Below are 72,089 nucleotides of genomic sequence, written 5' to 3'. Positions count from 1 at the left end.
GCCCGCGAACCATATCACCAGTGTGCTCACTACAGGGATATTCCCCTTCACCTCGGGGAACCCCAGACAGCACCACAGGGACACCAACTCCTCCCACCTGCCTGGGTGCGTCCACATCTATGAGCAAGTCCTGCTACCTGGCAGAGACCACAGGGGGCTTATTCGCCAAAGCCGCAAAAAACTCATCCATAGAGATGGTGAATCGGCCGGCAGGGAGAAGGCCCAGGATTGGGGATCACCTTTAGGCCGAGTTGACACGTGGCTTTTTTTCGCGTTTCCGTGGCGGTTTTAACCGCGCGATTTTGCCGCGAAAAATAAGCATCCCATGCATTCCTATGGGATTCCGCAATGCTGTGCTAATGCTGCGGTTTTTACCGCGGCGGAATCGCTTCGCGGTAAAAACCGCAGCATGCTCATTAATTTGCGGAATCGCGGCGATCCCGCACCCATAGGAACGCATTGTTCCGCTTATTTCCCGCATGTGGCTGTGCACACCATGCGGAAAGTAAGCAGAACAATTGCGGATGGTACCCACGGTCCGGAGGAGAGGAGACTGTCCTCCAGGCTTTGGGTACCATATCCCTGTAAAAAATAGAATTTAAAATAAAAAAATATTGTTATTCTCACCCTCCGACGTCCCGCGCAGCCTTCCCGCTTCTCTTCATGCTCTCGTTCCCAGTAGTCCTTTGTGAAAATGCTCACGATGACGTCCCTTCTCGCGGGATCGCGAAGTCTCGCGGTCATTCGCGAGACGTCGCGATCCCGCGAGAACTGACGTCATCGCGGGCATTTTCGCAAAGGATTACTGGTAACGGATGCGCGGGACGTCCGAGGGTGAGAATAACACCGTTTTTTTTATTTTTTTTTAACATTCTATCTTTTACTACTGATGCCGCATAGGCGGCCTCAGTAGTAAAAAGTTGGTCACACTCGTCAAACACTATGTTTGACGAGTGTGACCAACCTGTCAATCAGTTCTCCAAGCGATGCTACAGATCGCTTGGAGAATGCTAGCATTTTGCAAGCTAATTACGCTTGCAAAATGCTAGTTTTTCCTCGGGAAAATTGCAGGAATTTAAAATGCGATTTTCCCGCGGACTGGAATTCTGGAATTCTCACGGTAATTTCCGCGAGAGTTCCGGTACGTGTGCACTTAGCCTTAAGGAGGGCTATAATGAATCCCACCCGCTGTTCCTCACTCACTAATGAATGAGGGCGGAGCCTGAAGTGTAGCTTGCAGGCCTCCTGAAAAAACAAAAAATTCTCTCTCCCTCCAGAAAACCTGTCTGGGAGAGGTAACTTGGGCTCTGGTTGAGCCTGCATCTGAGCTGAGGCCCCGTACCCCTTGCTACTGCTGCTGCTCCACCACACCACGCAGCACCTCACGCTCCTCAGTGAGGGTCTGCAGCAACTGGAGACAGGTCTGCATTAGGGCCATGGCTCACCAGGAAAAGTTGTGATGGTTGGTAATAATGTCACAGGGCAGTTGGGACAAAGCAGGAGACATGGAACCTGGGCCCCTGAACTGCCCCTCAGGCTAAGGAGGTGCCCTGACTTTCCTTAACTTGGGGGTACACTTGAAGGTAGTGAGGCCCAAGTCCCCGACCTGTCCCTATCTCCTGTTTAGCCCTGAGCTAAACCACCAACCCCCTCCCCAGGAGGCGAGACAGGGAATAAAGTGTACTGCACAACACCCAAAGGAAAAAGGGAAAAACACCAAAACACTTATCTTGCTCTGCTGCAGTCATCAGGCAGCAGAGAGAATCACCGGATAAACTTTTCGCAGTGGCTCAACACCTAAGAGCCAGCTGCCACCTTCACCATCTAACTCTGCTGCGGACACCGGGCAGTCAGAGTCCACACAAGTTTCAGCAGTGGCTCTTCACCTCAGAGCCCGCTGCTCACTTCACTGTGGTTCACATCTAAAAGGAAAATGCTGTTATTACCAACACCTGCTCATAGACCATGTGACCCTATATAGTGACCCTATATAGGAAAAGGGAATGGTCAAATCATCAGGGGCAAAAAGCTGCTATAACCCCAATGACCACCGGGGGGGGTAAAAGGTAAACTAAAGTATCTGAATTATCAAGAGTTTGTAAGTTTTTTCTAAGAAGGGTTGTGTCTTTTATGCCCTATTTTGCTTTATTTTTGTATAACCTCTGCCTGATGTATTGTGAGAAAATAAAAGTATTTCTGAGTGCTGAGGTTTTTTTGATTATTTTGAACTGATTTTCTTCAGAGCACCAATTTTCTAGTGATTCTGAGCACCCTTAATATATATACACACACAGACACACATTTGATATCGCCGCATTCAGAAACACCCGATCTATCAAAATATAAAATCAATTGATCTGATCGGTAAACGGCATAACATACCATACATAACGCGGGATATGCATGACGATAAATACTAAACAAACATTTTAAACTACAATATGATGTGCCATTGAGCAACCAGTAAATGATAACTAATCTTAAAAAAGGAAAATTATAAAATAACTATGACCAAAAAGGAGCAAAATCAGGAGGTAAGACCTTCAAAACTTTGCTACTTAATTTTTACCATGCATTTCCTTGGCACCCTAATATATATATATATATATATATATATATATATATATATATATATATATATATATATATGTATATATAATATATAAAGCTGAATGTGGGTGTGTGTGTATATTTGCATGCATGTGTGTGTATGTCTGGGATAGGCATCTGCACCGTCGCAGCTACAGCCACAAAATTTTGCACAGTCACACGTCTGGACCCCGAGAGCGTCATAGGCTATGTTGTGAGGCGAAATTTTAACCCTGCGCGCTCCAATTCACCAAACAATGTTGCCCCTATCTACATAATGGGGAAAAGTGTATGTATTGGCATCTGTACCGTCGCAGATACAGCCACAAAATTTTGCAGTCACACGTCTGGACCCCGAGAGCGTCATAGGCTATGATGTGAGGCGAAATTTTAACCCCGCGTGTTCCAATTCACCAAACAATTTTGCTCCTATCTACATAATGGGGAAAAAGTGAAAGGAAAAGTGTTGGAGACAAATTGAAAGCTGCCAGATGTGAACAAGGGGGACTTAAAGAATGAGAGCGATGGTGCCAAAGAGTATATACCGTACAGTTGCTAAGGTGGGGCCCTGACATGGGATACTCACCACACACGGGGATATGAACACGCACACAAAATGCGCCACACACTACCACATGCTTCAACACATATACCACCCTCAGCACACATTTCACCACACATACACCAACCTCGCCACATAAAAGTCGAAACACAAAAGTCGCCACTCAAATCTCGCCACGCTGTCCCAGAGCTGTTTAAAAGATGAAAAATGAGCTGTGATTGGTTGCTATCAGCAACAGTTTTCCTTGTAGACAGTTGTGGTAACTGAGGCCTATTATTCTTATCATTTCTATGGTGTTATCGTCCTTCTGTAAAGCTGGAAATAACACAATTTATTACCGTGCCAACACAGACCACCCTCTGACACAGACTGCAGGGGGAGCCCAGTATCAAACAGGATAGGATTAGATACACGGCTCAGCAGACAGTATCACACAGGATAGGATTAGATACACGGCTCAGCAGTCAGTATCACACAGGAGAGGATTAGATACACAGCTCAACAGTCAGTATCACACAGGATAGGATTAGATACACAGCTCAGCAGTCAGTATCACACAGGATAGGATTAGATACACAGCTCAGCAGTCAGTATCACACAGGAGAGGATTAGACACATGGCTCAGCAGTCAGTATCACACAGAATAGGATTAGATACATGGCTCAGCAGTCAGTATCACACAGGATAGGATTAGATACACAGCTCAGCAGTCAGTATCACACAGGATAGGATTAGATACACAGCTCAGCAGTCGGTATCACACAGGATAGGATTAAACACATGGCTCAGCAGGCAGTATCACACAGGATAGGATTAGATACACAGCTCAGCAGTCAGTATCACACAGGAGAGGATTAGATACACAGCTCAGCAGTCAGTATCACACAGGATAGGATTAGATACACAGCTCAGCAGTCAGTATCACACAGGATAGGATTAGATACACAGCTCAGCAGTCAGTATCACACAGGATTGGATTAGATACACAGCTCAGCAGTTAGTATCACACAGGAGAGGATTAAACACATGGCTCAGCAGTCAGTATCACACAGGACAGGATTAAACACATGGCTCAGCACTCAATATTACACAGGATAGGATTAGATACACAGCTCAGCAGTCAGTATCACACAGGATAGGATTAGATACACAGCTCAGCAGACAGTAACACACAGGAAAGGAATAGATACACGGCTCAGCAGACAGTATCACACAGGATAGGATTAGATACACAGCTCAGCAGTCAGTATCACACAGGATAGGATTAGATACACAGCTCAGCAGTCAGTATCACACAGGATAGGATTAGATACACAGCTCAGCAGTCAGTATCACACAGGAGAGGATTAAACACATGGCTCAGCAGTCAATATCACACAGGATAGGATTAGATACACAGCTCAGCAGTCAGTATCACACAGGAGAGGACTAGATACACAGCTCAGCAGTCAGTATCACACATGAGAGGATTAAACACATGGCTCAGCAGTCAATATCACACAGGATAGGATTAGATACATGGCTCAGCAGTCAGTATCACACAGGAGAGGATTAAACACATGGCTCAGCAGTCAATATCACACAGGATAGGATTAGATACACGGCTCAGCAGTCAGTATCACACAGGAGAGGATTAAACACATGGCTCAGCAGTCAGTATCACACAGGATAGGATTATATAAACAGCTCAGCAGACTGTATCACACAGGAGAGGATTAGATACACGGCTCAACAGTCAGTATCACACAGGATAAGATTAGGTACACGGCTCAGCAGTCAGTATCACACAGGATAGGATTATATACACGGCTCAGCAGTCAGTATCACACAGAATAGGATTAGATACATGGCTCAGCAGTCAATATCACACAGGATAGGATTAGATACACAGCTCAGCAGTCAGTATCACACAGGATAGGATTAGATACACGGCTCAGCAGACAATATCACACAGAATAGGTTTAGATACACGGCTCAGCAGTCAGTATCACACAGGATAGGATTAGATACACGGCTGAGCAGTCAGTATCACACAGGATAGGATTAGATACACGACTCAGCAGTCAGTATCACACAGGATGGGATTAGATACACGGCTCAGCAGTCAGTATCACACAGGATAGGATTAGATACACAGCTCAGCAGTCAGTATCACACAGAATAGGATTAGATACACGGCTCAGCAGTCAGTATCACACAGGATAGGATTAGATACACGGCTCAGCAGTCAGTATCACACAGGATAGGATTAGATACACGGCTCAGCAGTCAGTATCACACAGTATACGATTAGATGCACGGCACAGCAGTCAGTATCACACAGGATAGGATTAGATACACGGCTGAGCAGTCAGTATCACACAGGATAGGATTAGATACACGACTCAGCAGTCAGTATCACACAGGATAGGATTAGATACACGGCTCAGCAGTCAGTATCACACAGGATAGGATTAGATACACGGCTCAGCAGTCAGTTTCACACAGGATAGGTTTAGATACATGGCTCAACAGTCAGTATCACACAGTATAAGATTAGATGCATGGTTTTTATGTGTAATATAATCATTATAATTTGTTATAACTAACCACAATTGGTTACTATGCCCAGGCAACGCTGGGCTCTTTACCTAGTATATATATACTAGATTATGGCCTGATGCTATCGCATCGGGAGGATGCGATAGCATCACACCTCTTGCCATGTTAACTCTCAACACACACACTCCTCAACACACACTCCTCTCACCTTTCACCATCTCCACTCACTCTTTCACTCCACATACGACCCCTTCTCTCACTCCGTCTCTCATACTCACGCCGTCATCGCCGCTGCTCCACGATCCCCGACATCTTCTTCCGCCGGCGCCATCCTGGATCCAGACGTTGTCCACGCCGGCGACATGTTCTTGCGGCGACGCCATCTTGAGTATCGTGAAATCCCGCGATAGTCAAGATAGCGTCGCCGGAAGAACATGTTGCCGGTGTGGACGACGTCGGGATCCAAAATGGCGTCGGCGAAATCTCGCGAGTTTTCACCGACGCCATTTTGGATCCCGACGTCGTCCTCGCCGGCGACATGTTCTTGTGGCGACGCCATCTTGACTATCGCGGGATTTCGCCGATCCAAAATGGCGTCGACGCAAGAACATGTCGCCGGCGTGGACGACATCGGGATCCAAAATGGCGTCGGCGTTATCTCGCGAGATTTCGCCGACGCCATCTTTTTGGATCCCGAGTCGTCCACGCCAGCGACATGTTCTTGCGGCGACGCCATCTTGAATCTCGCAGGATTTCACGAAATCCAAGATGGAGTCGCCGCAAGAACATGTCGGCGGCCTGGAGAACGTCTGGATCCAGGATCGCGGCGGCGGAGGAAGATGTCGGGGCAGCGACGATGACGGTGTGCGTATGAGAAACGGAGTGAGAGAAAGGAACGTATGTGGAGTGAAAGAGTGAGTGGACGTGAGTGGAGGTGAAAGGTGAGAGGAGTGTGTGTTGAGGCGGTGTGGTGTGTTGAGGGTTAACATGTGCGTGTGTGTGGTGACGTCACCAGTTACAACTGGACGGAAGTTGTTACAACCGGAAGCTGCTTAGGGCATTTATTATTATAGATGATGAGGAAGAAGCCGTCTGTTGTTGGCGGTGATGGCGTGTAGAGGCTTCTTCAGCCAATGTAATAGATTTAGAGTTAGGGGATTGGTGTGTGAGACGACGGCGTTTATAAGCCTTAATCTTGTCAAGTCGATGCTGTTTTTCCTCAGGAGTCTCATTAGAACGGCGTTGTTTTTGTCGTAGTGCTAAAGCTGCTTTCCTTTCACTGGCATTGGCATACTGTGCATCGGTATTGAATGGTGGTATTGATAGGGCAGAAACAGATTGCTGATTAGTTATGTCAGTGAACGGCATATGGGATGAAGTGTAGCAGTAAATTGTTCCACATGCTGATGTGGAAGCATCCTGTTGTGAGTCTAATAATAATGATGAGGAAGAGGCCGTCTGTTGTCGGCAGTGACGGCGTGCAGAGGCTTCTTCAGCCAATCTTATGGATTTAGAGTTAGGGGATTCGTGTGTGAGGCGACGGCGTTTATAAGCCTTAATCTTCTCAAGGCGATGGTGTTTTTCCTCAGGAGTCTCATTAGCACGGCGATGTTTTTGTCATAGTGCTAAAGCTGCTTTCCTTTCACTGGCATTGGCATACTTTTTATTATGACTCATGTTGGCACAGGTAAAGGAGTCTATTTGGCAGTTATCTGGCAGTGAAGAAGGCGTCCTGGAGTATTGTAGAGTAAACAGATACTAATTGACCCTGTAATTGCCCAGCAGTAGTTATGAAGTGGTAGTGGCAAATTGGCCCTGTAGTTAGACACCGGCAGAGGAGCAAGGCAGCAGTAGTTATGGCGGTAGAGGCAAATTGGCCCTGTAATTAGACACCGGCAGAGGAGCAAGGCAGCAGTAGTTATGGCGGTAGAGGCAAATTGGCCCTGTAATTAGACACCGGCAGAGGAGCAAGGCAGCAGTAGTTATGGTGGTAGAGGCAAATTGGCCCTGTAATTAGACACAGGCAGTGAACTGTCAGAGGAGCAAGGCAGCAGTACTTATGGCGGTAGAGGCAAATTGGCCCTGTAATTAGACACCGGCAGAGGAGCAAGGCAGCAGTAGTTATGGCGGTATAGGCAAATTGGCCCTGTAATTAGACACCAGCAGAGGAGCAATGCAGCAGTAGTTATGGCGGTAGAGGCAAATTGATCCTGTAATTAGACACCGGCAGAGGAGCAAGGCAGCAGTAGTTATGGCGGTAGAGGCAAATTAGCCCTGTAATTAGACACCGGCAGAGGAGCAAGGCAGCAGTAGTTATGGCGGTAGAGGCAAATTGATCCTGTAATTAGACACCGGCAGAGGAGCAATGCAGCAGTAGTTATGGCGGTAGAGGCAAATTAGCCCTGTAATTAGACACCGGCAGAGGAGCAAGGCAGCAGTAGTTATGGCGGTATAGGCAAATTGGCCCTGTAATTAGACACCAGCAGAGGAGCAAGGCAGCAGTAGTTATGGCGGTATTGGCAAATTAGCCCTGTAATTAGACACCAGCAGAGGAGCAATGCAGCAGTAGTTATGGCGGTAGAGGCAAATTGATCCTGTAATTAGACACCGGCAGAGGAGCAAGGCAGCAGTAGTTATGGCGGTAGAGGCAAATTAGCCCTGTAATTAGACACCGGCAGAGGAGCAATGCAGCAGTAGTTATGGCGGTAGAGGCAAATTGATCCTGTAATTAGACACCGGCAGAGGAGCAATGCAGCAGTAGTTATGGCGGTAGAGGCAAATTAGCCCTGTAATTAGACACCGGCAGAGGAGCAAGGCAGCAGTAGTTATGGCGGTAGAGGCAAATTAGCCCTGTAATTAGACACCGGCAGAGGAGCAAGGCAGCAGTAGTTATGGCGGTAGAGGCAAATTAGCCCTGTAATTAGACACCGGCAGAGGAGCAAGGCAGCAGTAGTTATGGCGGTATAGGCAAATTAGCCCTGTAATTAGACACCGGAAGAGGAGCAAGGCAGCAGTAGTTATGGCGGTAGAGGCAAATTAGCCATGTAATTAGACACCGGCAGAGGAGCAAGGCAGCAGTAGTTATGGCGGTAGAGGCAAATTAGCCCTGTAATTAGACACTGGCAGAGGAGCAAGGTAGCAATAGTTATGGCAGTATAGGCAAATTGGCCCTGTAATTAGACACCGGCAGTAAACAGGCATAGGACCAAGGCAGCAGTAGTTATGGTGGTACAGGCAATGCCAAGCGTCCGCACAGCAAGTCGGCGTGAGGTAAATGACGCAATTTCACGAATGCAAGATGGCGTCGGCGAAATCTCGCGAGATTTCGCCGACGTCGTTAAGGCTGTGTGCACACGCTGCGGATTAGGTGCGGATTCATCTGCGCGGATTTTGTAAAATCCGCAGGTGAAACCGCAGGTCAAAAGACCTGCGGTTTTACCTGCGGATTGCTCTGCGGTTTTGCCCTGCGGTTTTTCATCTCCTCAATAGAGGAGATGGCAAACCGCAGGAGAATCCGCAGAAAGAATTGACATGTCAATTCTTTCTGCGGATTGAAAACCGCAGATAATCCACGCGGAAAATTCCGCACCGTCTGCACTGCGGTTTTTGATTCCCATAGGGAATCATGGTACTGTACACCGCAGCAAAAACTGCTGCGGGTCCGCAGCGGCCAAAACCGCTGCGGAACCGCAGCAAAATCCGCAGCGTGTGCACACAGCCTCACACCTCTTGCCATGTTAACCCTCAACACACCACACCGCCTCAACACACACTCCTCTCACCTTTCACCTCCACTCATGTCCACTCACTCTTTCACTCCACATACGTTCCTTTCTCTCACTCCGTTTCTCATACTCACACCGTCATCATCGCTGCCCCGACATCTTCCTCCGCCACCGCGATCCAGGATCCAGACGTTCTCCAGGCCGCCGACATGTTCTTGCGGGACGCCATCTTGGATTTCGTGAAGTCCCGCGATATTCAAGATGGCGTCGCCGCAACAACATGTCGCTGGCATGGGCGACATCGGGATCCAAAATGGCGTCGGCGTAATCTCGCGAGATTTCGCCGACACCATCTTTTTGGATCCCGATGTCGGCGGCCTGGAGAACGTCTGGATCCTGGATCGCGGCGGCGGAGGAAGATGTCGGGGCAGCGACGATGACGGTGTGAGTATGAGAAACGGAGTGAGAGAAAGGAACGTATGTGGAGTGAAAGAGTGAGTGGACATGAGTGGAGGTGAAAGGTGAGAGGAGTGTGTGTTGAGGCGGTGTGGTGTGTTGAGGGTTAACGTGCGTGTGTGTGTGGTGACGTCACCGGTTACAACTGGACGGAAGTTGTTACAACCGGAAGCTGGTTAGGGCATTTATTATTATAGATATATATAAACACTCCCGCATCTTTCTAGGGTGGTTACTATCATATGTTAACATATTCTCCTTACCAATAAGCTTTGTATACAGAGTGGTGGATAATGTATTACAAGAAGTATCGTTTCTCCTTGTGGAGAATGACATGCTAAGCATGCCAAGATGAGAAGACTTAAAGTCACAATGCTCCTCTGGGAAATATGCAAATTGTCTCTACAGAGGTAGATGAGAAACGATATTTCTTGGATTCCGGTCAGACGCCTCTCACACAGCCAAACCAGATCTCACACTTTGCACTGATGAGGGGCATTACCCCGAAACACAGTGTCTGCAAATTGAGATTCTGGTTTGGCTATTATCCTAAGTCATGTGCTAAAGCTTGTTAGAGTCAACATTGGCCTTTAGGATTGCTACTTTCAATAGGTGGCACTAGAGTTCTACTCCTCTTCCTCTCTGAAGAGACAATTTGCATATTTCCCAGAGGAGCATTGCAGCTTTAAGTCTCCTCATCTTGGCATGTTTAACAGGTCACTCTCCACAAGGAGAAACGATACTTCTTAGCACCCTAGGATGTAATTCAAGTGGACCAGGAGATTTCAATTAATTTCAATTAGCTAAGTGTTCCCTCATCAACTCTCTGTTTATAGATAATGTGGATTATTTTATTCCTTCAATAGCACTGTGAAAATCAATTGATGTTACAATTGCTTTCTTAGAGAACACAGATGCGAAATAAGAATATAAAAGTTCAGCCTTCTCAACATCATTTTTGACCACTTCACCCTTTTTATCCTGTAAAACTCCTATAGTATCTTTGACTTTTCTTTTGCTTTTGACAAATCCTCAAAATACCTTATTGCTTTTGCTCTCCCTTGTAAAAATAGCTCATCAGAAGAAACAGCATCATGTTCAAGATGATTAAGTATATTCCAATATCATAATATTCATTATAGCGCTCATATGGAGGACAAATAAAGGGATCAATCGCCAAAATGAACATCAAACAAAGCAAGAAGAGAAAATGATCAAACAGGTCAATAAAGTATAAAAAAGTAGATACTTTATTAAATATTACAAATTGAGGGACAGGATTGAATGGGGAGAGAGAAGTGCATGTGTACAATAAATGTAGATACTACCCGCTGAATGGTGAAAAAGCTTATAACCGAGCAAAATATTCATCACGTAATGATTTGATATACAAATCATTTGATAGACAGTCTGATGGTAAAGTGCTGTTTGTCATGGATTACCATGCACGATTTGCACAGGTAAGAAAGGCTTTCACAAAATCATGGCCTATTCTTTAAGCCAATCCAATTATTTCTAAGTACATTCCAGAGAGACCTGCTATTTCCACATGGCGTTCCAAGAATCTCCGTGACTTACTTGTAATCCGAGGACTACATTTTTAGACACCTGCGCACTGAGACGTGGATGTGCTCCGTGTGGCTTGCCCTAATATTGATAGATGCAACCCTTTTTTTAATGCGGACAGATCCAAAAATTATGATATTAAGAAATGTATCTCTTGCACTACCCGTAATGTCATCTACTTTGCTACTTGCCCTTGTGGACTTATATATATTGGATTATTTACCCGTCCAGTTAAGGTTCGTGTCAGAGATTATTGCCACCACCGACCACACAGATCTATCCACACTCAAAACCATTCCAAGGCACTTCTGGGTGTGCCACGGCTACAATGTGGCCCTTCTCCGGGTGAGGGGCATCGACTCCATTGATGTCACCGCCCGTTAGGGGAGGACATCGCAGAAGAAGCTCAGCTAGAGTCCCATTGGATATGAACCCTGAACACCTTACATCCCAACGGTTTAAACAAAAACATTAGTTTTGTTCCCTTTCTGTGATTCCTGACTGTCTGCAATAGGTAAACTTTTCATCTTTTGTGCATATGTTTTTCTTTTTATATGTTTTTAATCTATGTTTTGTAAATTGCAGGGGTCTTTTTCTGCCATTTGATCTTGATCCGGGTTGACTTCGTCCGGCGTGTTCTGCCAATTTCTTTGTATGGCCTGTCAGCCATGAAGTGGACTCTAGTCCACGCTATCGAGTTGTGTTTCTTCTTGTATTATTTGGTGCAAATGTATGTGTTGTTTCATCTAATTGCATACATCCCTTTATATACATACACTTGATTTTGCATGTGATGTGATGCCTGCTGTCGCTAGGAATTCCTTCAAATTACATGGTATATTGGTACTTGAGAGATTATTTTGGATGTTCCAGTTACAGTTGTTGTCGCATCACTTGCATCTGTATTATGTATCTATTATCAAAATTTATTATTAATTATATATTATTACTATTGTTATTATTTTTGTCCCTTCATCCTTGCTGTTCGGCTATGTCATATTTATTGATGTTGGTGTACTCGCTAGATACTATGGGCCATTTGGCATGATTAGTGGCAATGTCATCACCAGCAGTTGTGTTGTGTGGCCCCTCTGCCCGTTTGCCTTCTGCGTCTTCTGTGGGGGCTGGCATCGGATGACACAAGCAGTGTCTCTGATGTCACCTTTCACATGATGCGGACACCGTCCGGCATAGCGGCCGTCATGACTGCGCATGCATCATCTGCGGTCAATTAGGTAATGATGCACACATGCGTGATGCGGCCTCCACCTGCCTGCTCACCTTTTGCGCTTGATTGACCTTCAGCTCATGTACCGTATCCTGCCTCTGGCGCCGCCCCGGCCGTCACATGCTGCCGGTTGACATACGCGTCACCGTAGCAATATATATGTCAATTCTGGCTATTGCATTGGCGTGCGCATTGCCGTAGTAACACATGCGTAATTTCCGGCTATTGCCTCATTGTCTCTGGCCACTTTTTAAACTTTGCACTTTCACTTTCGGTATGCCCCCTGACGAAGGCAACGCCAAAAAGCGCGTCGGGGAGGACATGTATGTTGCTGTGCCCCTCCATACTTTTCATCTGGGTCAGGTATGCTTTATTCTATCATAAATGCCTTACGTTTTTTTCTACTGTTTTAATGTCTCAGTATTTACTGTGCATACCTTATATGCTTGTGACCAGCATATCACTGTGAATATCAGTATGGGCAATAGGTCTTAATTATGAGCACTTTTAACTGTTGGTTGACTGCCAAATATGATTTATATATAATGTGACCTTCAGCTTGCACATTGTGTCCTCACAATATTTATTGTACGCATGCACTCCCCTCTCCCCATTCAAACCTGTCCCTGTATTTGTAATATTTCATAAAGTATCTACTTTTTTTATACTTTATAGGACAATTTGATCGTTTTCTCTTCTTGCTTTTTTTGGTCTCCCTTGCATTACTGGTTTCATTACTGGTTTTAGCTCTTCTAAGGCTTGCCCTGCATTCCCTGCAGACAGCATTATATTCTTCATTAGCTATGCCCCCTCTTTCCATTTAATATTCATGTATTTTTTCCTTTTCAATAAGTGATTAAGTACTGTTTTAATCCATCCTGGTTTCTATAATTGCTTCCAATTTTTCCTTCTTTTTGGGATTGTTACTGATTGTGTTGTCAGAATTTCATTTAGCAAAATCTCCCATCCTTCTTGGACATTTCTGTCTTTTAGAACATCCAGCCATTGGACCTTTCCTAAATTCTTTTTGAGTCATTAAAATCTGCCTTTCTGAAGTCCATCTTTAAAGTCTGAGTCTTTGCTGGTCTTCCTCCTCTTGTAATCCAAAACATGAAGATAGAATGATCGCTGCCTCCTGAATTCCTGGCCACCTTTACTTCCTCAACCATTTCCTCCCTGTTGGTAAGAATTAGGTCCAAGATTGCAGATCCTCTTATTCTCTCTTCAACCTTTTGAAAGATAAAGCTGTCAGCAAGAGAAGATAGGAATTTTCTGGATCCATTATTTTTACTTGAGAGGGATTCCCAACAAATATCTGGATAGTTAAAATTTCCCATAATCAGTATGTCGTACTTTTTGAAAATGGAGACATATGATGTAAAAAGAGCTCATCTATATCTTCTGTCTGTCCAGGTGACCTATAGTAGACACATACAATAGTGTCCTTTCTGTTTTTCTCTCCTTGTATTCTTACCCAAATAGTTTCTGCATAGCTACCATTCTCTGAATCTTGGATGTCTGTGGAGATATAAGTTTTCCTAACATACAATACAGCACCTCCTCCCATCTTGTTAATCCAGTTTCTAATAAACAAGTTGTAGCTTTCAAGGTTTGTATTCCAATCAAGTGTATCATCCCAAGTTTCAGTGATACCTATGACTTCATATCTCTCTTCCTGTGTTTCCTGTGTGCATTTGTATAAACACATTTTAGTTTGTAGTTGGTTCCTCTTTCTCCTCTATTTTCATTCAGAATTTTTTGTTTTTGTTTGTTATTTCCACTTCTAATAGCAGGGTTCTCAAAATAATTCATTAGCCCAAAATTTTTTATGGACGTTTATTTCCCATTCCATATTGCTCTAGTTTAAAGCTTTCTTGATGAGTGTATCAAGGCGGGTACCAAATATGTGTTTTCTGTTTTTTGTAAGATGCAACCTATCTCAAGCAAGGAGTCCATCATACAGGTAATTCACTCTATGGTCAAAAAACTCTAAATGCTCATGTCACCATCGACTTAGCCAGTTATTCACCTGTAGAATCCTTTTCGGTCACAATGGTCCATGGACGGATGGATGAGAAGTCGACCTGTGCTCCCAGTTCCTTCACTTTCCAGCCTATGTTTTCAAAGTCTCTGCATATAGTCTCCATGTCTTTTTTTGCTGTGGCATTTGTTACTACATGTATTAGTAGGCTTGGGTAGACGTCTGTACCACTGAAGAGTCTTGATACCCTATCAGATACATATTTGATTTGGGCTCCTGGAAGACAGCACACTTCTCGTGAGGTAATGTCTGGTAGGCAATTAGTGACTTCTGTTCCTCTCAGTAGGGAATCCCCCACAACCACCACACTCCTTTTCTTCTTCACCACAGTGCTTCTTTTTCTCCCTTAAAGAGTCTTTTGATTTCTTACTGGAGTCTTCTGTGGGCAAAGCACTTTCTTGATGTAGATCTTCATAGTTGTCCTGCATGAGAGCCTGGTAGCGGTTCATCAGCGGAATACATGCTGACTACTTCCTCATCCTCCTGCCTCTTTGGGACACATGCTTCTAACTCTCTTCTTCTGCAAGTATATTGAAACTGTCTCTCTTCAAACATTCAGAATAGTTATTTCTACTCTGTCATTAGCTTCTGCAGGAACACTGAAAAGTTACCCAGACTCACGGTGACTCTTCCCAGAAAGCCTCAGGAATATGCAAACTATTTCCCTTAATCTTCACTTCACTTCCGGGTTTGATGATTTCCTTGAAGCGGCTCAATCCAGCTACAAACAAAGATCCTCAGATTTGTGGCAATTTTCCCAGAATGCACCAACAATATGCAAATTATCTCCCTCAAGCTTTAATTCTTTGGTTATCAGTTATACTTTTCAAAATATGGAAACCATCGTCTATGTATCTCCACCACCCCAGTACATTTCCAAAGCGGTGGGACACCTAGACAAGGTCCTCTTCAATCTCAGCCATTACAATGCATGTTAGCCCCTATAGTGGTCTGAACACCAAAGAAAAAATAGCTGTTCTTCAAAAAATAGTTGTAGAAGGCCAAGAATAATAAAATTGCCATTGTCTGAATATGCAGTAGACTTCAAATTATGTCTAGCACTGTCAATATTTCTATCATGGCTAATGAAGGTATGCAATGAGAATACATCAATAGACGCAAACTATAAATCACATCCAATTGGAAGATTTATTTGGGATGGGATAGTTTACATAAAAAATCAGATGTGTCTTGTCTTGCTAGTGTACTCAACACACCTTTTCCAAGAAAATGTAAATTTTATTGAAGATTGATAAAGTCTTCTAGGATGTCCAGGTGGATTGTCCAGTCTCTTATGGATTTTTGGGAGAATATATTTCACCGGAGTGATAAGATTCTCTACTCACAAAAAATCATACATGTCCACATCAATAACACCACTCTCTAATGCTTTTTTCAAAATAATAGATATTATTTCCTTTCTGATCTCAATCTTTGGATCCATTGAAACGATTTCATAGACATCCCTGTCTGCCAAATGTCTTTCAATCTCACCCTTGTAAGACACAGTGTCCATGACAAAGACAACCCCTTCCTTATCAGCTGATTTAATGGGCATGCATGTTACTGATCTGTACAAATATTGTGCAAAACAAAGTATCCTGTGCAAATAGTTTTGAATGTACATTGGTTCTCCTATGGGCCCCCTCACACACAGCGATCTCACCAGCGAGATCGCTGATTTTGTGAAGCCACAGCGATCTCGCCAGCGAGATCGCTGAGTGTGACAGGCATCAGTGACCGGCCCCCCTGCCGAGTATCGCTGATCGCACTCCATCGTCCTGGGCCGTTTTTTGATCATTGGTCTCCCGCTGGCCAGCACGCATCGCTGTGTCTGGCAGCGTGAGACCAGCGATCAGCGAGGCTGGAAGCTGGTTTCCAATGTAAACAGTGGGTATCCAAGGACCGCGCGGCTCTTGGATACCCGCTGTTTACATTGGAAACCGGCTTGCTCGCTGGTCCTGTTCGCTGGAGGGGCTGTCTATGTGACAGCTCACAAGCAATCAGCCTAACGATGTCCCAGCGATCCCATCCATGTCGGATTGTTGGTGGGATCGCTGGGACATCGTTATGTGTAACGCAGCCTTACCTCTAGGGTTTCTACATGCCTTATCGTATTTAGCCAGAGTGGATAAGTGCAATTGTAGAGAAACAGATTTTTTAGCTTCTATCTTACACTTGTGATTTATATCAGATACGGATGGTGCAGTAAGAAAGGTAGCATATCATAAATGCCCTGAAAGATCTGCTCCTCATCCTCCTATGTATAGGCAAATGCATCATGCATGGCAAGAGGAATTTTTGTAGAAGTCATATTGAAATAGACTGTGCACAAATTTTTAAATAGAATGACTGACCTACAAGCAATTCCAGTTCCACTTCCTCCACCTTCTTATTCCCCTTGCTCCTTTAGTTTTTTCTTTTTCTCCAGATATATTTGTATACTGTATTGGAGACTGTCGACTATGATCAATAAGTGATATAGAGGTGTATATACACCTATTTGGATGTTCTTTTGGCGTTGACCACATGCTTTTACTGTTAGTACAAATATTAGTGCTTTTGTTAAGACATAAGGGTCCCCTTGCAATTATTATTATAAATGAGAACTTTCTTGGATATAGATGGTCAGACCTGCTTACTGATCATATTGGGGTGCAATCAGATTCCTTACAATGATACCTACACCGGAGGTAGTGGCATACCACCCATATATTCCACATGATGCTAGAACTGGACCAAGAAGCTCTGATAACCTTACTCCTTGGAAGAGAGATATTACGAGTTCATAAGGATAGAGAACAGATCAGCGGCCTCAGAATGCTCCATATGCAGAGAGACTTGACCTAGGATGGATCATTATAGGAAATGTCCCTCTAGGAAGAGCACACAAGCCGACTTCAGTCTACTGTATGCTCACTGGAACACTTGAAAATGGATGTCTGCCTCTCTTACAGCCATGTCAGAGTAGTTTCCTGGTAAAAGAATTTCTACACAGCGCTCCTCTGCCTTGTCCATTCGCAGACTCTTCCTGTGAAGACCACGCTTGTGATGATGAGCAAGATCACAGAGTGCACATTCTTTCAAAGGACAAGAGAAGACAACAGGTTTGCAATCTCTATAGAAGATGGACATCATGGATCAAAAAATTGTAAAGGATGAGTCAAAAAGTTGGGTGGCACTTTTACCATTTAGATCCCAGTGATGATGATTATCCAAAAACAGAGAACTCATCTACAGTCGATTTGTATCACTCAAAAATAAACTTCATTAGGCACCGGAAGCAAATGAACAAGAAGTTATTGATCATACTACTAATGAAGATCTGGAGGGAACCAAAGAATCCTAAATTGAGCAACAAAAAGCTGAAAACCATTCAGAACATATCCAGTTATAATCTAAAGATAAGAATGTATCTACAGAGGAGACAACCAAGTCAGTGGAGGATGTTGAGGCAACAGGCCCAGAAACTGACACATTGGAAAATTCAAGCAAAGAACCACAGGCAAAGGAAAACAAAACACAGATGTAATAACAAGGAAGATTCTGCAGCTAAAGCACAGATGGATGATGAACCTGTTGAGAGTCATGAGGGAAGCTCAAATAAAGTGGATCATAGTGCACCCAAAGATGAAGAAAATGAGGATGGAATGTTAGGAATAGGAAGTTGTCTTCTTGAAGCCGAAGTAAAATTTATGGAGAAAAATCCTGTAATAATTCCTGGACATCATCACGTTACAACTCTGCTTGTGCAACATCACCACGTTCTAATGGTACACCAGAGTTGATTGATTATTGAAGGGAATCTACAAGTTGCTGTCCACACGGTATAAAAATAAGGTAATTAACCTTAGTAAACATGAATTTACAAATGTGGATTTAATGATTTTGGAGAAGGTATTTTCCTTTTCGCCTGCAGCACCGTTTGATGCCTTTATGGCTATTAAGGATCTCCATTTATTTGCTCGATCCTTAATTTTCAAAAAACACTTTTTTGATGGCAACCTTTCTGAACTTTTTCCAGTAGAGGAAGAACAAGTAGCGTTACGAATATTGGAGGAACTGTCCACCGAACACAATGCTCCAGAGGGAGGTAAAGTACCAGCTTCTATATGTCCCCGTTCCAAAAAAATTCCCCCCATTATCATCATGCCCAAATGTTGATCTGTTTGCGCAGATCGTAGAAAAGGAATTCATGGAGATTCCGCGTTATATTTATAGAGACAATTTTTCTAGGGAGGAAAGGGAGCGTCTGCGCGTCCTACAGAGCTTGACTGATGTGGTGTATAAGCCTGCAGACAAGGGGGGTAATGTGGTAGTGTGGCCTAAGGCGCTCTATGAAAAGGAGGCCTTTCGCCAACTCAATAATAGCACGTGCTATAAGAAATTAACATTTAACCCCTTGTCTGCATTTTCTGGCAAACTACGCAGCATCATTAATCAAGCTAAAGAGGCGGGTGTGATATCTAAAGAGTTGGCAATGGCACTAAGTGTGCCAGAACCAACCATCCTGACCTTCTACTTGTTACCTAAAATTCATAAGGATGCGCAGACTCCCCCTGGCCGCCCAATTATCTCAGGAAGAGGTAATTATCAGGAGCATGTGAATCGGTGGATAGACTCCAAGCTACAACCATTAGTTGAGGGGTTGCCATCACTTCTCAAAGACATAGAGGATTTGTTAAGGCGGGTGGATAGTCTCCAACTGGTGACAGGTAATTTTGAGTCCCTGTACACCAGCATCCTGCATGAAGATGGCATTAGAGCAGTAACAGTCTTTCTGAGTATGTCAAACCTACCTCTAGATATAAGAGAATTGATTATTGGACTACTGAGATTTACATTGTTCCATAATTTTTTGTTTTTAAGGGGTCTTTCTTCCTACAGCTCCAGGGAACTGCTATGGGGGCTTCTTTTGCCCCCGCTTATGCTAATCTGTTCTTGGGGCTGTTGGAGAGAGACCTCTCCCTGCCGGATCAGGTGTCGCCGATGTGCCGCGTCCTTTCATGGACGCGGTACATCGACGATATTTTACTGATCTGGCAGGGAATGTTGGATGGACTTGAGGGATTTATGTCGTCTCTCAACGAGAATGATCTAAATATCTTCATTACATACAAATACCATCCAAGGACAATTTAATTCTTAGATGTTCAGTTGTATAAAGATGACAGGGGTGAGGTGCAGACAAGCATTTTTAGAAAACCGACATCGACTAATATGCTTCTTCATGCCACATCATCCCATGCCGGACACATGATACAATCAGTCCCATCGGGTCAGTATCTGCGATTACGCAGATTATGTTCCACGGAGGAGGAGTTTTTGAAACAAGCAAATGATCTTAGTGTGAGACTTAAGGATCGTGGATTCAGCAACCGAATGATTAAGAAAGCCTTTAATAGGGCTAAACATTCATCTCGGAATAGCCTCTTGTATGACACAAAACAGAAGGGAGAACAAAATATTATAAGGTTCGTAACGGATTATCATTCCCAGTTTTCTCAGATGAGAAAAATCATGAATAAATCATGGGATATCCTCAAAGCAGATCCGGTGATTTCTAAACTTATACCCGATAGGGCGGCCATCGCTGCCAGAAGATCCAAACATCTACGGGACCGTATAGCCATTACACGGGTTCCCCAAATCATACGTTTTTGGATCAAATGGTGGTACAAATGGGATCGTCCTCATGTGGCCGCTGTGTTGCATGTGGAATATTGACCGCGCAGATTCATTTTGGAGCCAAGATGGCTCCCGGGAATTTACAATCAGAAAACGCATCACGTGCGTGAGTAAAAATGTCATCTATTACGCGGTATGCCCGTGCCGTAAGATATACGTAGGCATGACAACACGACAATTTAAGATCCGTGTTAGAGAGCACATACTCGGTATTGAGGCAGCAGCGGCCACTGAAGATATATTATCCCTGAAAACGATTTCCCGCCACTTCAGAAAATATCATGGATGCGATGGAAGCCTTCTAAGATTTAGGGGTATTGATATGCTCAAGGTAGGTATACGGGGAGGCTGTGTCTTGAAGAGGCTGGCCCAGTTAGAGTCCAAATGGATTTGGACCCTTGGCACTGTCCAGCCATCTGGACTCAATGAGAACATCAGCTATGCCCCGTTTCTCTAAATATTCTCTCATCTATGCACCATGTAGCTTATCAATCTCAGTATTAATTACCCACATTCGTTGGAGGGATGCTTGTCACTTTGGATTTTCATTTTTAATTTTTTTATATTTTTAATTCTCTATTTGTAGTTTTCCGCCATCTTTGTTCTGGTGTATTTTGAGACCCTGTGATGGACCACAAAGAAGAAGATTGGCATGTTCAGAAGCACTATGACTATGTATTAAATTTGCTTTGTGTTATATTTAGGATTGTGTATTATTATATTTATATGCTGTCTGCTTATTTGCAGAATTGTATTATTGTATCTGTGAAGTGAGCACATTGCGTATTTATACTATTTTTATACTATTTTTGTAATGTACTTCATGTGATAGTGCTGGCTGTCCTGTGCATCTATCTTATAGTGAATAATTAATAACATAACTCCTGCTAAGGTGGCATGAGTGGTAATATGGTTGTTTTGGGTCATGGTTGTACCTTGTGTTGACTATTTGTATGATATGCGCTGTGTTAAATGTGGCCAGTGTGCTGTGAAGGGTTTTCACGTGTCTACCCTGTATGCGCATGTTGTCCTGTCGCTGCGGTGTCTGCTGGCCCTCGGCATCTATGACTGTGGGTCGGGCCCGCCCCGGCCCCGCCCGTGGTATGACGCCGACGCCCGCTGGCATCGCCGTCGTCAGGACAACATAGCGCGTCACTTCCGGGTGGACAACGTGTTTCCGGTCGCATGCTGATACACGCGGCGGCCGGGCGATATTTAAATGGCGGCACATGCATCGAGTGTTAGGCCCCTTTGAAGGAGTCCGAAACGCGCGTCGGGGCAGGCGCTGATCCAGCAGGTGAAAGCACCCGGTATCTCCGCCACTCAGGCGGTAAATGTACCATTATACAAAATATCATGTGGATTATAATGAGGTCTGTGGGGATTGTCTGAGTGGTGGTCATACCGGATTGGCAGCAATTAGTTAATATCTATTGTAACTGACAGCCATTGTTTTCCAAAAGCCAATTGGGAGGTGTTAACTGTCCATGTGGAAATACTTTGATGAATGTTTATTTGAGTGTGCAATATGAGTAACTGTTTCAGTTACTCATTAACCCCTGTACCGTATTGTAACAACTGGGTGTATAATATTATCACTGCAAGGATTGTATATTGTGAGTGATAGCTATTGCTATCTTAAACCGCTTGTAAGGCATCAACTGGTTACTTGGAGATACCTTGATGAATATCTACTGGAGTGTGCAATAAGGAGTAATTGCTATAGTTACCTATAAACCCTTATACTGTATTGTAACAGTAAATTATTGCTGCTAAGGGTTGTATTATTATTCAGAAATTATTAATACCCATTATAAGGCATATAGGGGGGATTATATATTCATATCTGTACATCAATATTATGGGCAATAGTGATTACCACCGTATACTGCTTTTCGTGATTATATATGTGGCTGTTCCTGTTGGATTAAGTGCGTTTTATGTGAATCATGAGTGACAAGTGTCATGCATTATTTTGTCATCTTCAGTAGATAATTGGCAGTATGGATTTTAATTATGTATTCTAATAAAAATTGTATTTTTTACGAGAATATTGGCCTTCTGATCATCTTTTTTCTTGATGTGTTTATATGGTAGTTGATGATAGGCTGTATTAATCCAGTTACACTCATGGTTAATTAACCATGTGTGTTTGTCAGATCTTTTTGTGTATAAGTTGCTGGACTATGCATAATCGAACAAGAGATGTGTGAGATAACTTATCTTCTGTTACCTGTCGCAAAGTTCGTGTCGTGTTTCAGAACCTGAAAATGGCCAATCCCCCATCTGGTAGACTAAAGGTACTGTCACACTTAGCGATGCACCAGTCAGGATCGCTAAGTGGTCGCTAGTGAGCTGCCACACAGGCAGATCTCACCAGTGACATAGCAGGGGTCGGGGGTCGCTACTTACCTGTCAGACGAGGCGATCCTGACGTCCTCCCGCCCGCGTCCACGCGTCGCACGTCTCCACAGCAGGAAGCTGACGACGAGAAATGGTCCAGGACGTTCTCGCGCGATCAGCGATAACCAGCGGGGGAGCGGTCGGAGGTATCAGACATAGCGATATCGCTAGCAATATCGCTATAACGTCACAAAAACCAGTGACGTTCTAGCGATATTGCTAGCGATATCGCTTAGTGTGACAGGCCCTTTAGTACAGATCTTCCTTCACCAACATGCCTTTTTTTTGGAAGTGCATTGAGCAGCAGGGTGGTTTGCTGATGAAGGAAAAACAAACTCTAAATCTTCTGCCTGAGCGAGTGTGAGCGAGCTGAGTGTGACCGAAGGGTAAGTGCAAACGGTGGTAAGTGTGTGACTTGTGATTCAGAGAGTTTCCAAGGGAGGAATTACTGAATTGCTGTTATATTTTATTAAAACTTTTTATTTATTTTTACTTATCTTTTCTGTCTGGTGCAATCCCAATTGCCAATGCCATCCAGCGTACATCTAATCTAGTGACATTCTAATTTTGTACTCAATTCGTTATGTCCATGTAATATTTATTGTGGCATTGGGTATTTTCCAGCATTATGTAGCTACAATGTTGTGTATGTGGAAATTTGTATTTTCAGATGACGAATTTGTAGATAGGAGAAAAAATCAGAATCTGAAATTTTAAACCATTTCCTAATAGTTTGGAAAGGAAAGAATATTTCTAGCAAAGGGATCCATTATACAGGGCAAAAATTAAGAGACCAGAGCAAAATTTTCAGTTTCCCTGACTTTTATCTTTATAGGTATATTTGAGTAAAATGTAAATTGCTCTTTTATTCTATAAACTACTTCTTTGTTTGATGGTTTGTGACTATCCATCTTCCTCTTGATTATATTCCTGAGGTTTTCAATGGGGTTCAGGTCTGGAGATTGGGATTTGATATGGTGGTCCTTCATACACACATTGATTGACCTAGCTGTGTGGCATGGCACATTGTCCTGCTGGAAAAACCAGTCCTCAGAGTTGGGGAACATAGTAACATAGTCACATACTTTTGAAGGCTGAAGGAAGACCTTATGTCCATCTAGTTCAGCCTATTTTTAGTGCAGCTGTTCTGCATTGTTGATCCTGGGGAAGGCAAAAAACCCACAGAGTAGAAGCCAATTTTCTCCATAGGGAAAAAAATTCCTTCCCCTAAGCTGGGTCAACCATCTACCTATAATACTCTGTTATTCGTAACCTTCTATACTGTTACAAGAAAAGCATCCATTCCTTTCTTAAATTCATGCAGTGAGTTGGCCATCACCACTTCCTCAGGAAGAGAATTCCAGAGCCTCACTGCTCTTACCGTGAAGAACCCTCTTCTATGCTGGTGCAGAAATTGTCTTTCCTCCAATCGAAGAGAATGCCCCCTTGTTCTTGTCACAGTCCTTGGTACAAACAGTTCATTGGAGAGATCTCTGCATTGCCCTCTGATATACTTGTACATATATATTAGGTCTCCCATAAGTCTTCTCTTTTCTAGAGTAAATAGACCTAATTTTGATAACCTTTCTGGGTATTGTAGTGAACCAACTCCATTTATCATTTTAGTAGCCCGCCTTTGAACCCTTTCAAGTTCAGTAATGTCTTTCTTGAGCACCGGCGTCCAAAATTGCACACAATACTCCAAGTGTGGTCTGACGAGTGATTTGTACAGAGGGAGAATTAGGTTTTCATCTTGTGTCCCCAGACCTCTTCTAATGCATCCCATAACCCTATTTGCTTTGGTGGCAGCTGCCTGACACTGGGCACTCCAATTTAACTTCTTATTGACTAAGATGCCTAAGTCTTTTTCCATGTCTGATTTCCCCATCAGTTTCCCATTTAGTAAGTAATTATAGCATCTGTTTCTCCTTCCCATGTGCATAACCTTACACTTAACATTGCCTGAGCAGAAGGAATCAACTGTTTTCCAGGATAACCTTTTATGCGGCTTGATTCCTACGTCCTTCGCAAAGATTAACCTGCCCAATTCCAGCCTTTCAGAAGCATCCCCAGATCATCACCGATCCTCCACCAAATTTCACAGTGGGTGCAAGACACTGTGCCTTGTACGCCTCTCCAGGGCTCCGTCTAATCATTAGACGTCAGGTGTTGGGAAAAGCTGAAAATTAGACTCATCAGAGAAGATTACCTTACTTCAGTCCTATATGGTCCAATCTTTATGGTCTTTGGCAAACTGTAACCTGGCTCTCCTTTGCTTCTCATTGATGAAAGGCTTTTTTCTAGCTTTACATGACTTGAGCCCTGCCTATTGGAGCCTGTTACAAACTGTTCTTGCCATGCACTTCACCCCAGCTGCCATTTGCCATTCCTTTTGAGGTCACTGGATGTCATCCTGCGGTTGCTGAGTGACATTCGTATAAGATGACAGTCATCCTGGTCAGTGGAGAGTTGTTTTCGCTCTCTGCTGGACTGTAGCTTTGTTGTCCCCATTGTCTGCTGCTGGACCTTGTTGTAATGGACTGCCATCTTAGAAATTTTAAAGATGGAGGCAACATGACGCTCACTGTATCCCTCTGCTAGTAAAGCCAGAATTGAGCCCTTCTTTTCCTCACTCAAGACGTTTCTATTCAACTCCTTTGGCATGGTTAAAAGTTATTCTTTCATTCCTATTACTTTTGGGATATTACTAGCACTTGTTTTGCCATCCAGCTTGTCCTACTGCAAGAGGATTGCAACACCACAGCAGGGTTTTTCATACTTTCCTTCATTAAATATGATTTGGTTCAGGTGATCACCTAATCAGAAGCACATTAAGTAGAATGAGGTGTACTTTGGTTGGAATTCAACTGACACTGGAATGGAATGGCTGTCAGACATGTAAAGAAGCTTAATTTTGCCAGACCTGTATGTAAATTGCCTGAAAAACAAGGGGGAACAAAATAGTGTATAATGGCTATGTACTTCACAAAACAGGATTGATGTCAGTCAAAGGAGTGGCTAAATAGTACTCGGATAACAAAAAAGAGGCCCAAAGTGAAAAAATGGGGTACACTGTAGACAATTTGTTTTTCAGGCAATGTACATATATGACATTTCATCTTGGTTTGTTACATCCTATTATCTCTTGTGATATCTACCTATGTCGATATATAATATATTACTCATATGCAACATTTCATTTCCATAAAGTGGTCCATGTTTTGGTTTTTGATTAATTAACCACATACATATATCTTTTAACCTTTTGTACATGAATTATTGTTTCTTATCAAAGTGTGGGCACTTCTTTGCATGTAGTGCTACCATATACCATGTTTGTTTATTTATTATTTATTGACTTTGCATAAAAGCACAATATTCTCTGCTCTTATCCAGTTTGAGGATCTCTGTAAGCAAAGCCCCTCTATAAAAGGTCTTATTACTAGAGATGAGCAAAACTTTCAAGGTTTGGTTCGATTTGCCGAACGGACCTTCGTTCACCGAACAGATCGACGAACACTTCGACGAACGTACACAAACCCCATTAGATTCAATGGGAGGCAAAATCAAACGCATAGACGACACCTTAGGAAGTGACAAAAAGCTTCACAAACAGCTAAAATGAGGGTCAAACAACAGGAAAAGTGGCATCAATTGACCCACAGTAGAAATTTGCAAATGGCACAACAGCAGTCAGACATGGGCCATGCATGAGGTATTAGGCTCTAGCCCAGCATTTACAGCTTGGAATTGAAGTTTAAATGAGGACACCATGTGTAAGGGAGCGGTGTAAGCCTTTTTAGGTGTGAGATCTCACACCTCATTCAACAGCTCCAATTTTTTTCTTTTTAATCCAGCCACGCTTAGATGACACAAACATCAGTTTTGTAAACTACTATTGATAGAAAAATTTAAGAATAGTAACACAGGTAGTTGACTGATCAATTGACCAACAGTAGAACGTTTTATAATGGCACACAAGCAGTCAGCCATGGGCCATGCATGAGGTATCAGACTCTGACCAAACATTTACAGCTTGGAATTGAAGCTTTAATGAGGACCTGGTGGTTAATAGAGTGGTGTAAGCCTTCTTAGCTGGGAGACCTTACACCTCATGCAACACCTCCAAATTATTTTTTTTTGTTAATTCCATCCACACTCAGATGGCATAAACATCAGTTTTATAGACTACTATTGGTGGTAAAATGTAAGGAAAGTAACACAGGTAGTTGACTTAAAGTACGTGTAGGCCTGTTTGTCTAGGAGACCTACTTAGACGAGCAACCCACCACAAGGAGACCCAACTTTGAGTCTCCACATTACAAAAAATAATTGCCACACCACTAAAGTGCCATCAATTTCCACAGAGAAGAAATATTATAATAGGCCTCTGACACTCCAAACACAACTTTAAGTCTCCACATTTCAAAAATGTGTTTGAAACATCAGCAGCAGTAGCAACAGCAGGCACAGAAGACACCACAAAGATGGCACAGACTGCAATAACGCGAGATCATACATGACACTAAAAACAATACCATCGCCTAGTCTGCCCAATCTACGACTGGGGTGCAAAAGTAATCAGAGATCCATGGCTTGTTAATTTTATTGAAAGTTTGGAAGTCTACACTTTGAGGGGACATTCTGATGTGAGTCAGGACACCACCAGCAGCGCTGAAAACACGCTCTGTAAGAACGTTGGCTTCCGGGCATGACAAAACCTTCAAGGTGTGAAATGTAAGAGAAAAAAGACCAAGCAAAGAATGGCCTGGACATCAATTAAATCTGATAATACATAACCGTAGAAAAATGCTTTATTGGAAAACACAACACACTTATTAAAAACAATTAAAAAGGACAAAGGAAGTCCATGTAACACCCCCGCATGTAATAATCACATACAGCCATAATAGGTATAGAGCCCCTTTTGTATCATTAAGAGCACAGACAATGAAAAGCCATCACAATATACCATATGTGCAGAGTTTTTTCTGAGACATATGTAGTCTCCAAATTGATTCCTATATATCAGCCCAATGTACAAACTTTCCAGGACCACAATTCAGGAGCCTGCAAACAAATAAGGCTGTTAAGACGTAAGAGAAGTTGTAGGTACATACTCACTGAACCACCTAATGAGCAAAAACCCTGAAAGCCAGCTCAATATTGCCAGATGATGTGCCGGTGGATGGCCAGGCAAGGCTTTTGCACCCGCATAGAACTCATTGATTGTTTAGTGCACCCCATACCTTTTTATAAAACATTCAAGGTGTGACAGGCGAGCTCAGGCCACTCATCCAATTTTGAAGACCAAACTGTAAAAGGGTCCAACCCCCCCTCCCGCCTTACGGCATTGATATTGAGCCCCAGATAGTCCTGCACCATCCTCTCCGGTTGTTCACAACTTTACAGACTTGTACTCTGTTCTGCTGGTGCACGGGCTGGTCTAAAAAATGTTATAAACGACTCACAGAAATTGCTTATGCCACTTACACTGCTGCTAATGTTTTTTCAATGACGGCTTGATGTTCCCGGTGTTGAACGTCTACAACTGTGATGTTGGAAACATGCTGGTGTAGCACAGGCACAGCTTTCTTTGAGAAGTAATGGCGACTGGGCAACTGGTACTGGGGAACTGCGATGGCCATTAACTTTTGGAAACTGTCTGTATTCCCCAGGCGGAAAGGCAGCATTTCACAGCAATCACAGATTGGAAATGGTGGAGTTCAAGCTTTTAGCTTTGCCAGGTGTAGGAGGAAACATTCTTTTACGTGACCACAACTGTGGGACCGAAAGCTGGCTGCTGTGCTGAAAAAGGACAGAGTAAGGAGAACAGGGCAAAATGCTGGACTGTGAGTGAGGTGTAGGCGTAGATGTTATGGTGGATTGAGAATGATGTGTTGTGCTAGTGTCATGGACTGCTGAGTTTATGGGATTAGGTGGTTTTAGGGTTAACCTGGATGACCTCACCCTGGGATTCTGGGAGGCTTCTTATAGCCTCACTGTGGGGCCATTCCCTGTCGCTTATATTCTGACCCTTGGCCGAGTGTGTTTGACCCTGTTGTGCCAGTGCTTTGTGCCTGTGCTACGTTTCATCTGTCTGATTCTGATTTGGCTGTCTCCCTGTTAAGAGTTTTGCCTGCCCCTTTTGTACTGTGCTGCCCTCTCTGTGTATGACCCCTTGGCTACATCCTGACTATCCGTTCTGTCTAATCCTTTGGTACGGTCGTGTTATCTCGTGCTTTGACCTTGGCCTGATCTGTTTTATGTCCCTGTCTATGTCCCATGGTAACTTTGTCCCGCAGTTACCCTTCTAGGAGTTTTCCTTCAGCTCCTAGCTCTCCGGAGCTTAGGCCACACCCCCAGCAGTCACATGCTTAAGGTCCTGCTTGTCTAAAGCATGCATCTTCACCACTGCTGCCCGCTCCACAGGTATCTTTGGGCACAGTTTGTTCTACTCAGTACACACGCACTGGCTCAGTGAGCAAGTGCAGTGCAGTGTTCCTGACAGCTAGTTGACACAAAAGCAGCAGTCATGTCTACTTTCATAACAACTGACCATCTCTCACTCACCCTGACTGTGAAGGGTAAAAGATTATAGCTTCTGTGTCCAGAGACCTGTGTGTAAACGCTTTAATAGTGACGGAGTGGGAAGAAGCAACAGATGGGGTTGATGGGACGATTTAGTGTATTGGGTTGTGACTTATCGATCACTAAGTGGGAGTGGGTCCACTCCCTTGGCAGCTATATTCAAAATGTACAGCAACTGTTTCTTCGAAATAAGTCCAGCTGTGGTTTATTATGTCATCTTAAACCACTGAAGACCATGTAAACATTACTGACCTGACACACAGTGCATTCTCAACTGCAGGTATGTACACACAGATCAATAACTAACCCCCATCAGTGCACACAGTTCCCCATGCTCTGGGTTACTTGCTTAGCAGCATTGCAGGCTTTACAGGCTGGCTTCACATGGGTCTTGTAAGTTGTCCAGACCTTCTGTACTCCCTGGACTCTCAGGAGCTCCAGCCAACTCCAGTCTCATACAGGGCCATCTCCTCCATGTAGTGCAAACAGGAAACACATATGGGACCTTCCTGACGTAACAGGAGCACACCCCCTGGGAGGTATGTGGTTAACCAGTCCCACCCATCACTTCTGGTTAACCCTTAAATCCAGCCCTTTACTAAAATACTGGTTTGTGAGATTACAAAACCTAGCAAACTGTCCTAGTTTCAGATCACAGCAGACCTCTATCTGTGCGATACATACCTGTCACTGAGTATACCACTAGTTGGTACATCACATACTCTCCCCCTGTGTTCAAACCTTTTTCTGACAAATGTGGCACCAGATTCTGTCACTTCACAATCCCTAGTCGTGACTTTGTTAGTCCTTCCCGGCTCCCGGCGGTCAATACAGCAGTGTGACTCTCCGTACCTACAGTCAGGATCGACTCGGTATTGTCGCATATACTATTAGGTCTCTTGTCTAAGACCCTCAGCATTGTTTTAACAGGGATGTCCCTACCTCTCAATGTAGTATGTCCACTATCCTCCGGATATCTCTCAGCTCTCAGATGACATTTTCCTCCATCGCCTAGAGACCCATTGCCCCACCCATCTCTAGCTTCTGCTGTGGCCCAGCTATTACTGGGAGGACCTCCCCTTCGTTGGGTACAATGCTTTAAAAATTGCTTCCATCTTTGGGAATGACACTCTCTCAATCCTCGCTCTTTCCAGCTTTAACTGCTGTACTTCTTTAAGGTGAGCCACCCTATACATGAGGAGAATATGCATATTGCCAAGACTCTCCCCTGTCCCTACCATGAGAAACAGAACCATACCCACTTCCCTGGGTATCTTGTCTTCGTTGTTATTGGGAATTCTTACTCTCGTCACACCAAACTTATCCATCATTTCCTGCATGAGTTGACCGTTTGTCCCGATGACTTCTCTCAGCAAAGCACTAGGCACTTGGGCAAAATCTTACAGTAGATTCTGAGCTTCCCTTATAAGCCGCAGCCGCATAGCGGCTTCTTCGTTCTTCCACCTTATCAACTGCTTCATGCGCACACACATCCAGTGCATGTCCCTCAGGATAGCCACTTGATTCGCCGTGACTTCAGATGTGGACAGAACCACCAGCAGTTTAGCTTCTTGGGACCAGTGCACCCTACAGGCTTCCACAGCCTTCTTAATGTCGTCATGCATCGACTCTCTGGCATACTCTTCTCTCAGGTCTTCCAGGAACCTCTACAAGGCACTTGAACAAGGAAGTCTCACTCTTCTCCACTGTACTGAGAGGATCGCCTCACTCAGTTTCCAGCACTGGTTCTCTCCGGACTTCCACCTCTTCGAGTCAGTTGGCCAGAACAGACACCTGCTGCTCCATTTTCTTCAGGGCTGCCGTATTCATCGTCTGGCTTTCTGACAGGCGGCCTTTGAGCTCAGACACCTCTTGTTCTAATGCACTCAGCCCTCAGCAGCCTGTCTTCAAAGCTTCTCTTGCTTACAATTTGCTTGTATATGCTCCTTGATACTCCTTAGCTCGCTTATTCCATCCTCTGGACTGGGTGAGCTTCCATCACTCAAAGAGGTACCGGCTTCAGGCCTCACTTCTTTGGTGGCTTCCTCTGTTTCTGCACCCTTGGCCTTCACCTGGGTCTCAGCAGTGTCACCTCCGAAGGTCTTCGCTCCCTCCAAAAAGGTGGATCCACCAGTCATCTGCTCTTCCTAAGCAACACAGACTCCTGCTCCACCATCACTTCCCAGGACTTCTTCTCCCATCAACTGACCGCACATCATCAACAAGAATCACTTGAATTGCTTCTTTGTGGCCCTTGCTCCTTCGGCGATGGGAGGATTTGCTGTCCTTGTTGGGCCCTTTCCTTACTGTACTCCCTTTTGTTATGAATGAGTCACCGTAGGAGGCAAAAACAGAAATACTAGCTAAGTCCAGAAAACCAGAAAAGTTGGCAGCTATCGGATTACAGACCCCTGAACCTATCAACAACAACTAGCAGTAGCCGTGGGGGGTTCCTACGGTGCCCTAGACCCCTCGATCACAGCCGGAGAACTACATAGCCTAAAGACAGAAAGGGAAATCTAAACTGCCCCAGAGCAGACCCCAAAGCAATAGGCAGCCCCCAACATATAATGACGGTGAAGCAAGATGAAAAAACACTCACACAGATAGAAAGATAGGCTGAGCAAATGATGGGGCCCAAGCTAACTACATAGGACAGGATAGAAAAGCTGCTGTCTGTAATCCGCCAAAACCCTATCAAAACAAGAGCCAACAGCTGATAGGGAAAAAAGCCCTGAAGACGCTAGGCTTCAAAAAGACAATATCAGAACTCAGGTATTTTCTGAAGACAGAGCAAAAAGGAAATCAGCACACCCCAGCAGGGAATGGCAGAAATCCAGAAAAACAAGGAAAAACAAAACCAAAACACAAATGTAAAAAACAGAGCAGAAAACTTAGCTTTTGAGGAGCAGGAATCAGACTGGTCTCCTAGAATCCCTCAGAGAGATCACCAGCAAGGCAGAAGGGCGTCGGCTGCCTTATATCCAGTCAGCAATTCCCGTCACCCAGTCATCATCATCCTGCCCAGATGCTTGGTAATCAGCCTCACTACCTTCCTTCACCAGAAGAGGGAGTTCATCAGACCTCAATGGTGAAGGGGAAAATGAACTCACAACAGTACCTCCCCCTTGAGGAGGGGTCACCGAACCCTCATCCACGCCACCAGGGCGATCAGGGTGAGCCTGATGAAAGGCACGCACCAATCTTTTGGCATAAATATCAGAGGCAGAGACCCAGGAATTATCTTCCTGACCATAACCCTTCCACTTAACCAAATACTGGAGTCTCCGTCTAGCCAGACGGGAATCCAGTATCTTCTCTACCTCATATTCCATGTTACCTTCAACCAATACAGGGTCCGGAGGTGCCACCCCAGGAACTACTGGTTCAACAAACCTCTTCAACAAGGACTTATGAAACACATTATGGATTTTAAATGTGACAGGAAGAGCCAAACGAAAAGAGACCGGATTAATAATCTCCAAAATCTTGTAAGGTCCAATAAATCTAGGCTTAAACTTAGGAGAAGCCGCCTTCATAGCGATATTTTTTGATGATAACCAAACCATATCACCAACCTTAAACTGGGGACCAATGGTCCTATGTCAGTTGGAAAACAGCTGGGCCTTTTCCTGGGAGAGAGATAACTTATCCACCACTTGGTCCCAGATCTGGTGCATTCTCTCCACCACAGTGTCAACACCTGGGCAGGCAGAAGGCTCCACCTGCCCTGAAGAAAATCGAGGATGAAACCCAAAGTTACAAAAAAAAGGTGACTTCAAAGTGGCAGAACTAGCTCTATTATTTAAAGCAAATTCGGCCAAGGGCAAAAATGAAACCCAATCATCCAGATCAGCGGAAATAAAACATCTCAAATACGACTCCAAGGTCTGGTTTGTTCTCTCCGTCTGCCCATTGGTCTGAGGGTGAAAAGCAAAGTAGAAGGACAACTGAATTCCCAGCTTGGAACAGAAAGTCCTCCAAAATCTAGACACAAACTGAACTCCTCTGTCAGATACAATGTTCTCAGGAATCCCGTACAAGCGAACCACCTGTTGCAAAAACAGGGGCACCAACTCAGAGGAAGATGGCAACTTAGGGAGTGGTACAAGATGAACCATCTTAGAGAACCTATCACAAATCACCCAAATAACAGTCATTCTCTGAGAGACAGGCATATCAGAGATGAAATCCATTGAAATATGGATCCATGGCCTCCTGGGGACCAACAAAGGCATCAACAACCCACTAGAGCGAGAACAAGGTTTAGACAGGGAGCAAGTCCCACAGGACTGCACAAAATTCCTGACATCACGAGACAAGGCGGACCACCAAAAAGATCGACTCACCAGATCTCTAGTACCAAAAATACCTGGATGACCAGCCAATGCAGAGCAATGAACTTCAGACATCACTCTCTTCTTCCACTGGTCAGGGACATACAACTTCCCACTGGGACAACGCTCAGGTTTGTCCTCCTGGAACTCTTCCAGAGCACGTCTCAAATCGGGCGAGTTGGCAGAAAGAACTACCCCTTCGCCTAAGATGGTAGCAGGCTTGGTCACCACAGGAGAATCAGCAAAGAAGCTCCTAGAGAGCGCGTCAGCCTTGACATTCTTAGTGCCAGGAAGAAAAGAGACCACAAAATCAAAACGTGTAAAAAACAAGGCCCACCTAGCCTGTCTAGGGTTCAAGCGTTTGGCCGACTCCAGGTAAATCAAATTCTTGTGGTCAGTGAGGACCACGACTTGATGTTTAGCTCCCTCCAACCAATGTCTCCACTCCTCAAATGCCCATTTCATGGCTAGCAGTTCCCGATTCCCCACATCATAGTTACGTTCAGATGGAGAGAACTTTCGGGAAAAGAAAGCACAGGGATTCATTTTAGATGTTACAGGATCCTTTTGGGACAAAACAGCTCCTGCACCAATCTCAGAAGCGTCCACCTCTACCTGGAACGGGAGTGAGACATCAGGTTGCCGCAAAACCGGGGCAGAAGTGAATCTTTGCTTCAGCTCCTGAAAGGAAGAAACAGCCTCCGGAGACCAATTCAACACATCAGCACCCTTCTTAGTCAGATCAGTCAATGGCTTGGCAATACTAGAAAATTTTGCTATAAATTTCCGATAAAAATTAGCAAAACCCAAAAACTTATGGAGGGCCTTCAAAGAAGTGGGCTGAACCCAATCATAAATGGCCTGTACCTTGGCTGGGTCCATTTCAATAGTTGACGGAGACAAAATAAATCCCAAAAAAGAAATCCTCTGTACCCCAAAAAGGCATTTCGATCCTTTGACATACAGGGAATTCTCCCTCAAGATCCGGAACACAGTCCGAACATGTTCCATATGAGAATCCCAATCCTTGGAGAAGATCAAAATATCTTCCAGATATATAATCAAAAATTTATCCACAAAGTCTCGGAAAATATCGTTCATGAAGCACTGGAAGACAGAAGGGGCATTAGTGAGCCCAAAAGGCATCACCAGGTACTCAAAATGTCCCTCCGGAGTATTAAACGCCGTCTTCCATTCATCCCCATGCTTAATGCGGATAAGATTATACGCCCCCCTGAGGTCAAGCTTGGTAAACCAGCAAACACCTTTAACTCTGGAGAATAGATCCGAAATCAGGGGTAACGGATACTGATATTTAATAGTAATTTTGTTGAGGGCACGATAATCAATACAAGGCCTTAATGAACCATCCTTTTTGGCCACGAAAAAAAACCCAGCACCTAAGGGTGAAGAGTAGAGTTGAGCGATCCCGTCCGATACTTCAAAGTATCGGATCGGAATGGATCGGCCGATCTTAAAAAAAAGTATCGGTATCGCCGATTCCGATACCGGAAGTCCCATTCAAGTCTATGGGACTTCCGGTATCGGAATAAGAAAAACCCTGTTTTTGCCTTGTACAGCCTCTCTGGGGTCTGTACGGGCCTTTCGGGGGGCTGTGCCGGCCTGCCAGGGGGTCTGTGCAGGCTCCGGTGGTCTGTGCCGGCCTGCCGGGGGGCTGTGCCGGCCTGCCGGTGGTCTGTGCAGGCTCCAGGGGGCTGTGCCGGCCTGCCGGGGGGCTGTGCAGGCTCCGGGGGGCTGTGCCGGCCTGCCGGGGGGCTGTGCCGGCCTGCCGGGGGGGCTGTGCCGGCCTGCCGGGGGGGCTGTGCCGGCCTGCCGGGGGGGCTGTGCAGGCATCGTCCGATGGGACTACAAGTCCCATCGGGCGATGCCTGCTACCATGACAGTGATTGACACATTAGCCAATGATGGGACAGTAGTAGTCCCATCATCCGGCTAATGTGTTGAATGTAAATAAAAAAAAATAAAAAAAATATTACATGCTACATACATACAACATGCATACTACATGTAACATACATACTACATATATACTACATGCAACATGCAAAATACTTCATACATGCTACATTCATACTACATATATACTACATGCATGCAACATACATACAACATATATACTACATGCATACAACATGCATACTACATATATACTACATGTAACATACATACTACATATATACTACATGCATACTACATACATGCTACATACTACATGCATGCAACATGCATACTACATGTAACATACATACTACATATATACTACATGCATACTACATACATGCTACATACATACTACATGCATGCTACATACATACTACATACATACTACATACATACTACATGCTACATATATACTACATACTGTACATACTACATGCATGCTACATACATACTACATGCATGCTACATACATACTACATGCATACTACATGCATGCTACATACAATACATTCATACAATACATACATAGACATACAGTACATATAACATAGAGTAACATACTTACCAATACTTGTCACATTGTTCCCCGAAGCCATTGTCTTTTACGGAATAAATATTAACATAACAAACCACAAAAATACTCACCCATGATCCGAAGCAGTCCACGAGTGTGTCCCACGACGATCTTGGGTAGAGAACTGCAGCATCAGCTGATGCTGCCGTTCTCTACGGGCTGCAGGAATCCAATGACGGAAGGTAGGTATCCTTCCGCACTGTATTCCTCCGCCACTTAAAAAAAAAAAGTCCCTAGTCTCACTTTATGCCATTGCTGTGTGGGAATTTCCTACGCAGCAATGGCATAAAGTGAGACTAGGGACTTTTTTTTTTGTAGTATGCATGCTACATACATACATACATACATACATGTATGTAGTATATATATATATTTTTTTTTTTTTTAACATTTAACACATTAGCCGGATGATGGGACTACTACTGTCCCATCATTGGCTAATGTGTCAATCACTGTCATGGTAGCAGGCATCGCCAGATGGGACTTGTAGTCCCATCGGACGATGCTTGCACAGACCCCCGGACATCAGCACAGCCCCCCGGCAGGCCGGCACAGCCCCCCGGCAGGCCGGTACAGACCCCCACAGGGTGCACAGCCCCCCGGCAGGCCGGTACAGACCCCGGGCAGTCCACACAGCCCCCCGGCAGGCCGGCACAGCCCCCCGGCAGGCCGGCAGAGACCCCCGGAAGGCCCGAAATGACGGCGCATCATGATGCTCACACACCGCGCATCATGATGACGTCATTTCGGCTGTCAATCAACTTTGAACTTCCGATTCCGATGCCGACTTCCGATATTGAAAAAATATCGGAAGTCGGTATCGGAATTCCGATACAGCAAGTATCGGCCGATACCCGATACTTGCGGTATCGGAATGCTCAACACTAGTGAAGAGGATGGTCTAATATGACCCTTCTCCAACGCCTCCTTAATATAGGATCGCATAGCCTCGTGCTCGGGTACAGATAAATTGAAGAGCCGACCCTTGGGAAATTTACACCCCGGGCTCAGTTCAATTGCACAGTCATAACTCCTATGAGGAGGCAAAGACGCAGACTCATTCTCACTAAATACATCATAAAAATCCGCCAAATAGTCAGGAACATCATGCGACTGAGGTAAGTTGGAAAAAACCGGAGCCTCACTAAGGGCACACCGACAACCCCAACTCACCACAGACACAGATTTCCAATCCAAAACTGGATTATGAATTTGCAACTAGGGAAACCACAGAACAATGGTATCATGCAAATTATGCAACACCAAAAATCTGCAATTTTCTTGATGGTTTGGGGCGACCCGCATTACCACCTGGGTCCAAAACTGAGGTTTATTTTTCGCCAAAGGAGTAGCATCAATCCCCCTCAAAGGGATAGGCGTCCGCAGAGGTGTCATCGGAAATCCACAACGTTTAGCAAAATCCAAGTCCATTAGGTTCAGGGCTGCTCCCGAATCCACAAAAGCCTTGGTGGAAAATGTGGACAGGGAGCAGATCAGAGTAATTGCCAGAAGAAACTTAGGTTGAAAACCCACAGAAAACGTGTGTGCAAAACGTTTCTCTCGTTTAGGACAGACAGAAATAATATGCGAGGCATCTCCACAAAAAAAACACAGCTTATTACGCCTTCTGAACTCCTGATGTTGCTCCCTGGGCAAAACTCTATCACATTGCATAGGTTCAGACACTTGTTCAACAGGTGGCAACACCTCTCGTGCAGTCTGGCGTTCACGTAAACGCCGATCAACCTGAATGGCTAATGACATAGAATCGTCAAGACCAGAGGGAACAGGAAATCCCACCATAGTATCTTTTACGGCTTCTGACAAACCCTTCCGAAAGAGAGCTGCCAAGGCATTATCAATCCAGGTAGTAAGGACTGCCCACTTTGGGAATTTTTGACAGTACAACTCTGCAGAATCCTGACCCTGGCTCAATGCCAAAAGGGTCTTTTCAGCCTGATCAATAGCATTAGGTTCGCCATACAACAACCCCAAGGCTTGAAAAAATGCATTCACATTAGTCAGAATAGGATCATCTGGTTTCAAAGAAAATGCCCAATCCTGGGGATCGCCACGCAGCAAAGAGATGACAATTTTAACCTGCTGCGTGGAGCTCCCTGACGAGTTAGGCTTCAAGGCAAAAAATAATTTACAATTATTTTTGAAATTCAAAAATTTAGACCGGTCCCCAAAAAACACATCAGGAGTAGGGATCTTTGGTTCAGCAGCATGTGAATGAGCAAGGTAGGCAGAAATTCCCTGCACTTCCGCAGCAAGCTGCTCCACACAATCAGACAATTGCTTTATCTCCATTGAGAGAAAAAAAAATTCCCCCTACGGCCTCAGAGATATAGAGGAAAAAATATACACACTTTTTTTTTTTTTTTTAACTCAATTCTTTCCTGCTATTGAGTACCCTAGGATCTGCGGTATGGCTGGTGATTCTGTTATGAATGAGTCACCATAGGAGGCAAAAACAGAAATACTAGCTAAGTCCAGAAAACCAGAGAAGTTGGCAGCTATCGGATTACAGACCCCTGAACCTATCAACAACAACTAGCAGTAGCCGTGGGAGGTTCCTACGGTGCTCTAGACCCCTCGATCACAGCCGGAGAGCTACATAGCCTAAAGACAGAAAGGGAAATCTAAACTGCCCCAGAGCAGACCCCAAAGCAATAGGCAGCCCCCAACATATAATGACGGTGAAGCAAGATGAAAAAACACTCACACAGATAGAAAGATAGGCTGAGCAAACGATGGGGCCCAAGCTAACTACATAGGACAGGATAGAAAAGCTGCTGTCTGTAATCCGCCAAAACCCTATCAAAACAAGAGCCAACAGCTGATAGGGAAAAAAGCCCTGAAGATGCTAGGCTTCAAAAAGACTATATCAGAACTCAGGTATTTTCTGAAGACAGAGCAAAAAGGAAATCAGCACACCCCAGCAGGGAATGGAAGAAATCCAGAAAAACAAGGAAAAACAAAACCAAAACACAAATGCAAAAAACAGAGCAGAAAACTTAGCTTTTGAGGAGCAGGAATCAGACTGGTCTCCTAGAATCCCTCAGAGAGATCACCAGCAAGGCAGAAGGGCGTCGGCTGCCTTATATCCAGTCAGCAATTCCCGTCACCCAGTCATCATCATCCTGCCCAGATGCTTGGTAATCAGCCTCACTACCTTCCTTCACCAGAAGAGGGAGTTCATCAGACCTCAATGGTGAAGGGGAAAATGAACTCACAACACCCTTTGTTTTGTAGAGTCACAGTCACTCCCGGGGTCTGTGTCACACCCCACAGTATGGTGAACCCTCAAGTTGCTCTAAAAATAAGCATCAGCTCACCTCTTTTTAGCTTCCCCAGCACTCCTAGTAATACTGTGGTACACTTCAGGTGACGTGAGGTCAATACGTTGGGCAGATGCATATCTTCCTCAGGTCACCCCTATGTCTGAACCGTCAATGTTGGGAGGTGTAAGTGACTTAACGTATCCAACCCCATCAGCATAGAGTTCTTTATCCTCCTGTTGTAGAGGAGCTCCCTTCACCCACAAATCCAAGAACAGGCTAAAGTCCTGGCCTGCTATCAGTGGATAGGATAAGTTTTCGACTACCGCAACATTATGGCTGGCAATTACATTGGCCATCTCGAGGATCACCCTGGACACCAGAAAGTCTTTAGTGTCCCCATGGATGCAGGTGACCCCGATCTTCTTTTTGGGTATCTCAAGTACATTGGGCGCAGCCCTCACTACGGTCACCGAGCTCCCAGAATCAACCAGTCGAACCATGCCCTCTGTATCCATCTGCAGGGAACTGTTATGAATGGGTCACCGAGGAGGATAGCAGGCCAAGGCTAAGCCACAGAAAACCAGAGAGGTCCGTAACTAAGCGGATTGCAGACCCCTGATCCTGTCCACACAACTAGCAGTAGCCGTGGAGCGTACCTACGATGATCCTAGACGCCTCGGCACAGCCGGAGAGCTAACTAAGCCTAAAGCAAGAAAGGGGAAATCTAAACTGCCCCGGAGCAGACCCCAAAGGAATAGATAGCCCCCAAACATATAATGTTGGTGAGACTAGATGAAAACACAAATGCAGGCAGAAAATAGACTGAGCAAACGATGGGCCCTACAATGACTAGACAGGACAGGAAAGGAAAGACACTGTCTGCAATCACGCAAAAAACCCTGCAAAAGCCCAACACGTCTGATGCACGACTTCTCCCCCACTATATCAGCACTCTTGTATATTCTGAAAGCAAAGCAAAAGGAAACCAATATAACAGGGGACAAAACAAACTGGCACAAGCAGTAACATATGGGCGGTGATTCAGCACAGCCCCAGCCGGAGCTGGCTGACCCCACAAAGCAGAGATAGACAAAATCAGATCAAATGCAGACAGAGTAGCAAATGAACCACTTAGCTGAACATGCAGGGACAGAGCAGGAGACATCAGACCTCAGGAGGCACAGGAAGAAAATCACCAGCAGGGATAGAGGGAGTCGGCTGTCTTAAATCCCAATCTGAAACCCCAGATCTCCAATCGTCTTCCTCATAATCAGGTGGCATGCCTCTGTCAATCAGATCAGCTCCACTACCTCCAGTAACCACCAGAGGGAGCCCAGAAAGAGAACGCACAACCCCTCTGCCAATCTGACCAGCTCCACTACCTTCAGTAATCACCAGAGGAAAGCCAGAGAGAGAATTCACAACAGGGAACACTCACGTAGCACCTTGCCAGGTGGGTAGTTCATATGGCAAGGTGCCATTGACTGTTGCCATTGTCCCCGGCAACAGTCCATCTGCCACAGCCAGATACCTGCTTCCATGTTTGCTGTTGCAGTGGTATCGTTACCCCTAACAACCAGGCTGCACTGCTGCGGAATTGAGAAGTTTGCAGGCCTCGTACGTTGCCCCTAGTAACAAAGCTACAAGAGTGCCCATAGCATTCTCCACCACATTTGACATAGCGATCACTAAGCGGGTGAGGGTTCACTCCCTTGGCAGCGATATTCAAAACATACATTAACCGTGTCTTCAAAATAAGTCCAGTTCTGGTTTATTACATCATCATAAACCACTGCAGGCCATGTAAACATCACCAACCTGACACACAGTCCATTCTCAACTGCAGTTATGTCCGTACAGATCAGTAACTGACCCCCGTCAGTGCACACAGTTCCTCATTCTCTGGGTTACCTGTTTAGCTGCGTTGCAGGCTTCATAAGCTGGCTTCACATGGGTCCTGTCAGTAGTCCAGACCTTCTGTACTCCCTGGACTCGCATTAGCTCCAGCCAGCTCCAGTCTCACACATGGCCCTCTCCTCCATATGGTGCAAACAGGAAACACGTATAGGACCTTCCTGACATTACAGGAGCACACCCCCTGGGAGGAATGTGGTTAACCAGTCCCACTCATCACTTCTGGTTAACCCTTAAATCCAGCCCTTTACTAAAATACAGGTTTGTAGGACAACAAGACCCAGCAACCTGTCCTGGATTCAATTAACAGAAGACCTTTGTCCATGTGATACATACCTGTCTCTGATTATGACACATCACAGGGTCATCCTTTGCAGTCTCAAAAAATGCCCAGGCTAGTCAACCCTTGCTGCCTCTGCAAACTGCACACTCGCGACCATTGCTGGCCACAAGCAGAGTTGGGGCTGAGGATGCAGTGCTTGTCATGGATGCGTCACTTTGTGTCTGTGTGGGAAGCCACAACGTAACCTCCTCATCTTCCTCCTCCTCCACCTCCTCTGCTGAGCTACTCAGCTGCATACCCCTGGGTTCACACCTGGTGAGACCTACAACCTCATTGCCATGATCTCTGCTCTCACACTTCTCACCCTGAGAGTCACCCTCCTCCTCTTCCTGCCCTGAAGCTACAGTACAGTCCGCATGTACCTCTGGTATCTGAGTCCCTTCAGCATCACCTCCACTCTTGCTGGTTAATGTCTGGTGAAAATGGTCTGGATTCTGCTCTGACCCCACTTCATCTGGTCCCTGATCCAACATGAAAATATTTTTGATCATTGGTGCAGATGCTTTTCTCCTCTGGAATCTGTAATTCTTCGGAGCAGACCTCTGATGACCATTGAATACAATGTGTGAACAGCTCATCAGAATGGCCAATCTGAGGTTCCCCACAGTCAGTTGGGCATTTGGAAATATTTGACGCTGGGATAGACAAGGTTGATTGGGGATTGTACTGTGTGTGATGTTAAGGTGGAGGAAGAGGAGGAGAGGCCACTTGATGCAGCGTTTCCATCCACTGGAGCACATGGTTTTTCTGAGCCTCATTTACAAACCGTTTAGCTGTACGGCTGCCAAAGAAAGGTAGTTGAGTAAGCCGACCAGTAACAGCTGTCAGTCACCTGTCGCTAAATGAAAAATCACTATTTTGTTAGTGTGCCTGAACAACACTGTAATGCCTAATGATTTTTAAGTGGAAACCTGGCCTTCTTATTTGCCACTTTAACACAGTTTTAGCCCAAGTGATTTGGAGTAGCTAATTGGGCCTCGTGGATGCAACACTATAGTAGGCCTAATGACTTTTACATGGAAATCTGGCCTTCTGATTTGCCACTGAAGCACAGTTTTAGCACAAACAATTTGGAGTAGCTAATTGAGCCTCATTGTTGCATCCCAATATTAGGCCCAATGATTTTTAAGTGGAAATGTGGCCTTCTAATTTGCCACTGAAACAGTTTTAGCACAAACAATTGGGAGTAGCAAATGGTGCTTCCGGAGCACTAGCACAGGAGTGACGTCTCTGCAATATGACACCAGCAAAACAAGATGCTCGCTTTTTATATGGCTAGGGACATGTGACTTCAACAGCCAGTCACAGATGTCATGACATTGTAAATGTTTTCTGCACCGATTAACTGCCTGAATCAACACACATAAAGTTAAGGGAAAAGAAAAAAGTGTCCACCGCTCCCGTAACCTCTTCACACTCTCTTCTAACCTCTCCACACCTCCTCCCCTCATTAAACACGTACACCCCGGCCCCCGTTTATCATATAGCATCAGTATCCTAGCCAAAGTAATAACAAAAGCATTAATGGAAAGGCAATGATTTACCAAATTGTGTCCGATTTTTGCCGACTTTGAGTAAAAATGCTTGTGAAAGCAACCAAGATGGCTACAGTATTACAGTGACTGGCAGGCAATCCCCACATGTTTACTGGCTGTCTAAAAAGTGCCAAACATGCGGAGCAGGGACTCAAGCTCCCTCTCGAGCATTAAAAAAATACACGCCAAGTAACGAGCATCATGAACACACTGATGCTCGAGCAAGTAACTAGTAGTGACGAGCACGCTCGCTCATCACTAAAAATAAACAAAAAATATTTTGACACTAAAAATGCTGTTTTACTTACAAACTATCGTAATCATAAAAATTGTTCATTTGTTATCGCAGCATCTTTAACCGCCCAAGCTATAAAACTGTACCATAACCTATACGATGAATACCTTTTAAATAAAATATATATATATACCAAAAATGTTTTTTTAAAAAATGATCAAAAAGGTATAGAAAAAAATGATATCACTATAAATGTCATCTCACCCTGCAAAGAATGCAACCCGTCAAATTAAAATTTTTTCGATGTGCGGCCCACATACCCAGCCAAATTTGAGCCCCCTGCACTAGAGTATACTGACACCTTGAGGTAATTTCTCATTATTACATTGGGTGGATTCTTTTCCTCTCAAAATGTGCTTATTCATATCGCCCCAAGTATTTTTTTCTTTCAGGTAAAGGCTTGTAGGAAGTGCTTAGGACAAAAAAATAATCTAGAATGGCATGGGTTTGATACCACTATGCATATCAATGTGAAGAACTTCGTGTATGGTATTGCAGACCAATGTAATGAGTCTCCTGTTTGTCCTTCACCATGTCAGGTACTGTAAGCAGCTAAAGTATTATTTGTGCTCATCAAATGCAGTAGTTAAAATATAAATTCAGATCCCCAGGAAGTTGAGTAAATATTTTAAACTATTTTTAATTTAGCTAAAGATACAGGTGCTTCTCGTAAAATTAGAATATCATCAAAATGTTAATATATTTCAGTTATTCAAAACAAAAAGTGAAATTCATATATTATGTAGAGACAGGAAAGATGTATATCTTTGTACCGTGTTAGCCAGTAGATAGAAAAATATTCAGGATTGAGAGTCCTCAGTGGTTGATACCTTTTAATGGCTAACTGAAAAGCTGGTAACACATAGCAAGCTTTCGAGACTACTCAGGTCTCTTCATCAGGCTAGACTAATACAAAATCTGAAGTCATATATTTATGCACAATACAGCCTAGAAAAAATGCAATAGATAAGACAAGTGACGTGAAGCAGAACTATCAATATGGGAGAGGGAGAAACATAAATATAAACATTGGACCAGTGCATAGATAAGGACAGCCGCAGCGTTCAATCCGCAGCGGCCAAATGTTACAGCATAGAGGAGGGGATTTTATGAAATTCCATATCCACTATGCGTCTTAATACGTGGGTCACACACCCGAAATTACGGACATGCTGCGCGTCTTTTTAGCATGTTTGTTTACCTTGCGGAGACGCTCTGTCTCCACAAGGTAAATTACCCGGTCTATGTATGCAATGCTGCGATTCCAGATGTGCTCAATGACCACATCCGGAATCAACGCGCTGTCACAATCCATGTTTGGATTGTGGCAGATTTGGCTCACATATAGCCTTTTTTTTTCTTCAAGCCTCTGGCTTAATGTTAGTTTTGCCCCCGGTGGCAGCCGACATTATTACAACCTTAGTGGCTGCTAATGGGCTTTTGCCCCCGGCGGCCGATGGGGTTATTGCAACCTTGGTTGCTGCTAATGGGTTGCCCCCGGTGGCCGCTGGGGTTAGTACATGTGTAAATTAGCCAACATGTGTTACCCCTCCCCTCCTTCTTTTAAAAAGGTGTCAGGTGCTCTGAATCACTGTTGGTGATATTGTTCATTCCCCAACCAACCTTGGAGGAGAGAGGAGCTATTGGGAGCAGTGCTTTGCAGCTCATCCAGAGCTTTGGTGTATCAGATGTTCAGGTGGAAGCTGTATCCGGGTGTCTACTCTGTTGCTTGGAGCAACTGCAGCAGAGCAAAGCTAAGTTGTGTGTTTTCCCTGTTTGTTGTTTTCCCTAATGTTATATTAGTACAGCGGTGGAACCAGTGTCCGCACTAACCAGTTCCCTAGTAAGGAATAGGTGCAGGGCTAGTGAGGGATTCAGGTATCCTGGTCGGCGACAGGTGAAGAGCCTGTTTAGGGAACGTTAGGAGTGTTTAGGGACACTGCCTTAGGGGAGTGCAGGAGGTCTCCACGTCCCCTTTCCCTATTGTAGGGCCCACAGTTGCAACTGTGTCCCCGGTGTTCCCTTGTTTGTCTTGTTGTTTCAGTTACCGACCTGCGGGTCGCGTCACACAGGACAAGTCTACCTGAAACGCGCGTACAGAAGGGGGCTGTGTTTTGGGCGGAGCAGGGTTTCCGATCCGTCCAAAGTGCCGACGATCTGGACTGTGGATACTTACCCTTAGGAAGCCTTGGCAGGTGTCTTTTGGTAATTATTCTAATTTACTGAAATAAAGACGTTTGGGTTTTCATTGGCTGTAAACCATAATCATCAACATTAACAGAAGTAATAATAATAATAATCTTTATTTTTATATAGCGCTAACATATTCCGCAGCGCTTTACAGTTTTTGCACACATTTTCATCACTGTCCCCGATGGGGCTCACAATCTAAATTCCCTATCAGTATGTCTTTAGAATGTGGGAGGAAACCAGAGTGCCCGGAGGAAACCCACGCAAACACGGGGAGAACATACAAACTCCTTGCAGATGTTGTCCTTGGTGGGATTCGAACCCAGGACTCCAGCGCTGCAAGGCTGCAGCGCTAACCACTGAGCCACCGTGCTGCCCTCATGTAATCACTTGAAATAGATCACTCTGTTTGTAATAACTATATATAATATATGAGTTTCACTTTTTGTATTGAAGAACTGAAATAAATTAACTTTTTGATGATATTCTAATTTTGTGAAAAGTACCTATATGTTTAAAGTATATAAAATCTTACCAATAAAATTCTAGATAAAAGCATTTAAGAAGTCTGATACGAAGCTTCCATATAAGACCAAGTCAAAGTTTGGAAAAGATACATTTAATTTTAAGTTGGATATACTTTCACACCTGAACTATCTGCAAAATTCTTGAAAATTTTAAAGACCTTGGGCACTGACTGATGTCTGCAGGTGAGAAAGAGAAGGTCACTAGTATCAAAAGTAATTTTGTCTACATTATGTGGGAGTTCACACTCTCAGATAGGCACTAGAGTTCACACAAAGCAGTGTGAGGTTTATTAAACTCCTTAAGGCCGGTTTCACAAGTCAGGCTCCAATACTGTCACGCACGGTAAGGGAAATCCAAGTGTAACATAAAGGGAAATGGGGAAGGGGGCCCAGACACTAAGGAAGGGATTTGGAGACCCCTAGGCTTGATCTAGTCTCTCCCTAGAACTCCTACCGAGTCCCTATATTGGTTCCTCACCAATCGCCGAGCCGGAACCTGAGGCCCTGAATCTCCCTGGGGCCTAGTCCTGAATAGGGAATGGGAGGGAGATGCACGCTAGGCAGTCTCCGCTAAACTAAAGACGGTAAGGTGAGACAAATAGGGGAACACTTAGCTGAATCGCCAGATACGGATACCAGAAGAGGGATTCCAGACACCAAACTGGAGCGCTCTGAGAAGGTTCAACACTCTACCAAGCAGAAGTGGAAATGAAGCTATTACCCGCACTGGGTCACACCTGAGCCACTAACTAAATAGATCCAAACTTCTCAGGGCAGGAGGAGGTCAACGCTGGGTCCTAGAGGCAGATGGTTCAGGGAGCAGTCTGTATGGACAGGCGCTCAGACCTTCTGAGGACTGACGCGGGATAATAGCCTGTCAGCTCTGAAGCGCTCGTGACAGATACTTGTAGTGACAGTTTCCTCACGTAACGGAGACACTGACACATGTAGACACATTAAAATCAATGTGTCTCTGCACATGTCTACGTGTTTTCACAGACACACGAAGACATGTCAGTGTTTGTGGGAGCACACGGTCTGCAAAACGTGCTGAACACGGCACACGGAGAACAGTTCACACTGTCCTCCATGTACATGGATGGCTGCCGGGGAAGAAGCGCTACTGTAAGCTGCTGTTCCCCGGTGGCTGTTGCTGAAAGACACTGTCATTCTTCTCTTCTGCTCTGCCGACAACAGCGAGCAGGAGAGAAGAATGAATGAAAACCCGACGTGGGGTCCCCCTCAGTTTGTGAACCAACCCAGCAAAACTAACAGCTGGGGGCTGCTATTATCAGGCTGGTAAGGGGCCATTGATCTTGCCCCCCTGCAACAAAAAAAACAGCCCCCAGCTGCCCAGAAAAGGCACAATTATTAGATGCACCTATTCTGGAGCTTTGTTGGGTTCTTCCCACTGCCCTGTAAGCGGGGGCAAGTTGGGCAATAAGGGGTTAATGTCACCTTTCTATTGTAAGGTGACATTAAGCTCGGATTAGTAAAGGAGAGGTGTCAATAAGACACGTATCCATTACTAATCCAAGAGTTAGTCAAGGGAAAAAATAAACTCACACAATAAGAACAAACTATTTTAAAGGGAATCTGTCACCTATTTTTTGGACTATCAGCTGCTGGCACCGCAATCAGGGGCTTATCCACAGCATTCTGTAATGCTGTAGATAAGCCCCCTATGTAACCTGAAAGAAAAGAAAAACGAGTTACATTATACTCCGGTTTAGGTCCGATGGGTGTCGCTGTCCGGTCAGGCGCCTCCCATCTTGTAGCGATGATGTCCTCTTCTTTGCTTCACATCGTGGCTCTGGCGCAGGCGCACTCTTCTGCCCTGTTGAGGGCAGAGCAGAGTACTGCAGTGCGCCAACGCCGGACCAGGTCATTAATAAATAAGATTTCCCTCGTGTCTCCTTTACATCAGAACCATTTGCAAAATGTTATTTTATTTTGTTAGCCTTTTAGGAGGTTTAAAAATGTAGCAGTAATTTCTCATTTTTTGAGGGACCTATCCAGGTTTCAAGTGACTTGGGGGTCCTATATATTGGAAAACCTCCAAAAGTGGTACGGTTTTAAAAACAGCACCCCACGACATATTGAAAATAGTTGTTAGGTAGTTTATTTACTCTTCAGGTGATTTCAGGAATTAATGCAAAATGGTATAACAGTAATGTAAAAGTGGATTTTTACCACTTAAGGGTAATTTCACACAGGGCGTTTTTGCTGCTTTTTTTCTGCAGCAAAACCTGATTTCTTGGCAGGAAAGAAGATGTGTCAAAAACGCAGGTTTAGGTGTGTTTTTGGTGCGTTTTTTTCCATGCGTTTTGTGTCTCTTTGTGCAAGCTAATAAAGTTGAGTGCCCCCAGAGAAAAAAATAACATCCTGTAGAACCGTACCTCCTTTGAAAAGCTGCCAATTCAAGTGCAAATCACACTGACAGGGAGGGGGATGGTAAAATCACACTGACAGGGAGGAGGATGGTAAATTCATACTGACAGGGGGGATGGTAAAATCACACTGACAGGGAGGGGGATGGTAAAATCACACTGACAGGGGGGATGGTAAAATCACACTGACAATGAGGGGGATGGTAAAATCACACTGACAATGAGGGGGATGGTAAAATCACACTGACAGGGGATGGATGGATGGATGGATGGATGGATGGTGGGATGGTGGGATGGTGAGATGGATGGTGGGATGGATGGATGATGGGATGGATGTATGGTGGGATGATGGATGGTGGGATGGGAAGATAGATGGATGGTGGGATGGGATGGATGGATGGTGGGATGGTGCTGTTGGGGGTTAATCAATGTTCTTGCAGTCTTTAAAAATTTCATAAATTAAATTTGTTGCTTACCGAGTGGTAGATTTGTGGTAATTTATCTGAATGACAAACTGATTTACTCATGTACTCAGGAGGAGCATCGTGAGCATGTCAGACAGGTTCTCCAACTATGTGACATTCTTTTATTTGCTAAACTGGAGGAATGTCAATTTGAAGTAGAGCAGGTCCAGTTCTTAGACATTTAGTTTCTTGATTGGGTTCAACTGAGTAACCCGAAAGCATTGCAGAGATTTCTTTGCATTGCAAATTTTTATTGGAAGCTGATTAAGAACTTTTCAGTCATAGCCAAGCTTTTAACTGAAATGACTAAGAAGGTAATAGATTTCTCTTCTTGGTCAGCCAAAGCAATAAATGTTTTTTTGGTTCTCAAGACAGCTTTCTTTAAAGTGCCGGTTCTCAGTCAACCGAGGTCGATCTGCCTTCTTTGTCAAAGTAGACTCTTCCTCTATTGGGTGGGGAGCTGATCTTTCACAAAAAATGGGGTATCTACAGCCTTGTGCTTTTTACTCCCAAAAGTTCACTTGTCATGGTCACGTGTGTCAGGACGCAGATGATGCCGCAAGGCGAACCCATAACACACGTGACCCTGGATACACCGCCTCCAGTGGGGCGCATTTAAATAATAAAAACGTGCAGGTGGATACGCCGCCTCCACCTGGCGAATTTAGGTATTGCACGTTATACATACAATATCTGGAAACACCACCTCCAGTAAGGCGCATTTAAATAATAAAGGGGGGAACCTGGGTAACTTTAACAATGGTGGGCCATGCAATAGGGAAAAGGGAATTGGAGACCTCCTGAGCTCCCCTGAGCCAGTGTCCCTGCACTCCTAACGTTCCCTATGCCGGTTTCGCACCGGGCGCCGCACGCGTACCTCAACGCCCTAGCTCGCCCTGACCCTAAACCCTCACTAGGGAATAGGTCGGTGCGGAAACTAATCCCACCACTGCACTAATAACACACATGAGGAAAGAGACAATACAGGGGAAACACCACTTAGCTTTGCTCTGTTGCGTGCGCTCCTAGCAACAGAGCCCTCCACCTGAGTGCATCTTCTCCTCCACCTGGATCCATCACCATAACAGGATCCTTCACCTTAGTGCAGCCTTGGAGCAGAGTCCACCACCAGTTGCAGCTGCTTAGAACCAGAGTCCCAAGGATGAGTTCAGCTTCTGACCCGAAGTCGAGCATGCTTGAGTCCAGTTCAGCAGCCAAGTCCCACATGGTGAGTGCCACTCTCCATAGTAGCCACTCCACCAGACCATGCAGACACTTCCCGCTGACACCATCACTGCGACTCCACCACGCCATGCCAGCCCTTCGTCCAGACACCATAGCTGAAACACGTCCCCCCTGGCTAAGCTGCGCAGGACTCCTCACCAGCTCCATCCTTCCACCAGGCTCTCCAAAAACAGAGTGAACACAAACTCACAATATCACAGGCACTGATTGCACACCCCTAGCACACCTTTATAGGGTGTACACCTGATACCTAATTAAGTGCACAAAAACCCAAAGTGCAATACCACAACCACCACCGGGGACAGTCAAAACACCTTTGAACTTAACCAAAGTAAAAAAAGTTCACTTTGTGCTTTTAATACCGCCAGATCCAACACTGGATCATGACAGTACCCCCTCCTTAATGAGGGGCCTCTGGACCCTCAAGACCACCCCTCATTAGGGAAACACCTACAGCGGGGACGCCCAGATCCTGAGTTCACCCCACCATTACCTGACACTTCAGGTTCATGACAAACACCGCTGGTATTGGCAATACATGTTCATTTTGGAGGCACCACTCATCTCCACAGCGCCGACCTGGGGAACGAGTTTATGTATGTGTATGTTTGTTTGTTATGAGCTGATCAGACTCCACAACACATTTCCAAGATGTTTTTTGGTGGCACACATACACGCTCGTTCACACACAGGTCCGGACCTGAACGTTTATTACACACATTCGTTTGTCATTTTTTGGTGAACTCATTCTGGACTTGACAACAGAGGCATCCCCCTGTGTCACCACACTCACACCCCCACTATTCACCAAGGGACACCACCCTCCAACCCTTTCACCATGAGGACTGCGCCTCCTAGGGTTGGTTAATGGCGAGGGTAGAGATTTGTCCCTACTCCCCCGCAGCACACCTGCTGCACACACCAGGAGGAGAAGGGGACCGGGAAATGGAGGAAATATACTCTCGCTGGTCGCCTCCACACGACCAGGAGGGCGGCTTCTTCGATGGCATAGAAGATATGGCGTAAACCCCGCGGACTATCACACCAGTCAGCTCACCACAGGGGCGTACCCCTTCACCTCGGGGAATACCAGGCAGCTCCGTGGGGCACCATTCCTCCCACCTGCCTGGGTGCGCCCGCCTGCATGAACCAGTCCCGCTCCCCAGGTTTTAGTACCATAGCCGCAGGAATATGGAGGAAAATATATATACTCGCTGGTCGCCTCCACACGACCAGGAGGGGCGGCATCGAAGATTTGGCATGAGCCCCGCGGACTATTCACCAATCTGCTCACTACAGGGACGTACCCCTTCACCTCGGGGAATACCAGGCAGCTCCGTGGGGCACCATTCCTCCCACCTGCCTGGGTGCGTCCCCTGTAAGAGCAAGTCCCGCTCCCCAGCAGCGACTACACACCTAGTCTGCTCACCACAGGGATGTACCCCTTCACCTCGGGGAATACCAGGCAGCTCCGTGGGGCACCATTCCTCCCACCTGCCTGGGTACCTCCCCGTGCGAGAGCAAGTCCCGCTCCCCAGCAGCGACTCTAGGGGCTTTTGCCAGACCGCAGCCGCCATTTTTTTTTTTTCTCTGGTTATCTGAGCAGAGGCCCCAGACCGTGATAACTGCTGCTGCAGCGGCTCTAAACACCTTGCCGCTCCCCACTCACATCAGTGAGGCCCGGCAGCAATTACTCAGCGGTCTCCACATGGCCAAAGCTCACCAGAAAAAAAAAACTGTGGGGCCTGTGATAATGTCATGGTCACGTGTGTCAGGACGCAGATGATGCCGCAAGGCGAACCCATAACACACGTGACCCTGGATACACCGCCTCCAGTGGGGCGCATTTAAATAATAAAAACGTGCAGGTGGATACGCCGCCTCCACCTGGCGAATTTAGGTATTACACGTTATACATACAATATCTGGAAACACCGCCTCCAGTAAGGCGCATTTAAATAATAAAGGGGGGAACCTGGGTAACTTTAACAATGGTGGGCCATGCAATAGGGAAAAGGGAATTGGAGACCTCCTGAGCTCCCCTGAGCCAGTGTCCCTGCACTCCTAACGTTCCCTATGCCGGTTTCGCACCGGGCGCCGCACGCGTACCTCAACGCCCTAGCTCGCCCTGACCCTAAACCCTCACTAGGGAATAGGTCGGTGCGGAAACTAATCCCACCACTGCACTAATAACACACATGAGGAAAGAGACAATACAGGGGAAACACCACTTAGCTTTGCTCTGTTGCGTGCGCTCCTAGCAACAGAGCCCTCCACCTGAGTGCATCTTCTCCTCCACCTGGATCCATCACCATAACAGGATCCTTCACCTTAGTGCAGCCTTGGAGCAGAGTCCACCACCAGTTGCAGCTGCTTAGAACCAGAGTCCCAAGGATGAGTTCAGCTTCTGACCCGAAGTCGAGCATGCTTGAGTCCAGTTCAGCAGCCAAGTCCCACATGGTGAGTGCCACTCTCCATAGTAGCCACTCCACCAGACCATGCAGACACTTCCCGCTGACACCATCACTGCGACTCCACCACGCCATGCCAGCCCTTCGTCCAGACACCATAGCTGAAACACGTCCCCCCTGGCTAAGCTGCGCAGGACTCCTCACCAGCTCCATCCTTCCACCAGGCTCTCCAAAAACAGAGTGAACACAAACTCACAATATCACAGGCACTGATTGCACACCCCTAGCACACCTTTATAGGGTGTACACCTGATACCTAATTAAGTGCACAAACACCCAAAGTGAAATACCACAACCACCACCGGGGACAGTCAAAACACCTTTGAACTTAACCAAAGTAAAAAAAGTTCACTTTGTGCTTTTAATACCGCCAGATCCAACACTGGATCATGACATCACTCAAGCAGAATCTAAAAATGATATAGGTGACCCGAGAACTTAAAAGAGCCTTTGAGGAATGGAGATATTGGTTGGACGAGGCAAGACATAAGGTGACTGCCTTTTCCGATCATATTAACCTGTTATATATTGACACTGCTAAGTGCTTAAACACCAGACAGGCTCAGTGGGCCCTTTTTTGCCCGGTTTGACTTTGTAGTTACTTATCTCCCCAGGTCAAAAAATGTCAAGACTGATGCTTTGTCCTATAGATTTGTTCCAGAGTGGAGGGATAAAAATCCAGTCAAGATTTTTAGTGAGGGGTGGTGGTTGGTGCTATGGGGGTAGATCTCAGGCAGCACATTCAAGATACTCAAGACAGTGTGCCAGAAGATTTACCTATAAACACATTTTGTAGTTAGTGGTTAAAATGGTTATAGCTGACAGAGAGAGAAAATAGCACTAAATAGGGTCGTATCCAATAGTAATTACTAAAAATGGTATCATAGTAACATAGTTAGTAAGGCCGAAAAAAGACATTAGTACATCCAGTTCAGCCTATAAAATTCTGTCAGAATAAATCCCCAGATCTACGTCCTTCTAAAGAACCTAACAATAACTGTAAGATACAATATTGTTACGCTCCAGGAAGACATCCAGGCCTCTCTTGAACCCTTCGACTGAGTTCGCCATCACCACCTCCTCAGGCAGGGAATTCCAGATTCTCACTGCCTTAACAGTAAAGAATCCTCTTCTATGTTGGTGGAAAAACCTTTTCTCCTCCAGACGCATAGAATGCCCCCTTGTGACCGTCACCTTCCTTGGTATAAACAGATCCTCGGAGAGATATTTTTATTGTCCCCTTATATACTTATACATGGTTATTAGATCGTCCCTCAGTCGTCTTTTTTCTAGACTAAATAATCCTAATTTTGCTAATCTCTCTGGGTATTGTAGTTCCCCCATCCCCTTTATTAATTTTGTTGCCCTCCTTTGTACCCACTCTAGTTCCATTATATCCTTCCTGAGCACCAGTGCCCAAAATTGTACACAGTACTCCATGTGCGGTCTAACCAGGGATTTGTACAGCGGCAGTATAATGCTCTCATCATATGTATCCAGACCTTTTTTAATGCACCCCATGATCCTGTTTGCCTTGGCAGCCGCTGCCTGGCACTGGCTGCTCCAGGTAAGATTATCATTAACTAGGATCCCCAAGTCCTTCTCCATGTCAGATTTACCCAGTGGTTTACCGTTCAGTGTGTAATGGTGATATTGATTCCTTCTTCCCATGTGTATAACCTTACATTTATCATTGTTAAACTGCATCTGCCACCTTTCGGCCCAAGTTCCCAACTTATCCAGATCCATCTGTAGCAGAATACTATCTTCTCTTTTATTGACTGCTTTACATAGTTTTGTATCAACTGCAAATATCGATATTTTACTGTGCAAACCTTCTACCAGATCGTTAATAAATATGTTGAAGAGAATAGGTCCCAACACCGACCCCTGTGGTACCCCATTGGTCACAGCGACCCAGTTAGAGAATATACCATTTATAACCACCCTCTGCTTTCTATCACTAAGCCAGTTACTTACCCATTTACACACATTTTCCCCCAGACCCAGTATTCTCATTTTGTATACCAACCTCTTGTGTGGCACGGTATCAAACACTTTGGAAAAATCAAGATATACCACATCCAATGACTCACCTTGGTCCAGTCTATAGCTTACCTCTTCATAAAAACTGATTAGATTGGTTTGACAGGAGCGATTCCTCATAAACCCATGCTGATATGGCGTTAAACAGTTATTCTCATTGAGAAAATCCAGAATAACATCCCTCAGAAACCCTTCAAATATTTTACCAACAATAGAGGTTAGACTTACTGGCCTATAATTTCCAGGTTCACTTTTAGAGCCTTTTTGAATATTGGTACCACATTTGCTATGCGCCAGTCCTGTGGAACAGACCCCGTCGCTATAGAGTCTCTAAATATAAGAAATAATGGTTTGTCTATTACATTACTTAGTTCTCTTAGTACTCGTGGATGTATGCCATCCGGACCTGGAGATTTATCTATTTTAATCTTATTTAGCCAGTTTTGCACCTCTTCTTGGGTTAGATTTGTGACCCGTAATATAGGGTTTTCTTTGTCTCTCGGCATTTCACCTAGCATTTCATTATCCAACATGAATACCGTGGAGAAGAAGGTGTTTAATATATTAGCTTTTTCCTCATCATCTACAACCATGAGGAAAAATCTAATATATTAAATATATACAGTCATATGTAAAAGTTTGGGCACCCCTATTAATGTTAACCTTTTTTCTTTATAACAATTTTGGTTTTTGCAACAGGTATTTCAGTTTCATATATCTAATAACTGATGGACTCAGTTATATTTCTGGATTCAAATGAGGTTTATTGTACTAACAGAAAATGTGCAATCTGCATTTAAACAAAATTTGACCGGTGCAAAAGTATGGGCACCCTTATCATTTTCTTGATTTGAACACTCCTAACTACTTTTTACTGACTTCCTGAAGCACTAAATTGGTTTTGTAACCTCATTGAGCTTTGAACTTCATAGCCAGGTGTATCAAATCATGAGAAAAGGTATTTAAAGTGGCCACTTGCAAGTAGTTCTCTTATTTGATTCTCCTATGAAGAGTGGCATCATGGGCTCCTCAAAACAACTCTCAAATGATCTGAAAACAAAGATTATTCAACATAGCTTTTCAGGGGAAGGATACAAAAAGTTGTCTCAGAGATTTAACCTGTCAGTTTCCACTGAGAGGAACATAGTAAGGAAATGGAAGAACACAGGTACAGTTCTTGTTAAGCCCAGAAGTGGCAGGCCAAGAAAAATATCAGAAAGGCAGAGAAGAAGAATGGTGAGAACAGTCAAGGACAATCCACAGACCACCTCCAAAGACCTGCAGCATCATCTTGCTGCAGATGGTGTCACTGTGCATCGGTCAACAATACAGCGCACTTTGCACAAGGAGAAGCTGTATGGGAGAGTGATGCGAAAGAAGCCGCTTCTGCAAGCACGCCACAAACAGAGTCGCCTGAGGTATGCAAAAGCACATTAGGACAAGCCAGTTACATTTTGGAAGAAGGTCCTGTGGACTGATGAAGCAAAGATCGAGTTGTTTGGTCATACAAAAAGGCGTTATGCATGCGCTGTATTGTGGACCGATGCACAGTGACACCATCTGCAGCAAGATGATGCTGCAGGTCTTTGGAGGCGGTCTGTGGATTGTCCTTGACTGTTCTCACCATTCTTCTTCTCTGCCTTTCTGATATTTTTCTTGGCCTGCCACTTCTGGGCTTAACAAGAACTGTTCCTGTGTTCTTCCATTTCCTTACTATGTTCCTCACAGTGGAAACTGACAGGTTAAATCTCTGAGACAACTTTTTGTATCCTTCCCCTGAAAAGCTATGTTGAATAATCTTTGTTTTCAGATCATTTGAGAGTTGTTTTGAGGAGCCCATGATGCCACTCTTCATAGGAGAATCAAATAGGAGAACTACTTGCAAGTGGCCACCTTAAATACCTTTTCTCATGATTTGATACACCTGGCTATGAAGTTCAAAGCTCAATGAGGTTACAAAACCAATTTAGTGCTTCAGGAAGTCAGTAAAAAGTAGTTAGGAGTGTTCAAATCAAGAAAATGATAAGGGTGCCCATACTTTTGCACCTGTCAAATTTTGTTTAAATGCAGATTGCACATTTTCTGTTAGTACAATAAACCTCATTTGAATCCAGAAATATAACTGAGTCCATCAGTTATTAGATATATGAAACTGAAATAGCTGTTGCAAAAAACAAAATTGTTATAAAGAAAAAAGGTTAACATTAATAAGGGTGCCCAAACTTTTACATATGACTGTATATGCTGACCTGATCCCAGGTTGTATGGCTGCTACAGATCCACAAACTTTCCATTTTTACATGGCTCGGTTTGGGGATTCGAAATGCTGACCTGTTGCTTTATGGGCAGTTCCCCTCTCTGTTGAGCTATTGCCTTTTCTTCCCTGTCCAAATGCTGATAATTCCAAATGTCTTTGATCACCTTTCTTGTTTTGTTCCTCTCTAGGTGTTTTCCATTTTCCCATTTTGGTCTGCCCTATCACATTCTGGGTTGGATTTTATATGTTCACCCTTCATTGCACTTCCTTGCTGGTTGTATCTCTAGGTGGACTTAGGTTTAGGAGTTCCAGCCCTTCAGCCACCTTGCACAATAAACACCACTTTAATTCCTGCAGTGAGCCTGTTTGTTTTCTTAGATTCTAATAAAACCACCAGACTCAGCATTCATGATCTGCATGTTTTTGAGTCTTAGAATAATTAATTGAAAAGGGGTGTGTTCAAAATAATAGCAGTGTGGACTTCAATTAGTGAGCTCAATCATTCTGTGAAGAAACAGGTATGAATCAGATGGCCCTTATTTAAGGGCGAAGCTAGGACATGTTGAACATGCATTTCTCCTTGAAAGCTTGAGAAATATGGATCGTTTGAGACATTTTTCAGAAAATCAGCATACTTTGATTAAAAGTTGATTGGAGAGGGTAAAACTTATAAAGAAGTGCAGACAATAATAGGCTGTTCAGCTAAAATGATCTCCAGTGCTTTAAAATGGAAAGTAATACCAGAGAGATGTGGAGGAAAACAGAAAACTACCATTCAAATGGATGGAAGAATAGCCATTATGACAAAAGCTCAGCCAATGATCAGCTCCAGTATGATCAAACACAGTCTCAAGTTACTTGTGAGTACTATGACAGTTAGAAGATGCCTGTGTGAAGTTAATCTCTTAGCAAGATGTCCCATTGATATAAAAAAAAGACTTCCTGAAGCAGATACAATCACCAAGAACACATCACCTGGCCTAAAGAGAAATGAAGAAATATTTTGCAGACTGATGAAAGTAAAATTGTTGTTATTGGGTCGAAGGGCTGTAGAAAGTTTGTCAGAAAACCCCCAAACTCTGCATTCAAGCCACAGTACACTCTAAAGACAGTGAAGCATTGTGGTGGTGGTTTCTCTTACCATGGTGCCGGACCTAATCACCGCAGATCAGGGATCATGGACCAGTTTGCATATATTAAAATACTTGAAGAAGTCATGTTGCCTTACGCTGAAGAGGATATGTCCTTGAAATGGGTGTTTCAACAATACAACGACATTAAACGCACCAGTAAACGAGCAAAATGTTTGTTCCTGTCTAACAAAATTGAGGTTATGGAGTTGCCAGCCCAATCCCCAGACCTTAATCTGATAGAACACTTGTGGGGTGACATTAAAAATGTTGTTTCTGGGGCAAAGCCAACAAATGGCAAAAAATTATTGTGGGATGTGGTCTAAGCATCCTGGGATGGAATAACAGTTGCAGACGTTATTTGACTGTAGATGGGAAGCAGTTCTAAAGAATTGTGGGTATACAACTAAACATTAGGTTAGTGATTCACAGGAATGTGAAATCCTCAAAAACAAGTACATGTTGTGAATTTGTAAAGACAAATGCAGATACTGCTATTTTTTCGAACAGCCCAATGTTTTGTTATTTTCTGTAAAGTAGTTAAAAATTCTCTATATATCTCTTCATGTTTTGAATTAGAAAACAGTGTGCAATGTTCTCAATACTTGGTGTCAGCAGCTGTCATTGACACCTAGCCCTACACATAGTAAAGAATAGGTGTCAGACCATGATCCTCCTTACTAAGCTGATAAGTAAACACAAACACATTATCACCAGCCAATGTAGGAACCTTAACTGAATGAACCAACATAGGATGTAACCAAACAGCAACTGTTAATTTTAAAGAAGAAAAAATGAAAAAAAAATTGTATGGGCTCCCGCGTAATTTTCATAAACAGCAGAAGAAAAGCCGATGGCTGAGGGCTGACGTTAATAATCTCGGAAGGAGCCAATAGCCATAAAGGTTTGCAGGCCATTAATATCAGTTCACAGCTGTTTGCTTAGCCTTTACTGGCTACTTTACAGGGGGACCCCAGAAAAAAATGTACATAGGGTCCCCCTATAAAACCAGCAAAGGCTAATCAGACAGCTGCGGGCTGATATTAAGAGCCTAGGAAGGGGTCTTGGATATTGTCCCCCTCCCAGACTCAAAACATCAGCTCTCAGCCGCCCCAGAAAAGGTGCATTTATAAGATGCACCAATTCTGGTACTTAGCCTCGCTATTCCCACTTGCCCTATAGCAGTGTCAAGTGGGGTCATGGTTGGGGGGGTTGATGTCACCTTTGTATTGTCAGGTGATATCAAGCTCACGGGTTAGTAACGGAGAGGTGTCTATAAGACGTCCCCATTACTAACCCCATAGCCATAGTCATATTGTATAAAAACACAGACACCCAGAATAAAGTCCTTTATTTGAAATAATGACACAGACTCCTTTATTGAAACTAAATTAAACCATACTAACCGAACACCTAATCCACTGACGCCAACGTCTCCTGCAACAAAAATAAAATAATAAACCACAATATTCCTCACCTGTCCGCAGAGAAGATAATCCATAATGTCCCACAATGATCCTGATTACTTTGAGAACAGTCACTGATGTGACTGCTCTCAAAGACAGCCAGTGATACACTAACAGGAGGTAATCTCTCCCACAGTGTAGCAGTGACCTGCCATGAAAAAGTTCTCAAACAGAGGTGCTGTGAGAGCACCGGAGCTTATCAGCTGATGAACTCCGGTGAACTCTCTCACGGCAGCTCAGTGATACACTGCGGGAGCGATTACCTCCTGTCAGTGTATCGCTTGTGGCCGGCTACAGTGGTCACATCTCCCGATTTGACTGTTCTGCACATGAGATCGCCGTGGGACACTCGGGATTACGTGGACTATGGTGGATAGGTGAGTATATGTTGGTTTATTATTTTACATTTTTTCTAGGAGACGACGGTTTTGGAGATTTGATGTTAAGGGAGTATAATTTTTTTAATTTTTATTTAAATTTGTATGGACATACTGATAGGGAATTTAGATTGTGAGCCCCATGGAGGACAGTGCCAATAATGTCTGTAAAGCACTGTGGAATTAATGGCGCTATATAAATCAGTAAAAAATAAATAAATAAATAATTATTTTACTTTTTTTAACTGTGAACACAGGCACTGGCTGATCAGACTACATCTCCCATCAACAACTGCTGCCATCACTTGCGGTAGTGTTATCGCGGGTCACAGTCACAGCTGCGGGGTCAGGCTGACATCTGACAGTTTGACCCTGCATCGCTCTAACGGTCTTACCGGTGGTTGTGTTACCACCGATAAGAACCTCCGCGACTGTGTTTTCCAAGCTGTGACACGGATGACAGTGTGGGAAACACCGTAGGAAATGTATGAAAATGCAAACAAAAACTCAGCAAATCCGCAAACATTTTTATACCTGCATTTTTGCTGCGGATTTGACTGACTCAATTGAAGTCAATGGAGGAAAAACGCTGCAGAAATTCACAAAGAATGGACATGCTGCAGAACAAACGCACTGCAAATATACAAAGGAAATTTACAGATCATGTGCACAAGACATCAGGAATGTAATTGAATTAGCTTACATAAGGATTCCATAATGTTTTTGGCCATTTGCGCACAGAAAAAACGCAGCGAAAATGCATTAAAAATGTACAGTGTGCACATAGTCTTAGGCTGCTGAGCCCAATCTGACCCAATAGGACACAGCAGCCCCATTCTCAAGAGTCCCATAGGTGTCATTCACATGTACAGTATATATAGAAATCTGTGAGAATTACAGTACAACAGAAAAAAAGTAACTGTGGCAGGAGTCCAGCAGGCGAGAGGCTAATTCGAGATTTGCAGGGGGGAATAAAGGCTCTAGGCAGGGCTTCGCTCACACTGGCATATAACACTGCTAAGTGCTGTCTGATGTTTTTATCGTGTAGTACTTCAACCAATCTTATACTATGGGTCAGTGCAGATCTGCAATTTTTTTTCTACAGACCGAATTGGTCTATGGAAAAAAATCACAGTATGCTGTGAGTGGCTGCGAGTCATAATAATTTATTTTTTTCACAACTGCATTGTAAAAATCAAGTGTCATACAAAAGTGCATTAGAAACGCATCTCATGTAATGTCTACAAAAATACATTAAAGTTACATCTCTCATTTAACCCTTTTGGGAAAACCGTATCAAGATAAAACATCCAAAATATTTCTCTTTGTAATAACCTCTTTTTATCTTTATTTTTATATCCTTAATATACACCTCTTCAAGCACCATCCATTTTAATTATGAAAGAATATGTTTGTGTTCCCAAAAATATCTCACTACTGTCGTTTCAACAAGTATTTTATTTTCAATTGTTTTATTTTTTCCTTATTATTTTTATTTGGACTCTTCTGTTTTTCACCATAAATTCTAATCACAGAGCACTGTTCATTAAGTCGCACCTTTACACTGCGCAACGTTTGGTTAACATATCCCAATACACATGGGCATTTTAAAAAATGTACCACATTGGTGGAATTACATGTAGAAAAAAACATTTTATAGGTATTTTTGTGCCCATAGTGGGGTAGGATATGTGGTAACCTAAGATCCACAACTACACTTTCTTAATATTTTTTTTATAAGGCACTCTAGTTGATGCCTTCAAGGGTGTATGGATGATGCAAAAAAAACAAGCAGCCTTGCTTGTTTTTTTGCACTTAGTGCAAACCTGTTATGAGTGTGGGAGTAGCACAACTACAGTTTTTTTCACAATATTTGAATGAGATACTCCAGTGCCTTGATGGATGACACTGCTTGTAATTATTGGCAGGCTTTGCACTGTGTGCAGACCTTTTATGAGTGTAAGAGTACCACAACTACACTTTGTTCACAATATTTGAATGAAATACTACAGTTGGTGCCTTCAAAGATGTATGGATGACCCTGTTTGTATTTTTTCACAGGCTTTGCACTGTGGACAGAGGTTTTATAAGTCTAAGGCTGGTTTCACATTTGCGTTTTTTTTCGCGGTAATTTAGCGCTAAATAGCGCTGCGTTTTTTTTTCCTATACTTTGCATGGGATGCGCTTATGTGCGCATACACATGCGTTTGTACGCGTTTTACCGCGCATGCATTTTTTTGCGGTATGCGCTCGGGCGCACAAAATGCAACCTGTTGCATTTTTTGTGCGTCCGATTTGCCTCAAAAAAACGCATGCGCGCGCAATGCGTTTTTTTACAGCAAGACACCCAATATAAGTCTATGGGTGCGCATATGTGCGCATTGGCATGCTTATGTATGCGTTTTTTTGCACATGCGTTTTTTTTTTGTTAACCATGGAATTTAGGGGTTTGGGTTAGAGTTAGGGTTAGTTAAGGGGGTTTAGGGTTAGGGTTAGGGTCGGGGTCAGGGTTAGGGTTGGGGTTAGGGTCAAGGTTAGGGTTAAGTATGGTTTGGTTAAGGGTTAGGGTTAGGGTCAGGGTTAGGGTTAGGGTTAGGGTCAGGGTTAAGTATGGTTTGGTTAAGGGTTAGGGTCAGGGTTAGGGTTAGGGTTAGGGTTAGGGTCAGGGTTAGGGTTAGGGTCAGGGTTAGGGTCAGGGATAGGGTTAGGGTTAGGGTTAAGTATGGTTTGGTTAAGGGTTAGGGTCAGGGTTAGGGTTAGGGTCAGGGTTAGGGTTAGGGTTAGGGTTAGGGTCAGGGTTAGGGTTAGTAAAGTCATGGTTTGGGTTAGTGTGAGGGGCCACCTAATGTTGGAAAAAAACGCAAACGCGGTAAAAACGCACTAAAAACGCATAAAAACGCATAAAAACGCTGCGTTTTTTTCATGCATGCTCATAAAAATGCTTGAAAAAAACGCAGCAGTTGTATGCTTTTGTATGCGTTTTTTCAATGCGTTTTTTTGCGGGAAAAACGCGCTGCAAAAAAAAGCAAGTGTGAAACAGGCCTAAGGTCAGAGACACATTGCCGTATTTCTTGTGCGATAATGGCATTGCACTGCATGGACTGGCCGGCACCTCTCCTGACCTGAGTATTACAGCGTGATGGATTACTATGCAGCTGTCAAGCACAGGTCAGGAGAGCTGACTGCCAATGTGAGTTTTACAATGCGATTCTTGCACGAGAAATACAACAGTGTGTCTCTGCCCTAAGAGTACCACTGCATGACAGAATGAACAGAATGCATATGAGGTCCCTCCTTTATGTCTAATACTAGGTGTTAGAGTTGAGCGACTTTTGGTTTTTTTAGGGTCGCGTTTCGTTTCGTGAAACCCGACTTTTCCAAAAGTCGGGTCGAGCAAGATCGTCCGATTATAGGGAAAAGTCGGGGTCGTCCCGAAACACGAAACCCAATGTAAGTCAATGGGGAATAAAAGTCGGCAGTGAGAGGAGAACAGGAAACACACCTACAGTGCCCATTTGAATGCCAAAAGCATCAATTCTTCTTACTTAAGCTTGTCAACCTTAATTAACTTCATAATACAAGTTACGCACTGAAAAATGGGGGTTATTTGGCTACAGTTGTGGGGGGGAGGGCTGGCTGCAGGTTTTCATGTGCCCTGGGCAAAAGAGCGCCCCTTTAACACATACCACAACTCATCATGCTCCGATACGGCAGAGAAATAGCGGTATAGTACAATGAAAAATACTTCACTTTTTACATCTCATGACGAGGCCCATCTATTTCTCCATACAGAATCATTGGTCCCATATAATGTTTGAAACAGTATATGATGAGCTCCACATAATGCTACAGTATATGTTGGTCCCCATGGATGAAGCTCCACTGTCTTATGGGTCCAAATAATGCTCCAAACATAATGGGCCCCATTTCTAATGCTCTAGTGTATAATGGGCCCTGTAAATGCTGCTCCAGTGTCTGATGTCCACCTTTGGAATGTTCCAGTGTATGGTGGGCACCATCTATCATTCTCCAGAGTATAGTGCTCCCCAAAAATTGCTGTCCCAACATTGAAAACAATCAAATAAGTCTCCCCGCTAGGGAATCCCTGTACTTGTCTGGACTCCTCGTCGTCCCCATCTTCCATCTCACTGCACAGTATTTCAACTTTGCAAGTGCTGTGATCCTGAGCAAGCGGGGGGGGCCCACTGGTTGGCAACGGCACTGGCACAGGGCCCCTGATAGTACGGTGGTGTGTCTGATGGCGGGTGGGCCGAACCTGCACTTTCATCTGCAGCTTCCTCTTTGTCACCGTGTAAGATGGAACTGTATATGGGAAGGGTAACCTGAGTTTCATCAGGGTCAGATTCAGGCCGTGTAGCGTGCGAGGGGAATGTAGTGGTCTGGGTCAATGTACCAGCAGATTCATCGAGCAGTGGCTGGGCATCAGTGCACTTGTGTCGCCCCCAGGAGTACGGTCGCCACAGTGGCATTACCTTCTTCCTAGGGAGTGTGATGTCATGCTTGGGAGCAACGAACGATCTCTCTAGCAGGTTAACTGATTGGGCGGCTTTATTCCCACGAGTCATGACCCTCCAAACAGCGTTCATGAAGGCAAAGTGTTTGTTTTACGTGGGCAGTATGGTTGCAAAGCTGAACCTTAAAGGAATGTCCAGAAGGGCACCACCAGGAGTGGAGCCTACGGTTAAATTCGACTCCACCTGGGAAACCTCAACCATGCCAGCTACAGAACAGATGCACACATTGCAAGCTTAATTCCGTTAACGAACGAGACTCCGTCATGCCCCGCGGTCCGAGTCCGGCTTACTAGAGGGACACGTGAGGCTCTGGCACATGAGATTGGCCAATAACTGGTGTGTCATGCCATTACATGTCCGTGGCTGCATGTGCGCTACACTGAAAAGGCCAGCGTTTGTCGCTTAGAGGTGCAGATAACCCGCTGAACAACGTTAGTGATGGGGATCACTGATGACATTTATTACCCGTGAACAATGATTTCCCAGTAAGTGCAGGTCAACCGCAGTTCCGGAATTAGGCCTAACCGTCATTCCTGAAAAAATGAAAAACTTACGTGTGCAAACCACAGGTGCTGTAGCTTGCTTAACAGCTCGCCAGCCGTTCTCACGCCCAGTATGGATTGCACATGATTGCACAAAGGTTAGAAAGGGTACCGTATCCCCGCATAACATGTATGGATAGCGTACACATTCAAAATATATGTCTGTACATCAGGAGGCAGGCTCAGATGGTGTTAGGCCCAGTATGGATTGCACGTGATTGCACAAAGGTGAGAAAGGGTACCGTATCCCCGGATAACATGTGTGGATAGCGTACACATTCAAAATATATGTCTGTACATCAGGAGGCAGGCTCAGACGGTGTTAGGCCCAGTATGGATTGCACGTGATTGCACAAAGGTTAGAAAGGGTACCGTATCCCCGGATAACATGTATGGATAGCGTACACATTCAAAATATATGTCTATACATCAGGAGGCAGGCTCAGACGGTGTTAGGCCCAGTATGGATTGCACGTGATTGCACAAAGGTTAGAAAGGGTACCGTATCCCCGGATAACATGTATGGATAGCGAACACATTCAAAATATATGTCTATACATCAGGAGGCAGGCTCAGACGGTGTTAGGCCCAGTATTGATTGCACGTGATTGCACAAAGGTTAGAAAGGGTACCGTATCCCCGGATAACATGTATGGATAGCGTACACATTCAAAATATATGTCTATACATCAGGAGGCAGGCTCAGACGGTGTTAGGCCCAGTATTGATTGCACGTGATTGCACAAAGGTTAGAAAGGGTACCGTATCCCCGGATAACATGTATGGATAGCGTACACATTCAAAATATATGTCTATACATCAGGAGGCAGGCTCAGACGGTGTTAGGCCCAGTATGGATTGCACGTGATTGCACAAAGGTTAGAAAGGGTACCGTATCCCCGGATAACATGTATGGATAGCGTACACATTCAAAATATATGTCTATACATCAGGAGGCAGGCTCAGACGGTGTTAGGCCCAGTATGGATTGCACGTGATTGCACAAAGGTTAGAAAGGGTACCGTATCCCCGGATAACATGTATGGATAGCGTACACATTCAAAATATATGTCTATACATCAGGAGGCAGGCTCAGACGGTGTTAGGCCCAGTATGGATTGCACGTGATTGCACAAAGGTTAGAAAGGGTACCATATCCCCGGATAACATGTATGGATAGCGTACACATTCAAAATATATGTCTGTACATCAGGAGGCAGGCTCAGACGGTGTCAGGCACAGTATGGATTTGACGGCCCAGATTACACAGCGGAGGAGCAGGGAGAGGTAAAGATTCCAAATGCTGGGGCCCTGCCCAAGCAAGGGGGGCCCACTCGTGGGCGTCGGTACTGGCACTGGTCCCCTCATAGTACGGCGGTGTGTCTGACGGCGGGTGTGCACCACCACCATCAGAGACACTTGATTGCACTATGAGGGACCCTGTGCCAGTGCCTGCACCCAAGAGTCGGCCTACCCACCTGTCCAGGGCAACGGCACTCGCACGGTGTCGTGCGCTAGGTGGTGACCCCGGCCATGGGGGGGAGGCAGCACAGTTAGGGAGTTTTAGAAACTGGCATATGTTGATGTTGGACATTCAGGATTGATCCAGCTGCACTGAAGACTCTTTCCGATAGCACACTTGCAGCTGGGCAAGCGAGCTCCTGTAAAGCATATTGGGCCAATTCAGGCCAGGTGTCCAGTTTAGCGGCCCAATAGTCAAAGGGGAATGACCTGTGTGGGAGAACATCGATATGGGAGGAAAAGTAGTTTGTAACCATAGTTGACAACTGCTGTCTCCTGTCACTTTCCATCGATGCAGTATTACCAGTTGTGTGAGCGGTATTTGAAAAATCAGTCCACAACATTGTCATGAAACCCCTGTCTCCAACGCCACTTCTGCTGTGTGCACCACGAACACCTCTGCCAAGCTGCCCCCGGCCCGTACGGCTCGTGTGAGAACCATCACCGCTGCTGTGTGCTGGGAATGCCTCAAGCAACCGATTTACCAGAGTTGCTTGTTTATTAGCCAATATTAGGTCAAGGTTCTCCTGTGGCATGATGTTTTGTAATTTGCCTTTATAGCGTGGATCCAGGATGCTGGCCAACCAGTAGTCGTCATCGTTCATCATTTTGGCAATGCGTGGGTTCCTTTTTAGGATCTGCAAGGCATAATCTGACATGTGGGCCAATGTTCCCGGTGTCAATGATGCACTGCGAGTGCTGGTTGGAGGAGCACTTTCTGGCAAATCCACATCCCTCCAGTCACGCACAAACCCTGTACCAGACCTTGCCACGCCAACATTTTCACTTGCCCCACGAGATGCATCCTCCTCCCCTAAGTAATCATCCCCATCATCCTCCTCCTCCTCCTCTTCTTCCTCCACCTCGTCCAGGAGAGGTCCCTGAGCAGACAATGGCTGAATGTCATCAAGGATTCCCTCCTCCTCTTCCTCCTCATCAACATTGGCTGCAGACGCCTGCTCCTTAAGGTACGTCAAAGTTTGCATGAGCAGACGCATAAGTGGGATGCTCATGCTTAGGATGGTGTCGTCTGCGCTTACCAGCCGTGTGCATTCCTCAAAACACTGAAGGACTTTACAGAGGTCTTTCAGCTTCGACCACTGCACACCTGTCAACTCCATGTCTGCTCTCAAAGTTCCTGGCCGTGTATCCTCCCACAAATGCATTATGGCCTGCCTCTGCTCGCACAGCCGCTCCACCATGTGCAGGGTGGAGTTCCACCTTGTTGCAATGTCGATAATGAGGCGGTGGTTGGGAAGGTGGAGCAATCGCTGCAGCTTCTGCATACGAACGGAGTGTACAGGCGACCGGCGGATGTGCGCGCACAGTCTTCGCACCTTCTGGAGCAGGGCTGTTAACTCCGGATAATTTTTGAGGAAGCACTGCACCACCAGGTTCAAGGTGTGAGCCAAGCAAGGTATATGGCTGAGTTTTGAAAGGGCTATGGCTGCCACAAAATTACGGCCGTTATCACTAACTACCTTGCCAGCCTCAAGATGTACACTGCCCAGCCATGACTCAGTTTGTCGCTTCAAGTACTCGGCCAGCACCTCGGCGGTGTGTCTGTTGCCCAAACACATCATCTGCAACACAGCCTGCTGACGCTTTCCACTAGCTGCTCGATAGGGGGACACATCGTGTGCAACAGTGGCAGCTGCAGATGAAGTGCTCGTACGACTGCGCTCTGTGGACGAGCTTTCGCTTCTGGAGGAGGAGGAGGGTGGAACGCCTACAGCCAACTGTTTCCTATACCGTGGGCTAGGCAGCACTGTCCCACCACCGCTGTCCCCTGTGGACCCTGCATCCACCACATTAACCCAGTGCGCAGTGATGGACACGTAACGGCCCTGGCCATGCCGACTGGACCATGCATCAGTTGTGAGGTGCACCTTTCCGCTCACTGACTGCTTGAGTGCATGGACAATGCGGTCTTTCACATGATGGTGGAGGGCTGGGATGGCTTTGCGAGAGAAGAAGTGGCGACTGGGTAGGTCATAGCGTGGTACTGCATAGGCCATGAGTTCGCGGAAAGCTGTGCTTTCCACCAACCGAAAGGGCATCATCTCAAACGAGATTAGTTTGGCAATGTGGGCGTTCAAACCCAGTGTACGCGGATGAGAGACTGAGTACTTTCTTGACCTACTCATAGTGTCTGGGAGGGTGAGCTGGACTTGAGAGCTGCATATGGTGGAAGTAGCGGTGGACAGGGCGGACTGAGAGAGGGTTGATGATGGTGATGGAGTTGGTGTTCTTTCTGATGGCCTAGAATCAGTCTTTCGTTGATATAACAGTGGGATTCCCTGACTGCTGTGGCCTTGCAACGACACCTCAACATTTGCTGCTGTGCTAACCGGTGGGCTTACAGTGGGGGAAACAATGTAGCGTTGCTGACTACCTTCGCTTTGATCAGTTGCACATGTGACACTTGAGGTTTGGTGTTGTGTCCACGCTTGCAAGTGCATGCTGGTTAAATGTCTAAGCATGCAACTGGTATTCAAATTTTTCAGATTTTTCCCTCGGCTAAAGGTCTTTGCGCACTTGTTACAGATAACCTTGGCCTGATCATGAGGATTTTGTTCAAAAAAGTGCCACACTGCACTCTTCCTACTTTGGCAGACATTTTGCGGCCTAGCACGCTGTGATCTTTTGACCCTCTGGACATGCTGTCCAGCAACTCTTTTGATGTTTGGAACCTGTCTTTGGAGTGATCCGGGCCTGCCAGATAACAGCTGTTGCGATGTCGATGTCTGCTGTGGATGCTCCTCATCTGAGCTATTGGAAGCAGCACCCTCTTCCCCCAATGGATGCCAATCTGGGTCAACAACTGGGTCATCCATCACCTCCTCTTCTATGTCATGTGCACCTTCCTCTGTGTCACCGTGTATGGTGGTATAGTGTGCGGGAAGGGGCACCTGAGTCTCATCAGGGTCAGAATCTGGCTCTGTACACTGCGAGGACAATGTAGTGCTCTGAGTGAATGTACCAGCAGAATCATCCATCAGCGGCTGTGCATCAGTGCACTCCATGTCAGATTCATCTTGGCCTGGGTAATTCACCATTTGACTTGATAATCCAGGCATGGTATGTGAAAACAGCTCCATGGAGTAATCAGTAGTATGGCCTGCGTCATCCTTCAATCTTGGTTGGGGTGAAGGACACAAGGAAAGGTGTGGTTCATGAACATGAGCCTCCAATGACGACTCAGTGCTTTTACTTTTTACAACTGAAGAAGAGGAGGCGATAGAGCTGGAGGCTGAGTCAGCAATGTAAGACAAAACTTTTTCCTGATGCTCTGGCTTTAAAAGCGGTTTGCCAACTCCTAGCAAACTAAGCGTTCGAGGCCTTATGTAGCCAGACGATGACACAGGCTCAACACCTCCTGCATTCGGTCCTATTTTGCTCTTGCCACTACCATCAGATCCACCACCAACACCATCATTACCAGCTGCCAACCCCCGCCCAATTCCACGGCCTCTTCCACCAGCCTTCCTCATTTTTGGTAGAAATGTAGACAAAATCCAACAAACTATATAGTAATGTAAAACAAGGTACAAGGTGTCTATAGGACAGGGGAGATTTTGAATTTCTGCACACACTTGTGGACACTGGACACTTTTGGATTGTGTGAGGCCCACTGATATCTGAGCGCTATGTCACAGGCTCGATGGCACAGCTGTGACAAAAGTGACTAGAGGATAAGGGAGATTTTGAATTTCTGCACACACTTGTGGACACTGGACACTTTTGGATTGTGTGAGGCCCACTGATATCTGAGCGCTATGTGACAGGCTCGATGGCACAGCTGTGACAAAAGTGACTAGAGGATAAGGGAGATTTTGAATTTCTGCACACACTTGTGGACACTGGACACTTTTGGATTGTGTGAGGCCCACTGATATCTGAGCGCTATGTCACAGGCTCGATGGCACAGCTGTGACAAAAGTGACTAGAGGATAAGGGAGATTTTGAATTTCTGCACACACTTGTGGACACTGGACACTTTTGGATTGTGTGAGGCCCACTGATATCTGAGCGCTATGTCACAGGCTCGATGGCACAGCTGTGACAAAAGTGACTAGGATAAGGTAGATTTTGAATTTCTGCACACACTTGTGGACACTGGACACTTTTAGATTGTGTGAGGCCCACTGATATCTGAGCGCTATGTCACAGGCTCGATGGCACAGCTGTGACAAAAGTGACGAGAGGATAAGGGAGAATTTGAATTTCTGCACACACTTGTGGACACTGGACACTTTTGGATTGTGTGAGGCCCATTGATATCTGAGCGCTATGTCACAGGCTCGATGGCACAGCTGTGACAAAAGTGACTAGAGGATAAGGGAGATTTTGAATTTCTGCACACACTTGTGGACACTGGACACTTTTGGATTGTGTGAGGCCCACTGATATCTGAGCGCTATGTCACAGGCTCGATGGCACAGCTGTGACAAAAGTGACTAGATGATAAGGGAGATTTTGAATTTCTGCACACACTTGTGGACACTGGACACTTTTGGATTGTGTGAGGCCCACTGATATCTGAGCGCTATGTCACAGGCTCGATGGCACAGCTGTGACAAAAGTGACTAGAGGATAAGGGAGATTTTGAATTTCTGCACACACTTGTGGACACTGGACACTTTTGGATTGTGTGAGGCCCACTGATATCTGAGCGCTATGTCACAGGCTCGATGGCACAGCTGTGACAAAAGTGACTAGAGGATAAGGGAGATTTTGAATTTCTGCACACACTTGTGGACACTGGACACTTTTGGATTGTGTGAGGCCCACTGATATCTGAGCGCTATGTCACAGGCTCGATGGCACAGCTGTGACAAAAGTGACCAGAGCATAAGGGAGATTTTGAATTTCTGCAGACACTTGTGGACACTGGACACTTTTGGATTGTGTGAGGCCCACTGATATCTGAGCGCTATGTCACAGGCTCGATGGCACAGCTGTGACAAAAGTGACGAGAGGATAAGGGAGATTTTGAATTTCTGCACACACTTGTGGACACTGGACACTTTTGGATTGTGTGAGGCCCACTGATATCTGAGCGCTATGTGACAGGCTCGATGGCACAGCTGTGACAAAAGTGACTAGAGGATAAGGGAGATTTTGAATTTCTGCACACACTTGTGGACACTGGACACTTTTGGATTGTGTGAGGCCCACTGATATCTGAGCGCTATGTCACAGGCTCGATGGCACAGCTGTGACAAAAGTGACTAGAGGATAAGGGAGATTTTGAATTTCTGCACACACTTGTGGACACTGGACACTTT

Source organism: Dendrobates tinctorius, unplaced genomic scaffold (assembly GCF_039654945.1).
Source record: "Dendrobates tinctorius isolate UK_male_01 unplaced genomic scaffold, ASM3965494v1 ptg000011l, whole genome shotgun sequence".
Taxonomy (NCBI): Eukaryota; Metazoa; Chordata; class Amphibia; order Anura; family Dendrobatidae; genus Dendrobates; species Dendrobates tinctorius.
The sequence above is the reverse complement of the archived record's forward strand: the minus strand, read 5'-3'. Positions refer to the sequence as shown.